This window comes from Mauremys reevesii, linkage group 8 (assembly GCF_016161935.1).
Source record: "Mauremys reevesii isolate NIE-2019 linkage group 8, ASM1616193v1, whole genome shotgun sequence".
NCBI classification, from domain to species: domain Eukaryota; kingdom Metazoa; phylum Chordata; order Testudines; family Geoemydidae; genus Mauremys; species Mauremys reevesii.
In genome coordinates this window covers 17,552,561-17,611,650 of record NC_052630.1, presented here as the reverse complement: position 1 = coordinate 17,611,650, position 59,090 = coordinate 17,552,561, and the positions used below count along the sequence as shown (strand labels likewise).

General features: G+C 44.0%; 1 protein-coding gene and 1 long non-coding RNA gene across 15 annotated transcripts; both read right to left on the bottom strand.

Annotated features, from left to right (window-relative positions):
- Positions 1 to 10,967: 10,967 nt before the first annotated feature.
- Positions 10,968 to 54,027, bottom strand: LOC120369675. Of its 14 annotated transcripts, none has more exons than XR_005583320.1 (6): positions 52,806 to 53,006; positions 46,257 to 46,367; positions 45,697 to 45,831; positions 36,780 to 36,887; positions 35,124 to 35,277; positions 10,968 to 11,137 (listed from the first exon to the last, which is right to left on the bottom strand). It is a non-coding gene; the product is annotated as an uncharacterized LOC120369675 (long non-coding RNA). The 14 variants fall into 14 exon arrangements; XR_005583318.1 differs by having other exon boundaries at positions 10,971 to 11,137; positions 35,124 to 35,204; XR_005583319.1 differs by lacking the exon at positions 10,968 to 11,137 and adding an exon at positions 32,205 to 34,169.
- A 3,418-nt stretch (positions 54,028 to 57,445) lies between these two features.
- On the bottom strand, positions 57,446 to 58,796 carry POU4F3 (POU class 4 homeobox 3). The gene is made up of 2 exons (XM_039485811.1): positions 58,661 to 58,796; positions 57,446 to 58,339 (listed from the first exon to the last, which is right to left on the bottom strand). Exons 1-2 carry the CDS (start codon positions 58,778 to 58,780, stop codon positions 57,446 to 57,448), a joined length of 1,014 nt encoding a protein of 337 aa, XP_039341745.1. The 5' UTR covers positions 58,781 to 58,796.
- Between the last annotated feature and the right edge of the window lie 294 nt (positions 58,797 to 59,090).

Below are 59,090 nucleotides of genomic sequence, written 5' to 3'. Positions count from 1 at the left end.
GTGAGTTAGTTGCAGGGACACGCCGGGCAGGTGGCGGAGACGGAGGCGGGCTGGGTGGCTGCGCCTGCTCATTGCCTCCCGGTGCCCCAGCAAGGAGGGCAGCCCGCTGGCTGCCCGGGGAGGTCAAGGGGCTGGGGCTGGCCTATGGAGAAAGCCATTGACGGGCTGGCAGCTGCCCCACGGCCTGCCCTAGATGCCAGCACTTGGCAGCAGGGGTCATTCTGCTGGAGCGGGGCCCCTGGCTGGGCTAAGCAAAGCTCCCATATACTTAGTGAGTGTCCCCGGCTCCTATGGCAACCACCTCCCTTTCTGAGGATGGCAGAAGGACAGGGATATTTTTAGTTGATTTCGTATGACTAGATTTCCTGTAGTTGAGGCACAATGCTTCTGCTGCAGTGCCCTGAGAAGCGAGGGGGAGGATAAGTAACAGCCCCCCATCCCACCTTTAAACCCCCACATATGCTTGAGATCATAACCTTATTGGCACTTCCATTCGCCCCTTCCTACACTGCCATGTCCAGGAATTAGCGGTATTGGGAGTGCAGCAGCAGCACCCCCTGCCTTGAAGTGGTTTCCATCAGATACAGAGTTTACATTTTTGTTTAATAGCTTTCAGCACCCCACTATAAGAATTGTTCCAACACCACTGACCATGTCACGTTTAATTTCATTTGCACACTCTTTGGGGCCAGCTGCCTTTTGGCAAGTACAGTTTGGAGTGCTTGAAAAATAAAATCAAGATAAAATAACTCCACCTGCCTAGCAACAATAAATACAAAATACAGAAATTGATTTTGTGTGTGTGTGAAAGAGATGGAATATATAGGAGAGCATCCAGCACAGTGTATGTGAGAAGAGTATCTGCACAGTGAATTTCCAACTAAGGCTAAACATTGTTTCTGTAAAATTACATTGTATGACAGATGGGTAACTGAACATACAAGTGGAGTAACTGCAACTTATTTTTGTGTCCAAAACCAGTTTTGATATCCATGATCCATGACCCATGCTATCCACGTTTTTAAAAATTGCCCAATAGGTATAAATTCTCATCTCAATTCACTAAGTATAGCTAGCAAGTAAAAATTATAAATATATTGAAATGCAGGCTTATCTATCCAAGTGAATGAGAAAGTACCACTTCTTTTAAACAAACAGTCTTTATTAATTAAGGCCCTCGCTTCAGAAGCATGTGTATCCCCTATGTTTGGTTTAAACCTTAATTATCTGTGCACCATTGGGTTAGCTGAGGTATCTCAAAACTCTTCCTATAGTTTTCTGGTAGTATAAGTGTGTGGGGGACAACCAGTATATGTTATGCACATAAGTAATACCCTGTTTACAGCTTTGGGTATTAGAACCTACTGCTAAGAAAGGAAATGTTTGCCAAAATAGTGGGGTTATCTCCCTACAAGTGCTATGGGATCTTTAATGCGCATCCCAGACACAGGCAGAAGAGAACTGTAGTTACCTGTGCCTCGCCTTTTCCAGTTACATCCCCAGCCCTTTCTCCTAAGAGTGTAACTAACAATTTGAAATTTATACATGAACTGGATGTATTGCCTTCAGCTACACACAGTCAGATCAGTCAAATGCTAGCTAGAACTAGCTAGTTAATAATAGGTCTTACTAAGAACAAAATAACCCTGACAGCTGACATAAGAAATGTTGCCTATGGGAAATGAAAAATTATGTGCCATTGCAAATACCACCCACAACCACCCTGTGATGGGTTGGACCCCTTAGGATGCCATCTGATGTACTGCGATACCACTGAGCCCGCCTATTATGTCAGCCTGGGACCCTTTTTACCTGTCTTGCTGCAGAATGGAACAAGAGATCAGTTCTGGGAAGGGTCGTCTTAAGGGACTTGCCCCAGCACTCAGGTGTCCACCTCCCTTGGAGTGCGGACCCAAATGTATATTATGAAATCTGCCTCCTCCTTCAAGGTGTAGGAAGGTATGCACAACTTCTTGCCTCCCCCCAGTTAGAAATTACAGAAACTGAGTTTAATCAGAAACAAAACACATTTTATTAAGTATAAAAGGCAGATTTTAAGTGGTTCAAGGGGTACAGAACAAACAGAACAAAGTAGATTACTAAACAAATAAAACCAAACACACAAACTAAGCTTGTTTCACTAAAGAAATAAGCTTTCGTGGGATGCATCCGAAGAAGTGGGTATTCACCCACGAAAGCTCATGCTGCAAAACGTCTGTTAGTCTATAAGGTGCCACAGGATTCTTTGTTGCTTTTGTAAATGACTGGAGATCCCATAGTTGGAGTATGAGATGATTGACATGGAACCAAACTCTCTTCCAGTTGTCTACTATATTTTGCTGCAAAAGCTGATTTATAAGAAACATTTTTCTCCCATCTTCCCTCAGATCAAAATTCCACTACCCCGTTGCTCCTTCTTCTCCAGGCAACTAGCTCCCTGCAATTTTGGGAACAGAGAGTCCAAAACCCCATTATTATTTCCCAAAGATTTTCAGAATAGCCTTCAAGGAGATTTTTAGATTAGGTTTTTCAAAGCTTTCAATACATTTAACGTGTAAAACAAATGTTTAATTAGAGCTGACCTGAGCTGCAAAGATGGGGCTTATTATTTGTATCACCATAGCAACTGGGAGCCCCAGTCAAGAATCCCATTGTGCTAGGTGCTGTACAAACACCGAACAATCAGGTGGTCCCTGTTCCAAAGAGCCTACATTCCAACTACCCCAAAATTCTGGGATGTGGGGATTAACGCATCATTTGCTGTTTACCAGCTGAGTTTTGGTAGGGGAAAAGTTTGTATTTTCCTTTCCATACTGCACCAAACTTCCTGTTTCCTTTCTTTGCAATCAGAAACAAGCTGCAATGGCAACCACAACTGAGAGATGCTCTAAAGAAATAATGTGATAGAGGGGGCAGATTCCTTGGGGAAGGGAGAGCTCTGAGACTAGACTCCTTCAATTCTGGCCTATTTGTTTTTCTTTTTCATGCAGATTACAGAAGTCAAAGATGTCTTGTTACAGGGATGTACAAGGTTCCATACAAACTTTTTTTTGTAATTCTCCTTTCAGTCACTAGGAGATCCCCTTGAACAGCTGTGTGAAAAGCTATCAAATTTCACTCCATTCAGCTGCAGCAAAACTTCACAGATTCCTGGTTATGGTTAATTGTATTTATTTATTATATGCATGTTAGGAATAATAAACATGTTCTTAAAAATAGGTTCACTTATGTGGCACCCTTCATCTGTAGTTCCCAAAGAGCTTTTCAATTAATTAAGCCGCACAATTCCCATGTGAGGTGCACGTCATGATGCCCATTAATATTAAGACCTTCCATTAAAGATATTTTCCAGCCTGTCCCTACATTATTACCATACCCCCAGGCAGACAGTACGGCATCACATCTGGTTCAGACACGGTTTTCTGGACAACCACAGATGCTAGAAAACTAATTACAAATATGAAAGTACAAGATATGTGTGTATTGACTGACAAACATGGCCCAGATCAGGTGTTATGTTCTTATGATATGTTCTCTTAAAATTCCCATAGAACAAAAATCAGTATACTAAAGAGGTGCCTGATCCCAAATCCAGCTCATCCAAACAGCTCTGACCTTTGAGTTGGTTTGAAATCTACACTCAGATCCAGATGAGATCATCATTGGCTCAATCATATGCAAAGTCTGGTTCTGATTGACGTACAGTATTATCGTTGGTTTTGTTGGTAGCTGGGTGTTTGTATTGCCATGGTAGGCAGTAATTAATGGACTTTACACAACTATGGATTAAACTGGCAACTTCTCAAAGGAAAACATTTAATAACAAAGATGCAACATTCCATCCTGGGGCAGAGGCTCTTATGTCACCAGATTCTTTCAATGGAACAACAGCCTTACTGAGTGAGATCTGGTGGTAAAGCAGGGAACAGGACTAGTGCTGTACAAACCCTGCAGGGTAATGCTGGACCAAACCCTGCAGGTGCTCTTGAGCAGTCCTCCATGAAAACCCCCTTCCCCAGTGTTTTCTCTTTTCTACTCCAGCACACGTTGTCTTTGGGATGAGCCTCTCCTATTCTGTGCCATCCTCCTGGGGCCCAATAACCGTTTCTACCATATGCTGAGTCTTCAGGGGGTGCTAGATGGCTGCTTCTTTGCAGGGGAAGAAAGGATCATATGGTCTGAGTTACTGCTTCTCCAAGCCATTCTTAAGGGGGCACTCTATGCCTTCATGATAGTATGGCACTGGAACAAGGTAACTGTTGCACCTGCTGTCTCCTTCCCACTCTGCTGAAGTGGCAGCAGGCGCACCATAGGTGTGCATGGTAGGGCTACGTATTCAAGAAATTCCCCTTGTGCTTGGTAGGGATTATGGGATTATCTATGTCACTGGCTCAGTTGGGCCAATTGCTGGGGATTTGGAGTAAAAGTATTTTTCTCTTTGGCTGTTAAGTGGGTCATCTAATTGTTCGTCCATTCCCTGAAGGAATTATAGGCAGTGGCCCAAACAGCTCCACCCTTGAAAATCCTGCTGGAGTGGAGAGCAGCTAGTTGACCCTTGAACTCCCAGTTGAAACCTGAGAGGGTTAACTAGTCACAGAATGATGGTGCCCAAGATAAAATGGAACGAGGGGCGGAAGGGGACCGAGGTGGAGGTGCCTGTGAGAATGGCTGTGGCTGGCAGCCTAGTCTGGATTTTTTCCCAAACCAGGGCTGCTATTGGTGAAAAGACACAGAAACTCACCATCAGGGGCTCGTACACCTGCACATCTACCAACGTGATATATGCCATCATGTGCCAGCAATGCCCCTCTGCCATGTACATTGGCCAAACCGGACAGTCTCTACGTAAAAGAATAAATGGACACAAATCTGACATCAGGAATCATAACATTCAAAAACCAGTGGGAGAACACTTCAACCTTCCTAACCACTCAGTGACAGACTTGAAGGTGGCAATTTTGCAACAAAAAAACTTCAAAAACAGACTCCAAAGAGAGACTGCTGAACTTGAATTAATATGCAAACTAGATACCATTAACTGTGGTCTAAATAAAGACTGGGAATGGTTGGGTCATTACACCAATTGATTCTATTTCCCTATGTTAAGTTCTCCTCACACCTTCTATGGGCCATCTTAATTATCACTTCAAAAAGTTTTTTTTCCTCCTGCTAACGATAGCTCATCTCAATTGATTAGACTCTGCCTGTTGGTATGCGTACTTCCACCTTTTCATGTTCTCTGTATGTATAAATATCTCCTGTCTGTGTGTTCCATTCTATGCATCCGAAGAAGTGAGCTTTAGCTCACGAAAGCTCATGCTACAATAAATTTGTTAGTCTTTAAGGTGCCACAAGTACTCCTGTTTTTTTTGCGGATACAGACTAACACGGCTGCTACTCTGAAACCTTGATTTTGAGCGGGCACTGGCTTCTAAGTCTTTCAAGCTGTCCTAGCAAAACGTCTGGGTTCTTTTCCCAGCTGTGCCATTGCTTGATGGTATGACTTTGGAAAACTATCCTCAACTCTCTCTGCTTCAGTTTTTTCATCTGTGGAATGGGAAAGGAAATTAGAGTGAGAGAATCATTTTTCTGTTCACTAATGGTCTAAAAAGAGATCCCAATTTTCCGGAATGTGTGTGCATCACTCAGAATTATTTGTTGCTTAGTATTTGCAAAGAATCATCCTTCTAGAAAAAGAGGTTCAATGAGAGTATTTGATACTTGATGTTCGAGCTGATTTGATCGGACGTAGGTCACATGGTTTACTTTCTCTTTTCTGATTGAAACCAGTTCTGGCACAAATATTCATGATTACAAATTTCCTTTTCATAAATATTCCTCAAAATTTGCTCAAACTTTTCTGGTTTGTGAACATTTGCAAGAGATTGCACTATTTGCCCAGCCATAGTAGCAATACTGAACTAATTTCCCAGTAGGACTGTGTGCTGCTTAATTAGTGTTTGTAAAGCACTTTGAGATCCTCTATTGAAATATGCGATACAAGGGCAGAGTATTGTTCATTGTATTATCTGGAGTTCCTTCTATTATTTTTATTATATACTGCCTTGGCTATTTATTCCTGATTAAAGGTGTGTTTCACCTCATTCAGATAAGCTGTGTATGTGACTGTCAGCATAAAGACAGCTCATAATGTTTCTAAAAGCAAGCTCTTATGGTCGCTTTGCCACAATGGCATGAATGTAAGATGATAAGGGTCTGACAATGTAAATTCAGAAAACTGCTAGCTGGGAAATATATATATATATATATATATATATATATATATATATATATATATATATATATCGACCCTTTGATGTTGCTAATGAATGGGCTCTTTTTAACTTACTCTTCTAGCTGATAATTGTGCTGTAGCTCCTGGGCAAAAGTATCAGTAATGTGGGTATGTAGACTGGCCATTGGCATCAAATATTCATAGAGTCACAGATGGGAATCTACAAAGAGTTTGCACAGAAATGGAGTGTATTCCACACGTTCTGTGGTGAGCCTGTCAGAGCATCAAGAAGAACTTTTGATTTGCTTCTACAGCTACATGTTGTTGTTGTTGTTGTTGTTGTTTTAAAGAAAATATAAAAAGAACGAAAAATGCTTTTGCCAGCTGGCGTTTCAAGCAGAAGTGGGTCAAACAACTCCAAAAAGTTCTGTGGCCTCAGAAAGCAGGTGGTAGCTGTTTTTCGCTATACATCAGGGGTTCTTAAACTGGGAGTCATGAACCCCTCAGGGAGTCACGAGGTTATTACATGGGGGGGTCACGAGCTGTCAGCCTCCACCCCCAAACCCCCCTTTGCCTCCAGCATTTATAATAGTGTTAAATACAAAAAAAGTGTTTTTTAATTTATAAGGGGGGGTCACACTCATGGGTTTGCTGTGTGAAAGGGGTCACCAATACAAATGTTTGAGAACCACTGCTATACATTAGAGTGTGGCTAGTTTCAGAGTGGATGCACAATGTTGGAGGAAGGATGACAGGAAGCCTTCCCTCCTATCCCCAAACGTTATGTCCCCTAGGCAGGGTCTGCAGCCTTTGCATTCTCCTGAATACTGCTCTAGCAGCGTTATCCACTCTGACCTGCAAAGATGACGGGAATCCATGATGCATCTCCATTGTTGCTGGGGTGCTGTGGGAGACATTGCACTCTTACCTTAGGGGGATGGTTCCTGTGTTCTGGGTTTCCACCTAAGGAAAAGGCAGTAGTGTTTGCTGGAAACTGCCATCCTGCAGTCAAGTCTATGAACCTGTGAGTTCTGCTCATTTGTAGCCTCACACAGCACCATGTGGTGGCAGAAATACAGCATTGCAGCTTCTCACGGATTTGAGTGGGGGAAATCTGCAATACTGGTTGGTTGTTGATGTGGTTTGTTCGTTCTGTCTCTTGTTTGTCTTTCCATGGGCAACTGATGTAGATTGCTCCTCCCTTCTTGATGGCCAGAAGATGCTATAGTGGTAGATTATTTTAATGGCTAAAACCAAACACACCAAACTATGGGGGTAGAATTGCATGGAAAGATGAAGGAGCCATTTCAGAGGAAGCCAAAATGAGGTGGAGCAAAAGGCCTAAAAAGCAAGTCTTCAGACCCTACTAAGGTATTTCAGGTCATGGCTCCTTATCCATATTGGGACTTTGGAATTATTACTTGAATGGGTGCCACATGGTTTTAAGAAGGAGATTCAATCTCCATGTTAAGGGGCTTTAAATAAAAAGATACTGTTTTTGACGCAGGATGGACTCTGACCTCATCCTCTGGGGACCATAGGAGAGGAAAAATGCTCCAACTTCTCCACATGAAGATGTGGGGGGATGGAGCATTTTTTATTTTAAATCTGTATCTATGTTGCGGGGTAGGCAATTGGAAGAAACAACCATGGGGCAGCACTGGCAGATCATGTTGGTGGAGTCATCTGGAGAGAGGAAGAGGGGAGGAGGTACAACAGCAAAGAAAAGGAGTTTACAAGAAGTGTTCCTAACCTCATCTTGAACATTTTGCTTGTGTACGTTTATTGTTTGCCTGTCCTGTCTACTTAGAACGTAAGTTCTTCAGGGCAAGACTGTCTTCCTCTGTGTTTGTACAATGCCTAGCATATTGCAGCACAAAATATACAGAATAGACAAAAAGAACAATGCCAGACTGATTTCTGTTCACTGAACTAAGCAAATTTCCAGCCTTCCATTTCCATGCTACAGTCACAGTGTAGACTCAGTTCAGAGAGGGGAAGAAGGATGTGTATCAGCCAAGTGTGCATTATCTATTGTTCTCTCATAAAGTGACTTGGCTGAGGTCACACAGGAAGTCAATGGCAGGGTTAGGATAAGAACCCCAGAGTCCTGATGGTTTGCCTTACCCACTTACCTATTGTAGTGCAGTAGCCTATGGTTTTGGTAGTGCAGTTCAAATGTTATCCTTCTCCCTGTCTCAATTTCTGCTCTGGAAGGAAGTGGATTTGCTGCTGTTTGCAAGGCACAGGCATTCTGAGCAAGTTGTGCAAAGAGCAGGTGCCTCATGAGACACGGCCATCAGGATCGCCTGAGGATACAAAGGGCCCAGTTGGCTTTCTGGCTGCCACCAGGTCAGTGGATTGCACCCTGTGATTGAAGCAGTGTGTTTTGGGAATTGGTGCATTGCATGCTGCCTTCTGCAGCAGCTAGAGACAGGCTGAGCCTGAGGCATACCACGTTGACTTGGCAGATTTCCTCTTTTAGCCTCATGTAGGCTTGTCAACCTCATCATCCAAAACAGTTACACAAACAATTTATTAGCATGGTGTCTGGGCTAACTGCCGTCACATTATTAAAGGTTCTCTCAGAGTCTTCATTTCACAGTAAATCACATTTTTCTGGAGCAAGTCTGGTTGGTAGAATAAAATCTTGGACATTTGAAATCCTATCAAGTTAAAACCTTATGAGTTTAGAGGCAAATCTTTCTTTCTTTCTTTCTTTCTTATAAACAAGACATTTAAATCAGTTGAGCCATCTTCACAACAGACAAGAGCAAACCGTCTTAATATTCCCAGAATTTGGGAACTCTTCTATCAAACTTTTCACCGAAAAGTGATTCTTTCCACCCCCAACAGACAGTAGATACTATGAATTATATAAAAAAGTGTGTGACAAATCTAATTTGGATGGATTTGTCAGATCTGGTATATTCCATCAGTATTGATCTGATACCAAGTACAGATCCAGATTTTGGAGACACCTACCCCCCATCTCCTATCTCTAGTAAAGAAAGGTGAGGAATCTCAGGGCATTGAAGAGTACTCCATAATGTTGGGGGGAGTGGGGAAGAGAAGACTTCTTCACATAAATGAATTATGTGTAGACATCTTCCTTCTCCCCTCCTTGCTCCCACCTATGACAGAACTCACTTCTGACCACCAACCTTTCACCCTCCATTCCCTCTTGGTGCCATTCACCCCCTCGCTCACTATCCTCCAACCACTTTGGCTTCCTGAGATTCTCCAATCACTGCAGAGGGGAAGGTGGTCACGGAAATCAGGGAGGGACTCTGGCCAGTGGTTGGCAGTGGCAGGTGCTACCGTAAGCCATACCTAAAAAGCCACCACCTGATGGCAGGCAGCCGTTGTAAGTGTCTAGCTCAGGTTTTAACTTTGTATAGTAGTCAGATTTGTACCAATGTGAATCCAGAAGCGTTCCCAGATTTGTGCGCCAAGCAATTACAAATCATCACATTCCTACAGGTTAATTTGGGGATATGGACAAGAGCAGAACTTCTCAACTGGGATGTCACTGCAGCAGGGGGCCCCACCTGGTCATCACAGAGCCTGATTTTCATTGCCCTGCAACCTTTTATATCATTTTACACCCACTTTGCATTCATGTCAATTACTACACAAGAGTGCAGGCAATGCAGAATCAGGCGGGTGATGTTTCTTGAACTTAAAGAAACAGGAAGTCTTGGTCATGAGAGAAAGGAAGAGAGAATATGAATATGACATTTTAAGACTCCAGAGAGTAAGATTATTTAAATAAAGCTTTGGGATGTATATTCCAGGTTTTGGGTGCTTATCTCAATAAAATATGTACCCCAGATATTGTGAAGTTCTCCCATCACTAAATTAAGACAGAAAAAAAATAATGTAGCTACTTCCTTGGGAATTAGTGGAATTTAGGACTGGCCAAGATAAAGTGTAGAATCAGTTAAAGTTGCCCTGCAAAGGAAAAAAAAACAAGTATGTTTTGTGCCCCCTTCTCTATGGAAGCTTTTTTTTCCTTCAAAATCAAAACAGCTGTTTTCTACTTTTTAAAAAAAACTAGAAATTCAGGCCTTCAGCACCCTGGTTTCCTTAGAAAACTCTATAGATGGCTGGGGAACTGGTAGGATTATTATATCAGAGATACTATGCAAGTGAATTGTGATTATCTGTTGAAGGAAGCAATTTTTTCAGACTGTTTAAAACTGTTTCCTTTGTTTATATTAACACACATACAATTAAAATACCCAAGAAGCAGTGGGGAGAAAAGCTGTCTTTGTTAAATATTCAACACTCTCACCTCTTCTGTTAAAGACTCAGAAAGCTCTGAATCTATATTTGAGGCCTCGAATGATCTTGCAGCGAGTGGACTTGCTGATCTAATAAGCCTTTCCATCCCTAACTGCTTTGATCCTGTGATCTTATTTTTACCAGGCTCTCTCTTCTCCTGGAAAAAAAAAAGCAGCATTTCTTAAATAATAAAAATAATCAGAATTACTGAGGGAGCTTTTGATGGAACTCTGATAAAAAGACTCTTAGATACTTTAACTTTGATTTTCCTGTTCAGTTTATTTAATTTTTATTCATGCATTTTGCTGAAAACCACTGGTGCTACAAGAGTTTTGACAGTTCAGAGCGTGCCTGCTGGTCTTCTGAGCTGAGTGAGTGATCCACTCTGTCCCCCATGGGTCTCTCCCATTCAAAGGCAGTCCCCAGATCCCAGGCACTGTCCTTTCAAGACAGCCCATGTTTACAGAGGGTGACGGGTGGGTGGTGGTAGGTCTCCAGAGAGGACTGGATTCAGAAGTGTCTCCTTTGTTCCTCCAAGGAGCAGCAGGAAGGAGTTCAAACTACTCCTTTCTGACTGTGCCCTAGCAACAAGATGAAACGTATCTGTCTCCTGAACTGCAAAGGAAAAGGAGATGAAAAAGGACACAATGAGTCCCTGCCCCTAATTGTCTTCAATCACAACTGCCTGTTCCACCTCTGAAGTGCTCAGCACTATCTGATGGCAGGAGATTAAAACAATTTTTGGACACGATAGTTTAGATCCTCCCCAAACAGTGGGGATGTCTGTCTTCCTATAGGATCTTTCATCCCCTTATTCATCTAATTGTTTCAGGATTGTCTCAATAATTTATTAATTACAGGCTGGCAGATAGTGGCATCTGCAAGGCCTGGTTTCTTTTATATTTTATGTTCAGGGAAGAACTGGCCCTTTTCCAGGAGGAGGCCCTTCCACCATTTCCAAACAACTCTTTCGCATGGCTTATTTCCCTGCAGGGACCGCTCGCTTAGGGGCTGCCTCTTTTTTGATACCGGATTAAAGTCTTGCAGCATAAAACAGACAAACACACACAATTCATAGTGAATAATTTTCTGTCAAACTTTGCCTTTTTTTCCCATGTATTTGTCCATGTGCAGTTAACAATTTTCTGCAATATATTTGCTGTGCAATTTTATTTGCTGAGTAATATCAGCCAATAATTCTTGGTCTGTCTATTTGTAATCTTGTAGCATTCGTTGTTATTTGCCACATTGGTTTATTTCCTGCTTAAAGAAGAAAGCCTCTTTAGGTTCCTTTGCCATTGATTGTCTAGCACTGGAGTCCATACACAACCCTAGAGGGACAAAGGCCTTCTGTGTAGTTGCTAATCACAAACCTTTCCCCAGTACTGTGTGGTTCACATTAGCTGCAGTTAGAAGTTCATTTAAAGAGGTTCAGAGACATTAACATCTTGTCTTTTGAGTTTTTTTAATTTTTTCAGATTTAAAGTTGAAGTTTGATGTTCAATTAAAGATTTTGCCCTTGGCTGGCTGCAGGGCCTTTAGGCTATAGCAGTGGCAGCATCTGCCATGGGAGACCCACAGGTCTTATTTCGGACTGTGGCAATGTTCAACTGGCATCTGAACACAAGGGCTGAGGGAGGGAGCTTCTGGCTTAAGAAGGGTAACTGAAGTATTTACTTTTCTAACTCTGCACTCTGGCATTTTGTTGACTTCTGTGTAAACGATTACCTTCATTTTGGGGGAGCGGGGTTGACGGGAGGAGGGGGATAAAAGACCACTCCAAGGTATTGTGGTCTGCAGATGAGAGTGGGTTAAGTTAAACCAAACCTTAATGTTAACATTAAATTAACACAAGTTTGTTCAGAAATCTGGGGGTGCCAACACCTGGCTGGTGTGTGCAAATGTAGGTGCTTACATATGCAAACAGCTGCACCTGCAGATGGCTCTGGAGGAGAGGAGGAAATGCGCACACACACACAAAATTTGACTAACAGTTTGCAATCAAGACTTTTTATTTACTCTAAACTTCATTAGTTGAAATTTGGGGAAGGTGGAGGGAGGGGAATTTGGGCCATTTGTGCACCATGTTCAGTTTTTGTCTTGGAATTACCTCCTTATAAAATGTGTCTTTCCTTTTTGTGCATCAGACTGCATTACCTGCCAATCTTTGCCAAGCTGAGGTGATCAGTGGGTGTTCTCAGAGACATTCCCAGTGGAACATTCACTACACACTTCTTGTAAATGGTAAGATATGCAGAGGGGGGCCTTGGACTGTAGTTCTGAACTGGATCCATTCTTAAGTGTTTGGGGAATAGTTTTTTTGTATTTTATTTCATAGGACAATAATTAGTTTAATGCTGAACAGTTTGACTCTAGCTAATTGCATTTTATGATGATAGTTATAGTATCAAAATGGAGGAAAAACTCTATGGTGACTGAACAAATCCCTAAGCAATCCTGTACAGGGATTAGTCAGGAGAGAGCCCTTGGGGCCAGGAATCACTGAGTAATAATTGTCTCTCTAACACTGTACGATCTTGGGCAACCCACTTTAACCATCCTTACTTCCTATTCCCCCAATCTATAAAATGGAAGAACCACACTTGTCTACCTCAGAGGCTTGTGAGGACTAATACTAAATATCCTTTGAAAATAAAGCATCCTACATCTTTTTCTCTTCTGCTGCTCCAAGAACCAGCCATATGGGCTCAAGTGCAATAATTGCAAGAAAGTCGTTTGGGGATCATCACATTTTTGACATTTCACTCCCACCAGATTGACATGTTTTTAAACATCTTTAATAAAAAAGTCAAGATTTGCATTTTGTATTTGAAAACTGTTAGTGTAGTATAGAAATTATAAGTGAGTCCCTGTCCTCATTTCCTGATTGGGAGTAGGTCATGGGAGCGGCTTAGTCATGACAGGTGAGGCAGCTGCTGCTGCCAGGTAGGTTGCAGGGAGACAGCCTAATACAGGACAAGGTAAAATTCCCCTTGTGTATTAGCGCCTTTAATCTGCTGGTGTTGGTGCTAGGTTGGAGTGTGCTCTCCCCTTAACCTGCCGTTTCCCCACGCATGAGATTCTGAGACCAGTGGTTTGGTTTGACCCATTATAGAGCTAGGGGCCAGTCACAGAATCTGATCTGGGTTCCAGGTACTGCCCCTATCAAAATTTGAGGGTACTTGCATCAAGCTCTTACATCGTTTGGTGATCAGCATGAGTGTGTGCGGCATTTTGATGCAGGCCCATCTCGTTCTGATGTTGCATGCACCCTAATGGATGTTGAGATGACATTATGGGGAAATCCTTCTGTTAAATCATCATAATAACGGTTAGCAGGACTATAGTGAGGGTTAATGAATTAGTATTTGTAAAGTACTACACTATTAGACATATCTGAAGAAAATACCATCTGCACACTACTTAGAAGAACCTTTTCATAATTAATTTTTCTCTCCCAAAGACACCTCATCCCATTGAAGAGGTTCCCTGACATTGCAATCAGCACATGAAGGACCTGAGCCATTCTGTTTCAACCCTGGTTGTGAACTCCCCCCCAAATTCGTGATAGGGTCCTGTGACAGGGCGTGCATACCACGCACTAGGCAGGAAAAGGTTAATCCCATGCAATGGGTGGCGGAAGTCCCGCCCCTTAGACCAGATGGGGCATGCTCCAAATGCTGCACTAGTATAAAGGAGAGAAGCCCAGCTCATTCTGGGCTGACTGCTGGAGACAAAGGATGCTTGGTGGAGGCTCCAGCCTGGGAGCCACTTCAGCTCCCAATTGCAGGAACCAGAGAGCCTGAGGCCCAGACTGGAGACTGGTTGCCTAGAGCCAGTCGACGGGAGTCGGAGTCCCAACCAGCTACCCATACAAAGGAGCTCGGAAATCCTGACGACGAATGGACCTCTGGCTTCAGGACTCACAGTAGGAAGTGGCCCGGGAGGGGTGTAGTGAGTGGTACCACGAAGACAGTCAGCATGTTGCGATAGGATCCCCTCTGACAGGGCAGTGACCACAATCACCAATGACAGGACCCTGGGCCGGGACGTGGTGGAGAGAGAGGGGCCAGGTCCCCCTACCAGCCCTGCTGCCACTCACCCCTGGGTGGCAGCCAACTTCTTCATCTCTGGCCATTGGGCCACACAGCCCTGACCCCAAGGGTAGCTGTGTTGAATCTGACCACTGTGAGGTCTGAAACAGTTGGGTAGACAGTGACTGTGGGTGTCAGCACCCCCATCACCTGCTGCAACAGGGGACGGGATGTACATACACCGCTACAGGTCCATTTCTCTGGTTTTCTGAAAGGAATTCCATTATTTCTGAGTTCACTATACGCCACTTCCACTGCACAGAGCTTGTTTGCTCTGCTCATAAATATATACTTTGTATTTCTATACACTGGGGTCCGTAATTCTCTCTGTGAATGCACCTAACACCCCTGAATCCTGTCAGGAGATGTGCGCACCCATCAAGCTGAGACTCTGCCCCAGTAAGTGGAATACACGTTGGCTGAGCTCTGGTCTGACAGACATCTTCACGCCATCCCTCCTCACCAGTGGATATAAATGTCATAACAGAGATCAGCCATCATGTAGTATACGTACTTTTCTTTTGTCCTTCTATTGTTCTGCAGGACTGAGACCGCTTTAAATGACAGTTGTGGCAAATTGCAAGTGCTGTGAGTGTATGTGGGGAACAGATGGTTCTGAATATTGTTAAACTTTTAATAACATGAGTCCTCATGCTATCAATTCAGTTGTCACACAAGAGCGTGTATTGAAGGAGCACTGTCAGGGCTGGAAGCTCCAAGGTCTCGTCTACCTTATTTTCCTATAATTATATGAAAAAAAATCCAGGCTGTTCCTTGTATGTGTGGACTTTAGATGCTTTGAAGCTCTTTTATAAAATCCCAGCAATCCAGCCATATAAATTTCCCTGCAATAACAAAACAGTTTGTTCTTAGTCTATAATCTGAGCTGTCTCCTTTAAGGCCCCCTCTCTCAGGGTTGGCAAGGTCCTAGCTACCTGGGTCCTCTTTTTCCAGCATCTCTCTTCCTCTCTGCTTCCAGGATACACTTGTTCTCTCTCTCTCTCTCTCGCCTTCTCTTCCACTGAGAGCTACTTGTTTCTCCTTTCCCTCAGGGGAGCATATTCCTTCGTGTATCTCTTTTTCTCTCTGCCTTTTAGGTCTCAAGCTCCTGCCAGCTCTCTCCCATTTCTCATTCTGTCCTGCTTTTCCTCTTTACGCAGGGTCTTTTCTCTGACTGAAATAAAAGAGGGAGCTCTCCTCACCACACTGACCCAGGATGAGGGGGCACTCTCCCTCTCTGTTAAGCTGAGGAGAAGGCAGTGTGCTCTTTACCTTTGGATATGGATCACTCCCATTTAAATCAATGGGCTTTACTCCTAGCCTGCAGAAGCATAGAATCAGGACACCCTTTTCTTCTTTCCTGTCTCCTCTTTGGCTCCACCTCAGAACTGGAGCACAAACCACCTAATGTGCCCTTAAAAATTTCATAGATCATTTATACAAAAAAACAGTACCAGCCTGCTTTTAGAACTTTTCAGTTCCTTGTACAATGCCAGCATGGATCACCTGGTGGGATAGCATTTTCTTGGATCGCCATGCTGCAGTAATGAAACAGTCCCTTGTTTTGAAAGGGATGCCTGCTGAATGAAATCCATAGCTACATACCTACAAACACTGAGGCCAGAACCTGTACCATAATTGGCTGTTAAATATCTAGCCCTCTTATTTTATTCATCTGAGTGCAAAAAGGCCAATATAGTCATCCAAGGAGCCACTTACTGATTAACTTGGTTGAGATGTTGAGAAGAGCAGAGACATCCAGATAAGTGCGCGAGTTCCCGTACACATTTCTGTGTGACTTGGCAGACATGTGGGCATTGAGCTTTCATGGAGCAGCTCCCCAGGAAAGGAGTAGGTGTATCATATGGTGTTGGTGTCCTCTCCATTGGCTCCCATATACTATACCTCTCCACTCAACACTCAAAGCCAAACCCTACTTGCTTTATGTACATAACTGGTCCCACTCAAGTCAATGGGAATTGCACACACAAATAAGGCAAACAGGATTTGTCCCCAAGTCATTTTTTGCAGGGTCAATCCAAAAATATGAAGGGTGTAAATACCGAAGAGGGCAAGCAAAAAGAGGAGGTATGAGCCAACTATTAGCTACAATTATGAGGGTATGAAGGTGTCAACTATGAGTAGGAGATGAAATTAAGCAAAGGAAACTTTAGGTTGAGTATCAGGAAAAGCTTCCTAACAGCATGGTCTATGAGACTCTCGAATCATTTCCCAGAGGAAGTGGTGGAAGCTCCAGCACTTAAGTCATTAGTGGACAAATAAATGGGTGTGGGATGATCCTGCAGTGGCAGAGGGACAAGGCAGATGATCTAATACACTCTGTAAATACTGTGGGTCAGATTTAGCCCCAGTCCAACTCCAAAGAAGTTGAGTTCTGCCCATGTACATTGTGATCTTCTAACTAGGAGAAGAAGAAGCATTAGGGATTTGATCCTGCAGAGAGCAGGTGTGGAGTGTTCATGAGTTAACATAAAAAGTGGTAAGCAAGGACAGGGCAAGCAGGGGACCTGATCCTGCCCCACTGTGAGTGGAGCTGTAAGGCCACCCAGCTACTGCTGCCTGATAGCAGGACTAAAGCCAAAGAGGTGAGCGTGCAGCTAAGCACCTCGTTAAATGCTGGGATCTCACTTAAACCCATATCTGCTCAGACTCACCTACCCCTTATCCTGAAATTGGTGGAAAGAAGGGAGCAGATGTACAAGGAGCTTGACACTCCTGCTCAGCGTAGAGGACTATGCCTCGGGTTGACCTTGCTTCTGGCCGTATGATGCCTCCACTCAGCCTTGCAAACCCTGTTGTGCACTGCACCAGGACTAGCAATTGGATCAAAGCCCTGGTGGGAGCGGGATGCTCACAGATGACAGATATGTGATAGTTGGCTAATCCTTAACAGAGACGGATGGAGTGTGGATTGGATATAGGCAAAGGAAACATGTGGACAATCAATAAACTAATAATACATTAATATAAGATACCAGAAGCCTTTTCAGTATGATTCTACAATATTATTATTATTATACAGCAGTTCCTTTACAAGAATTATGGTATGCAGACCATTCCAGGCCTTCCTTTAAAACCTCCTGAAAAATTACAAGCACCTTTAAATAGCATCAAACACCCAGTAACACTGATAATACTCTGCTTCTGAGACCAAATGCCTTAGCTAAATTGAGCATTATTTAGCTATTGTCGCTGAATTCTGTGGGAGTTTTGGAAAACTTCCACCTACTTGAAAAACGGTCACAATCTGACATTAATAGAACAAGACCATTAAAAAGCTTTATGGTATTCTGTTCTCCTAGTTCTGGTCCCTCTTTCCCTTTGTTGCTGCTGGCATTTTATGAATTATTGATGTGTCTAGGTGCTTCTGCTCTCCCATTTCCTCTGTAGTGCCGTTCCTTATGCCTGCATCACATCCTTCCTCTGAGCAAAGGACCGCACAACATAGTACCCAGATCAGTATAATTAGCACCTTTCACAGAGCTGCCGTGTCAGGATTGCTTCCATTCACTGACACAGCTCCTGCAGCCTGCATCACTTTGTTACAAAGTTAGTTTGTGTGTGTGCATGTCTGTACATATTGCTGCAAAGCCAGCACAACTTACTTCCCCAAGACAGGATTTCAGACTTCTGCAAAATTCAGTTCAATCTTCCCCCCTGATGCTTACCTTAGGGATGGGTAAACCTAGTGAGGTTTGTGGCTTTGTTTTCCCAGCAAATTTGGAGATGTGCAAAACTGAGTTTGTGAACCTTTCATTGCCATGATCATTTAAAGCCACATTTGTTTTTCATGGATGAATATTTCTTTCCCTACATTTCTCTAGTTAGAGGGAGGCTTCAGCAATGTGTTAGAAGTAGAATCAGCCCCCAAAACCTGGGTTGGCACAAGTGGTTACCCTGTATATCTAGTACAGAGGCTATATTTATTCTTTCATAAGTATGTCTCAGCTCCTGTTTCACACTGTGTGTATTTGATCTTCATTCCCTCATCCGGTTTTAATCCCCAATTGTCACAAGATTATTTCTTTCCCTTTCCCTCTCTGCTGCATTTCTTACAGTTCCTCCTAAGTACAATGCAGAACCCAAGGATGTTTGAATTCAGGTTGAACTTTTGAACCCACTGTGTTTGAGCGGGTTTGACATTTGGTAAAATAAAATGGTAAATCCCTAATTTAAATTATTCTGAGTCAATATTCACATTACATCGGCATTCACAGGCCGCAGTCAAGACCAGTCCCAGTTGTGCTAGATGCTGTACAAATACAGAAGTCAACATGGCTTCTCCCCCTAAAGAACTTACCATCCAAAGTCACAATATTTCCATGAGCACTGGTGGGCAGAACCCTTGGAGACTCCCATTGAAGTCAGTGGGGCCGTGCAGGATTCCACCTCCACGGATCTCATTGCAAGACTGGGCCACTAATATGATGACTGACATAGGGCGGGGGAGAGGGCAATACCAAAATATGGACACTTGTAGTAGACACAGATTCATTCCATTTACTTTTGTAATGACATAAATAAATAAGTTGATTCAGTGATCAGGACACTTGGATTCTTTTCCCCGTTCTGCCACAGACTTGCTGTGTGACGCTGGGCAAATCATTGCACCTCTGGGTGTTTCTGTTTTACACTCCTACCCTTTATCTGTTTAGATTGCAAGCTCTTCAAGGCAGGGACTGCCTCTTACTGTGCATTTGCACAGAGTGTAGTCCAGTGGGACCCTGGTCTCAGCTGGCGCTGTAGTACTGGGAACTGTGCCTTTAAGGGCTCAGCCTCCCAGACCGAGAGTAAGGGCAGGGCGCTGTGAAGCTCTTGTTGTTATGCACAGCAGTTGGAATTGGATGCCGAATAAAGCAGATCTCTGACAAGCCCCTTAAGTACTGAGTCATCCCTGAATACCACAGGAACCACAATAAAATTAATAATAACCTTTCCCCAACTATTGAGGGGTTAAGTTGGCTGGCCATAAAGCCCTGGCTGATTTCTTGTAGCCATCCCAGCCATCCCAGCAAGGTGATCTTGAGTTAGGGTTAGGGATGTGAAGGAAGAGAGGATGGTAGCCTTAGACATCACTTTAGGGAGGGTGACCAAGGCATCAGAGGGAGGCAGGATGATGTCACAGTTCAGAGCAACTGCACCTGTATCTCCCCTCCGTGGCCCAGCAAGGGCACCCGCTCTCAGGTTTCCAGCTCCCTAGCTGTTGCCTCTCTTGGGTGGAGACTCACGTCGCTCTCTATTCCGATGGGGTGTTTTCAGGCTGAACGGTTCCCTGCCATCACTGTGTTATTTCCCAGCAAAGACAGGCTGCCTAAGCAGGTCTGCTTTGCTTCTCTCCTTAGAGATGGTGCACTGTGTAATTGTGTCAGTTATAAGGAACATCACAGCTCTTTCTAAGCAAGCACATTTTATACTTAAGGCAAAAGCACTACAGAGAAGCATATTAAAAACAATAAAAAGAACCTGCATGCAGGGTAATAAGCTTCCCAGAGATCACGCCAACTCTGCTATGGGCTCTGGCAGGAGCAGACCTTCAAAACCCAACATGGGGTTGCCATGTGGTTTCAAGATCACCACACTCTTTGCTCAGACCAAGAACCACTCATGACTCTGTGAATCACTCATTTATCCAGTCTGGTTCTTTGTATAAGGAATCAGCCAACACAGTGGGTCTCTGCTCAAAGTGCAGCTTCAAATGCATGGATTCAAGGTGGACATTTACATTTCCCTCACTCTCCAAATATTGGCTAGGAAATCCACTTCACACGTATGTGTCCCCAGTAGTCCTTTGAAGTCCCTAATATCGTCTAGAGATTGCATTCATTGTGTCCTTCCTCCAAAAGAAATTCCATACAATCCCACAATAGTAAATAAACATTTGCATTTTCAGTACAATGGACTCGCAAAATATGTAAAATTAGTTGAATAAGGTTTAACTTCATCCTACAGGGTTTGTCCAGGACATTGCAGGATTGTCACAGATAGTCCAGTGGTTAGGGTACTAGCTTTCTTTACCAGAGAGACCTGCGTTCAATTCCCCACTTGCTTAGAAAAGGCAGAGAATGAAAGTGCTGGACTTGGTTCTGGTCCAACAATGCTTTTATGTAAACTTGGAAGGATTCAATTTTTAAATCAGTAAATGTTGGTAAATGTCGATTTCACCGTACACGCACAAACTGACGAAAAAATATTTCCATCGATAGCAACTGAAATTTACAGATAGGCACAGTATGTAAAATGTTGCTTGAGAATGTATTAGTTTCATTTAAGGATATTTACTTCATATGTTTTGACATGTGATGCTGACAATTTGTGTTTATAACCATTATAAAGCTTTAACTGTTTGGATCTCACCATCTACCGTTGTTAAATAATTATTGTCTGAGTCCCACATACCATAATCTCCGACAACTGTGAACATTTAAATAGACAAAAAGAACAGGAGACAAATATCTAGACAAATATCGAGAATAAATGCTTAAAAATAAACACTGATATTATCCATTTAAATTATAAAAAATAAATAATGAATTCTGCCAAGCCTGCTTTTGTGCCAGTGCAGCTCCACTGACTTCAGTGGTGCCGCTCAGGATTTACACCAGTATAACTGAGAACAAGAATCAGGCCTGCTGCCCAAAGGGAAAATGCCCCAGCACTAAAATGGTGACTTAAGTACAGAGTCTCAGCACTGGCTTTGAATTCCCCTTCTGATATCAGTGTACGTTGGGACCATATGGGCTTGGGGGTATTTTTATTGTTAATATTTAATTCAGTTTTTTTGTTTTATAAACTTATATTCCATGGAGTAGTTGGAGGGTGGGAATCTTCCATGGAATGTTATATAACATGTATTTGTTGGAGGACCAGGGGGGCTAGACTAAAATAGCTGCATGAAGCATGAGCTCTGAGAGGATGGCAGAGTTATTTGCCTCTATTGACCCCCAAAACATACTAAACTCCCCCCTCAACAAACAAACAAACAGGGTTGCAGAAGATGGATTATCCAATAAGAGCTGGACATTTAAAAGAATAGCTCTCTAAGAGAAGTGTTTCCAGCTCTTAACGTAGAGAGAGCTCTCAGACTCATAATGGACACGTGGCAGCCAAATCAGGTAGAAATGCCAGGACTGAAGGAAATCAAATGGCTACCACGGTGGACGTCTGGGAGTTGATCTCTGAGTTTAAGGCCCTGAAAGCCGATCTAAAGACCAAGTTTCTGGCAGTAAAGAAGGAAGTTACTGACTTGGAAGAGCGAGTCTGTGTTAGGGTTAGGGTTAGACTAAGGAGAGAGATGGAGATAAACCTGCAGAGCTCCATGGCACAGAAAGAGGGAAAGACAGAGATGCAACCTAAATTGGATGATACAGGGGGGAAAAAGCAAGAAGGAACAACATCAGAATTAAGGGACTGCCTGAAAACACTGAAGAAGGAAAACCAATCTGGTATGTAAAAACTTTAATTGCAGAGCTGTTAAATCTGAGCTGTCTGGAAGAGGTGAAAGTAGAGAGAGCACATTTGATGGAGCTCCCCCCATCTGTCCCTAACAATAGTAGACCCAGAGATCTAATTGTGAAATTTCATCATTATCAGCAGAAAGATTTAATTATGAAAAAAGCCAGAGAGCATTCAGAGCTCACATCAAAGGCAACAGGCTACAATTTTTCCATGACCTCACTGACCTAGCCTTAAAAAAAGAAAATATATGAGGGAAATTACTGAAGCACTCAGGAGGGGAGATATCCTTTACAGATGGGGATTCCTATTTAAACTCTCATTTAGTTCCAAAATAAGTATTATGTATTAAGAGATTTTAAACAAGACAAAATATATACTCCAGTTGCTTGGGACAGAACTCCCAACCTCAGCCATACAAGAGGATACTCCAGAGGTAAAAACCAAGGATAAAATGCTGGAAAAATCCTGGCAAATGGTGGTTCCCAAGAAAAGGAGGATAGGATAAGACAAAAGACTCTTGAGACCATACTGACAATAGCAGAAGTGAAGCTGAACCAAACGACTCAGACACCTGAGAAGTAATATAAAGATTATCCAGAAGGGACTTCCTGGGAGTCATCAAGAATGAAAAGTTGTGCAGTAACTATCTTCATGTTAGAAAAAGAAAGAAAACAGTGCGATGTTTGTTTTAATTGGGATTATTATAACTTTGTGATAGCTGTGTTCTATATTTCCAAAATTAGGGACTGTGGCAGGGCAGCAGGGGGTAAACCCCTTGAATGTCCTGCTAAAATGCTGGCTAAGCCCTGCTTTTTGGTAAGGAGACTAAGTGCCAGGGCTCGGGCAGCCAGCAGAGGGCCCAGCTGCAGGCCTTAATGAGGGCTGACCCACAGCAATGACTTGAGTTAAATGCCAGCAGCTGGGCTGAGTAAAGGAGGGCTATAAAAGCCCTGAGGAAAGCTCAGTCAGCAGGCCAGCCTGGGAGGAGACAGGATGGCTATATCGCTGTCTCCCCACCTAAAGAAGGGAGCCTCATGGGCCAGCACACCCTGGGGATAAATGTGGATAACTGTTGGGGGGAACAAAGTGGGGTTGCACTGTTGCGCTGTAAATAAAGACAGAGGGTGAAGCACTGAAGAAGGTGTGAAGACTATTTATTTAACCAGCCAACACAGGGCACAGGCACAAGAGGGTGACAGGGAAAATAAAGGACAATAAGGGGGGAGTGGGTAGGAGTGGTCCCAGAGATGGAGGAGATTGGAAGAAAACAGAGAGGGGATGGGGAGGAGCCTTTATGGGGTCAGTGTAAATTCCCTTCATGTAACTCAAAGGATCAGGTGGTAATCTAGCCCGAAGGGCGAGAATTAAGCTCCCATTGGTGGAAAATGTCTCTCCTTTGGACTGCAAGAGAAGCAGTCCAAGTGTTCATGAGGCACGTGGGGGTTTAGATTTCAGCAAATCACAATAATCTGGGGACTGATTTATGTTATTTTGGTATTTTATTTTTGGATTCAAACTAAGGGGAAGGCAGGAGAGGGGAGGAAACTGGGAAGCAGTGAGGAAATTATTACAAGAAATAGAAACCAAACCATATTCAGGCATACAGCTGTAATTAGAAACAAGCTGTAATTAGAAACAAGAGAGACATTGTCCACACAAGGGTTCATGTAATCACACAGCTAAAGAATCACAATAATTTCAAGTTTTTCAATAAACTAAGTAATTATTCTCTTCCTCTTAAAGTAAGATCAATGGCTCTTCCTCTTAAAGTAACATCTTTAAAGTTCAAGCTCTCGGACTGTTGAAGAGAATTGTACCCACGAGGAAAGAGATTACATGTTTTATTCACACCCTCGTCGGTTATATACTCAAAAAGATTTAATGTTAATCTTTAAATCCCATGCCTAGATTAACCAATGTGCGCACTGTGAATTTGCATAGGGCCCCCATCTGAGGGAGGCCTCTGACCATCAGATTTAGATGTGTGGCATTATGACAGAGGTTCAGTGTCCCTCAGTTTTGGCCCAACCACCCCTCTGTGATGACTGAGGACAGCCAAATCTGAGCGAGTGGCATTGTGACCTGGTGCACAGGGATCACAGCACCATTCAGGCTTGGCCTGACCACCTCTTTGTCATGACAGGGGAGAGGTGGAGAAGACAACTGGGTCAAATTTGAACAAGCTGTGCCCCCCTGATTTCCCTAGTGCACAGGGCCACCAAATTCTTTATTCCAGCACTGCTAAATTCTTAATGAAACAGACAAAGTCTGCAGAAATTGGCACCATTACATGGTCAGATCATGTACCATTGGAAGTAATATTTGTTAGCCTGGATGGGTCCCTAAGACCACTTTTTTTGGAAAATGACCTGCTTGCTTCTGTAAGACAGCGATTGGGTTGCAGCAATTAAAGAGGACATTGTTCAATATTTTCAAATAAATTATAAAGATTAAAAAGTCATCTTCTCTGGGAGGCAGGTAAAGTAATTTTTAGGGGGCAGTTGAAAATCAGAGCCTCTCAACTGAAGAAAGAGAGCTCAAGAAAAAATAAAACTAGAACAAGAGATAAAAAGGTTATAAGACATTCATAAAAACACAAGTTAAAAAAAAGTATATCAACCATTAACTAATATAAGGGGAAATTTTAATATGTTGATAACAGATGCCACTGAAAAAGACCTTTGGTATACAGGGCAGATGTTTTATCAAAAAGGAAATAGAAGTGATAAGCTATTAGCTTGAAAGCTTAAAAGGATTCAAACGCAACATATTATTCCAACAATTAAAACAATCAACTACTTATTGTAAAAATCTCTATACCTCAGATACTCCAAGTTCTGAAATTATTCAGAAATATCTGAAAGTAGCAGGCTTGTCAAAAATAAACAAAACTGATAAAGATACTTTAGGTAAAATAACAGAAGAAGAAAATCTTAGAGGCAATAGCAAGTATGAAAAGTGGTAAAACTCCAGGACCTGATGGCTTTCCAACTGCATTTTACAAGGTATTTAAGGAAGCATTAGTGAGTCCCTTGAGAACTACTTTCAATGCTGTTAGGGGAAGAACTTCCACAGCCTATAAACAAAGTTGGAAAAGACCTTACTTGTGAAGTTCTTATAGGCCCATATCACTGCTGGATCATTGGCTGAGGCTACACTTGCACTTCAAAGTGCTGCCGCGGCAGCGCTTTGAAGCGCTAAGTGTAGTCAAAGCGCCAGCGCTGGGAGAGAGCTCTCCCAGCGCTGTCCGTACTCCACCTCCCTGTGGGGAATAACGTACAGCGCTGGGAGCTGCGCTCCCAGCGCTGGGGCTTTGACCACACTGACGCTTTGCAGCACCGCAATTTGCAGCGCTGGAGAGGGTGTGTTTTCAAATTTGCAAGTGTAGCCATGGCTGCTAGCTAGCTAGCTGATTGCAGTCTGTGCTCTGAGTGTATATAAATCCAGATCAAAATAGATTCATTAAGGAGAGAAAAGTGTCAAATAATATTCAGAGTACCTGGAATCATCCACAATGCCAGATCAGAAAAAAGATCCATTTATTTTATCATCATTTGATGCAAAGAAAGCTTTTGATGAAACAGAAAGTTCCACTCAATTCTAAGTCCTATCCCATATGCACATTGGACCCCAGGTCCTTAAACAGATAAGTGTTTTCTATACTAGCCCAAAAGTAGCTGTGCAAGTTAATGGAGTTAAATCTCCCCTACTGGAATTATGCAGAAGGACTAGGCTTTATAGACTGTCCGTTATTGCCTTTACTTTTTGCATTGGCCATGGAGCCTTTTGTACACAGGATACAGAACAATGACTATCACAGGAATGAAACTTGCAGGAACACAATAGAAAATAGCTATATATGCAGATGATGTGATATTATTTTTATCTAAACCAAATATTTCCTTAAAATTAATATCTAAAGAAATCCATGTCTTTGGGAAAGCCTCTGGATTTAAAGTCAGTAATACCAAATCTGAAATGCTTGCTATAAATTTGCCAGACTCATAGAAGTCATTCCTCCAGAAAACATTTGAGTACAAATAGGCAACAAATCACGTAAGGTATGTGGAAATTCAAATCTCAAACCTAGGAGAGCTCTGTGATTTAAATGTCAAACCACTATTTCTGCAAATGAAAAAAGATCTAGAGTGGTGGGGGAAGTGTACAATAGTTTGGTTGGGAAGAACAGCCACAGTCAAAATGAAAATTTTGCCAATGATATCTTTCTTGTTTCAAAATCTTTCTGTAATCACCCCAGATAAAACCACGGCAGGAATACAGAGGATGTTGTTAGAATTTACAAGGAATAAAAAAAGACCAAGAGTGAATGCACATGCTTTGTACAGACCCATTAAACAGGGTGTATTAGCTGTTCCAAATATTCTATGGTATTATCAAGCCAGCTAGCTCAAAAGACCAGTGAACTGGGGTGCTCTAACCCAGCCAAACTCTGGGTCTTTAAATCAACAAGAAAATTGTGGCAGTGTAAAGTTTGCTAGGCTACCATCCATTCATAAAAACATCATGCCCTCCAGAAATTTATACACATCCTTTAGCATAGGCTACTCTCTGGGTCTAGGATAGAACTAGAGATATGTTCTTTCTCCTTCCCAATGACACCCATTGCAAATAATCCATATCTTAACCCAAATCACAAACCAGAGAGCTTCTAAAGATTGGGAAAGCCATGGAATACAAGTGGTTGCCCAGCTATTCAATAAAGAAACTTTTTAAACATATTTAGAGATCAAAACTAACTTCAGCTGGCCCACTCTCCCATGATATCAATTCTTTTAAGTTATGGAATTACATTTTTTAACTTTCTAGAAAAGTTTATTTTTATACAGGTTTCAGAGTAGCAGCCGTGTTAGTCTGTATCCGCAAAAAGAACAGGAGTACTTGTGGCGCCTTAGAGACTAACAAATTTATTTCAGCATGAGCTTTCGTGAGCTACATTATACAAAAACATTATAACTAAGTTGTAGCAATCTTTGCAGACAACTTTCTAACCATAAAAGAAGTCCATATGTGACATGCTGGGAAAAGGATTTGGATAGACAAATTACCCCCAGAGGAATGGATCTCATCTGCAAAAGAAGACCAGCAATCTCAGTTGTAGCACAATAAGAGAAAAACCCTCCTATGGCTTCCTAGCAAAAATGGTCACACAAAAAGAAATGAAGAATGAATCTTTCATCTGCTAATAGCTGCAAGGCTACTGATAGCCTCTCACTGGAAAAATAAAAATAATCCAACTCTAAAGGAATGGTTCAAAAAATACAGGAGGTTGTTGTTATGGAAAATGTAAAGCACCAATTATGAACCCAGCAAAATAGACTGAGGACAAATAGTTACTTAGATATTTGGTTACCATTTATTCAATATTCAGACAAAGTACATCTGCCTGCAAAAATACTCTGTCCAATTTGGGGGGAATATTAACATCTGATAGATGTGCCTGGTCTGTTAAATATGTGTAATCAGAGATTTCACTAAATTAAATAAAATCACTACAGACAATGCCATGAGTGTTGTAATAATACTCATTCTGCAGTATGGTTAAATCCTGTTAATAGAGAGAGCTGGTAACTGTATTACTACATAATGTCTCTTTAAACAAAAGCTTACTGTTACAGTGATTGTTTTGTTTCTGATATTGACATGGCAAGGATTTGTAAACCTGTTAAAATGTCCTAAATAAATAGTAAAAGAAAAAAAGTGCACTTGTTTCCTTAAGAGATCAGAAATGCTCTGTCTCTAAAATTTAATTGGGTTTTAAAAGGCATATCATTTACCCAAGAGTACGGCAGTTCCTGCTCTCTTTTCTCCGATACAGATGCATAACAAGCAGTTTGGGGGATTATTTTTAGTGGGTTTAGTGCTGGTGAGAGGTACCAGACTGGTGGCTCTGGAGACCAAAGACATCTACTTGCCTACAGAATAGTTAAAGGAGAAACAGCAGCAGTGCCAGCTTCCTCCTCACCCCACACTGCCCTACAGACACTGTACATCAGAGGTGAACATTTACAATTGCCCAATAACACAGGGTGGGAGTGGCTGTCCAACATCACCATAACCCACATGCCTGAAGTAAGGGCAAACAATCATACAGGTCAGGAGTTAAAGGTAATAGGAGAATGTAGGCACAATCAGACAGGATAAATTGCCAGGGTAAGGCCTCTGATGCCAAGAATCAAGAAGCAATGAGCTTGAATCCAAATCTTAGCTCTGAACACTCCTGTACTGACGGGAAGTTCATGGGCAGATCTGAATTTTGCAGGATGGGGATTGTTATTTAGACTCTGACTATATATTAAAGTTTTATATTGCTGCCTATCCCCGTAGTATCTGAATGCCTTCCCGGTAAAAGCGATAGCAATAGTGTAATCCCAAGTGGACTTCGTGGCGTACGCTTGTGCCTTCTTTTATGTCTTCCACAGAACTGAGTGCACTGTCGGCACTGAACAAAGATAATTAATCATCATCTCTAGTTTTAAGAGACAGAAAGAGAAGTCAGATGGAGACAGGGAGGGGGTTAAAGACAGTTATGTGATAAAGCAATGAGTGGAGATGGGCTTTTTTTTCTTTTTTTTTTAAGATCGGTGACCTTGATCTGTCTAACATTTATTTGTATCCTCCAGACTTTGCAGTGAAACTGGAATAAACTCACCTTTCTGGCTCAGTTTCAGGTCTGCCTTTGAGAGACAGGGAATGGCACCGACATGCAATGTCAGTGATCCAGGTCCTCCATTAATTCCTGGGGCAATGATGCTCATGGCCCATTTAATCAGGAACCAAAGTGGGTAGTAATGTGTTTTCCATGTTAATGCCTGTGCACGTGGCATCAAACCATCTGCCACGTGGATCCAGCTGGCAGTATGGGATTCACATGCCCAATTTGCATGGGGAAGCAGGGAATAAATGCACATCCTCTCTGCCATAAAGAGCTACCGCACCTTATTCCATGTACCAGATGGCTGTTTAATGCAGGGCCCCCTCAAGACTGATTTGCCACTGTCTTGAACCATCTACTCTCGTTCACACCTGTGCAAAGTGGATTTCAAATGTTACCAAATCAGTATTCCCCACCACACCTGTAATACGGCCCCTTTGCGCAGGTGTGAATGACCATGCATGGTGAAAGGCTATGATCAAACACTGCCCTAGGTGAGACTGAATCTGGGACTCTTCCCACCAAAGCAATAAAGATATGGGGACATTCATGTACAGCTCTCTAAAAGTGCCCCCTGTTTTACTTTCACAGCTCATCTCCCCTTATGCTGGCCCTGGGTTAGAGCGGTCCTTTAATTCTTTAGGAGCTTAGATGCTCAAAGGTGAGCTTTTGGGGGGAAACTTTTCCTTTTGTGTTGTCTGCAAAAGGGAAGAATCTTTCCTCTAAATCATCACCTTCCTTGAAATGAACAGAGATTCCAACCTTCCACCGTGGCCAATATAGATAGACCCCACCTCCTTCCTGTGTATCCCGTAAACACGTCTTCCTGGTGCTTAATGTAGAAAATGCCTCTGACAAAGATGCCACGTCCCTTACATCCAGCAGAGACTCCAGACGTCACCTCCCTTGTACCCCATATAGTATCAGCCTCCCTTTGTACTAGGGGAAGGAGAGGCTTGACTGTTTGTCTGTCTATCTATACTTTTCTAATGGCTCCATCACCCTAGTCTCTAAGCAGTAGATAAAACTAGGAAAGAAAACTCAACCAGAGAAGAACAGCAAATAAAATGAAATAAGACAGTCCCCCTGGGCACCCATTAGGTGTGTGGGGGGACGGGACACACAATCATGATACATGGAAGCAGAGCTGTTTCTCACCCTGCCCCTTTGCCTGGCTGCAATGGCCTAACAGCTTACAGTGCTGACCCTGATATATTTTCATCCTTTGCCTGTGATATTTCAGTATGTATCCAAGTAAGCAAGCACACACAAAGAGCAGAAGAAAGCTCCTAGCACGGCTCTTACATTTGGGCTGGTCTCTGGATGCTGACTGCCAGTCCCTCTCAGTGTGACAGAGGAGAAACAAGTCATCCAGACCACCAGGGACCACATTTGCTGTTGCCTCGTCATTAGCCATCACTCTCACTTTTGAAGCTTGCCAAACAATGACAAATGCCTGATACTGGGGGAATTCAAGTGAGGACATCTCTCGTGTTTGTGTTAATGTTGTTTCCCCCTCCCCGCCCCTTCATGAAGGAGAGGCGGGGGAAGGAGTAAGAAGGAGGGCTGGGCCATGGTAATAAATAGGAAAGGGGAAAAAAACGGGGAGGGGGAGATCAAACAGGAAGAGACGGGTCAGTGAGAAGAAAAGAGTCCTGATGAACAGCCACCCATTCCAGTGCCTGCCTGGATTCCCAGCACCCACCAGTCCATTGCAAAAGGGACTGTGCTGACATCCCAAATAGACTCTTCTATTTTCAGGGCTTTAGGACTCAGGTGTAAAAATTCAGTCTAGGGTGTTTCCTGCTAAATCTGGCCTCAAGCATGTGTGCAGCTTGTTTGCATTTTGTATGGTTTACCAATCTATTGCTCATGAAAGCTTGAGAGCCCTGGTGACAGAGATACTATAATTTAACCATAGACCAGGTACTGCACAGGAAAAAAAACAGTACAAACTTCTCCCATCAACAGCCCTCAGTCCTAACCAGAAACAGGAAAAGAACAGTTTCCACAGCTCATTTGGTCCTTGACTTCTCTGCCCCTCCACTGTACCCCATATACCCTTCCTTTGCTTTAGAGGAAGGACAGACTAGAAACTGGACTGAGACCCCTCAGTGATCTGAAGCTAAGCTTGTGGGCACTATAGAAATGCTTGAGACAGACAGACTGCAGATTCCTGTCATGCTGGCAACTGAACAGCCTTCACATCATAACAGCTTTCAGCCCCAACTGAACTAAACTGGACTTGAACTCCTGCCCCAGTGCTATATAACTCCATACCCCAACACCAGTTACCTACAGCTAAGCCATAACCATCTAGATGGCTAGATAATGTAGAGGATAAAAACCAACCAAGCAACAGAAGTTATGTTTTTTTTCAGTTGCTTTTATATGTTCCTACTGTATTACTTAAAAAGAGGGTTGTTGGATTTTTATTCTATTTTTGGAGGGGGGGGAAATTGCAGGCACTTATTCCATGATGCAGTAATGTTTATGGACTAAACTTTTTGGCGTTTGGGAAAAAACAAACCTATTTTGAAACAGCTGAGATATCAAACTTTAAATATCATCTTCTGCTTCAGACCTTGTACATTTTTTTTCCTTGTTCTCAGAGCTACTGAAGGAATATTTAACACGGCAGTCTTCAACAAAAGAACACAGCAATTACATCTGGAGAAGACCTGGTAGGCTGAAATCCTGGCCCCTTTGAAGTCAATGGCAAAACTCCACTGAATCCAGTGTACCCAGGATTTTACCCATAGTCTGTTCCCCCAATCCCTCAGCCAATGCAGGACAACTCTTGACAGTTTATTTAAATTATTATACTGTGACATTATCCAGGGGAACTGGAGATGAGACACAGTCTTTCATCCAGATTGTCAGGTCAAATTCAGCCAAGTTTATATGAATTGAGTTTAGTTATCCTTATGCAGTTCTCTTAGGATGGGCATCGATCTCACAAAAATCCATCACCATAAAATGGTAGTTATAACAATGCCTTGGTCATCTCAGCAAAGAGGCCAAACACTGAATATGGCACAGACACTGAACTATTCTCTTGTCCCTAGGGTTAGTACCTATAATTCAGGGTTAAGGCACATGGGGTAGAGTGCAGGGGAAACCAACACTGCTACTGCTGAGGCTGCACCTCTTCTGTGGATAGACAATATCAGTCTCCAGGTCCATCAATCTGATACCTTTCCTGGGCACAGCAAACATTTCTGAAAAAATATATTATGAAATAGGAAATGCAAGATGCTTCACAGAATAAGAGAATCTTAAGAGCCAATTCTTGAACTTGGGTGGAAAATGAGCATCTGCAAAAATTCACATGCATCTATTCCAGCAACAATGTACATATGCAAAGAGTTGTGCAAATCCTCAGCTTGGACCTGCAGAATTCAGTTTGCACAACCATGTGAGTGAAGTTTTTTGCAGTGTGGAGGGTGCAATGCACATTTTTCCAGTGTACCCATTACACTGAAGGGCAGTGGATGCATGTGCATTTTTGTGGGTGTGCCAGGTTTGAAATTTTGTCCCTAGCAGAAAGAACATTGAGTGTCAAATTTAGACTTACTGTAAATGGGTGAAATTCCGTTGATTTCAGTGGGGGTCTCACTCCCTCACACCACATATGAATATCAGGTTCCTGCGTATGTACAATTGTGTGCTTAATTTTCACACACATTTATTTAGATTATACATGCAAACTGGATATTTATGAATGCAAATGGCCAGTGTGACAAGTAAATGAGCATTTATGTTTACAAATACCCAATTGTGTGTGCAATCACAGTAACTGTACAAGTACATTTGAAAATCAAGCCCTGAGCCTATATCACATACAAAGGAGGATGCTGTTTACATGGAGCAAAGAGGATAGGGTATCTATACTGGGTTCAAGGGAGATATAAGCCAGATGACATCCCAAAAGTATGTCAGGAATTTGTCATTCTGAATCCCATCATGAGTGCCTAGGCACAATGGGATTTTCACTTGGAGGTTCCTTTGCTGTGCATCCAGTAGTTGCTTAGGTCTTTCACTCTAAAGCATTTCTTGGCTTGTTCTAGTGGGTTTGATTTCTAAGCACAACATTCTTTTAATGTAGTTTCTGTTGTGTGAATTATACAGTGTATGCGGGCGAGCTCTGTGTACCATTGTCCCACAGGTAACTCTGAAAGAAAATTTCAAACGCCAGAGATGAAAGGGATGTTCTTCTGTCTCCCATAAATACTGCAGCTTCTACTTGTGGCTCTGCTCTCTGTGCATTTGAAAGGCAGGAACATCTACGATCCGCTTTCTTATCTTTTCTTTTTAGAACATGTAACGCAGGGAAGCCCAAATATATTAGTGTCTTATCAGTTTTCACTTGCCTTTTGTGTTTTCATGTGGATCATAGCTTCAGGTGACTCCCAGGGAACAGATGTTTTATTGAAAGCCTGACCCTGAGCATGTGCTGCTGGTACCAGCTTTTTTCTCCCATCTTCCCTCAGCCCCATGATTTACTCCCCCAGCTCTTCAGAAGTGACATCAAGAAGCAATGGTGAGGGCGGCTAAAACTAACTGCAGTAAAATGATGGGAAGCTGTAAGGAAGTGGTTTTATGTGAGAGACTCAAAAGATAGTTTCAAGCTGGGCCATTCTCAGCTTCTAGCACCTCACCAAGACACAGGACTATCCTGCCTCCTGTCAATCCAGAGCCCTGCAGTACACATCTTGGCAGTGGGGCTAGTGTACAGGAGGTATGTATGGACTTTCAAATCAAGACCAACAGGTGCAGTTATAACATGTGTATGCGCCTGCTGTGCTGCAAAGCACCACTTTTGTGCATGCAAAGTGGGCAATTAGGCATGCAAACAAGCACTTAGGCAAAGATCCATTGTGTATGTGCAAATGCTCATTTGCACAGACAAATGCAGAGTTTTACCAGCACCACAGATATGAGGGCATTTTTACAGATGCTCCTACTGTGATCTACTCTGCAGATTTGACCCAGAGACTATGTCTACACTGCAATTAGACACCCATGGCTGGACCACGCCAGTTGACTTCGTCCCACAGGGCCACACGGTCAAATTAATACCTGGGGTAACAAGACAGTTATACCAGAGATTGATTTGTCCTGAGATGTTCAGAATAGGACAGTTATTTTTCATGTATGCATCAGACTTTTCAGCACGTATCTGAACAGAACTTCTCAACCTGCTGAGCTCTGTACTCTTCAGTACTGAATCTATATCTTTACTAAGCCCAGGTTCTTCCACAGAGTAAGTCAGTCTTTTCTCCCTCCTCCAGAAAAACTGCCACAGCTTTACTGTTACTTCTCAGACATCTCTCATGTCACAGCTGGACAGCATCTGACTCCAGTATCACCAGTGAAATCAAATGGATACATGTCTTGAGCACTGTAATATCATATACAATATCAATATCAATATCAATAACCTCACACTAAAATGGCTCTAAATCCTTTATTTTTCCCTCTTGTCTAAGCATACAGGGCCCAATTCTTAAATCTGGCACACCGTGCTTGGCAAAGGATTCAATGTGGCTGCATAACACCTTTTCTGTTCCCAGAACTTAGGGGCTACCAGAGCATTTGAACTCCTCTAACTTAAGCCAGCTAATAACAGCCTCTGTGGGTGCACCCATAACACACACAGTACATTGATGAGCTGTTTCTATGCTCTCCCCACCCACAACCTGAGATTCTCAGATCCCTGCCAGAATGACACAAAAAGGCTGAGGATCTGGCCCCCAAATCTTGCTGCCCAGTACGGTATTCCTTACTCAGGCAACCCTTTCATTAACTTTAGTACCCAACGCATGTTATACACATATGTAAATGGAGACACATATAAACTTACAAAACTCTCATGCTGTAGACATGAAGAAGAAAAATCGAAGGGCTTCCTGGAAACCCAGCAGCCTTACTGCTCCTTTTACATTTGGTTCACCGAACTCATGCAAGTTTAAAATCCTAGTAAATGCTGACAGTGTGATTGGCCTTCCCACCCACTCCCTGCTCCTTTCTCTCCAGAACAGAGGGGCTCACCTGCAAGCAAGCCCCATCTGAGTTATGTGAAGCCAGACCAAGGCGGTTCTGTTGAAATTATAAAACACTATACTTTTAAATAGATGCTGAATTATTTAGTGCCTTTGCACTGTCCAAATGCTGTGTTCTTTTGGTAGATGATGACTTGGTTTATCTCCCAACTCTTTGTTATGACAGTCAGTAAATGGAGAGATATTGCACTCCTCAATAATTTATAAATAATAACCCGCATTAAGTATCATGCTCAACCACTGAGTTTGGGTTACAAATCAGGCAGTGAGAGAGATGAAGACCTTTAGCTTACTTCCTGGAGGAAATGCTTGGCTCTGGATTTCTCTCAGGTGCTTAGACTGGAAGGCTTCATGGCCATTTGCTTCTTTATCACCTGGAACACAACAACCGTTTCCAAACATGGATCCATGAGCTATTGGATCAGCTCTCAGTTTTCCAATGGGCACCTCAAGATAATAAAATAATAGTAATATTTATAATTTAGAGCGTGTCTACATAGAGAAGCTATTGTGAAATAAGCCAGGCTGTGAAAGAGTGCAATAGCTATTCCACAATAACTCTCCATGTGGACACTTTTAATCCACAGTTTATGTGGCTTAGGTTAGCCCACTCTTAGTGCAGAATGAGAGTATCCACAAGGGGCGCTAGTGTGGAATAGCTATTCCAGGCTATCTTCCTGCATAGACAAGCCCTTAGAAGGCACATATTTAAGGCAGCATGGATGGTCTAAAGAAGGGGTCCCAGAGCTGGAGTTCAAGCCTTTAGAAGTCTGGCGTTCTAATCCTGATTCTATCACTGTGCAGCCTTGGACCAGTCACATCAACCCTGTGTGTCAGTTTCCCCATCTGTATGAAGGGGCGTTAGCATTTTCCTACTTCCCAGTGGTGTTGTAGGGACACCTTCATTAATGCTGGTCCAATATTTTGAATCTGCAAAGAACTATATAAGCGCTATGGTTTGTTTATTATTGGCATCATTGTTAGTCTTACTTTTGCCTCCTGGAAACACTCTACAAACTTTAATGAATTAACCCTCACAACACATGGCAGGGAAAGGAGGTAAATACTGTATTCAGATGAGAGAGAATTCAAAGTATTTGTTTGTTGTAAACTTTGACAATGCATTGAAGCTAACATTTTCCAGCCTGGGCCTTAAAGCTGGCCTCCTAAATCCATATGCACTAAATATAAGTGGTGTGATTATGAGCTCTGCTGAGCACCCGCACATCCAGTTCAAGTCAATAGGGAACGACTGGTACTCAGCACCTTTGAAAACCAGGCCACTTTTATTTTAAAGTGTAACTATAGACTTAGAAGGATTCTCTTTAGTCACCCAGGTTGGACAATTTTAGCCTATGTCAATAACATTTTTTAATGGTCAGTCTAGATTATGTAGCATCATTGCTGCTTTAAAATGCTCCATTCATTTAAAAATTAGTTAAATCTTTTAATCTCCTTTGGCATATTGCTTTTTCCCCCCTATAAAATAGAATATAATTTTGTAAGTGCTCTCACACAATATATAGTTCTAAATTTGCTTTACAGAACAAAACTAAAATCTTTGCTTTGCTGAAGGAACAAATTTGTATCTAACACTGTCCAGGTGAAGTAACCCATAAGCCCCAGCTATTGCCATGAAAGGAGAAATCCACTTCCTTGCTTTCCAATGTAGTTAGCTGGAAATGGCTAGTGAAGGTGCGTGACTGAAATAAATTCGTTTCACTTTATATCAGTGTGGTAGAATATTTCCTTTTTGACTCAGTGCATTTCTGTACGGCACTCATTGTATCTCTGTGCTATTTGCTCTGAATGCCCAAATGAAGCCTATGGCAAAATGTACTCAGTATCCCCAGACTGATTAAGCTGAAACAACAGGTGGCATGAAAAGAAAGTCCCATTTTCCCTTGTGTAGCTAACTGTTAAGTTGGTTTTATTAGGAATGAGCTTACATTATTACATTCCCACGACTTGCAATGCTGCATTTTAGGGTCTGCCAGGCTTTCCAGCATAAATCTTCATTTTCAGGCTTAGCAGATCATCGCACCATGATGGTTGCCCTAGAAAAGAGGGATGATAGTTGTTATTATTTGAGAGATGTCCATTGAGGGGTAAATTCTCTACCCAAGTCCTGCCTGAGGGCTTGGCTACACTTACAAATTGCAGCGCTGGTGGAGGCTTTCCAGCGCTGCAACAACACCCCGTCCACACTTGCAGGGCACAACCAGTGCTGCAACTCCCTGGTTGCAGCGCTGGCTGAAAACCCATCCCGGCAGGGGTATAAGGAGTGCAGCGCTGGTGATCCAGCGCTGCTCAGCAGGTGTGGACACTCACCAGCGCTTTAATTGTCCTCCAGGGAATAAGGAGGTATCCCAGAATTCCTGTTCAGCCACTCTGCTCATCAGTTTGCACTCTACTGCTCTTGCCTCAGGTGACCCGCCCTTTAAATGCCCCGGGAATTTTAAAAATCTCCTTCCTGTTTGCTGCAGCCAGGTGTGGAGTGCAATCAGTTAATCAGTTACAGGTGACCATGCCTCCACGCGGCAAACGAGCCCCAGCATGGAGCACTGGTGAATTGCAGGACCTCATCAGTGTTTGGGGTGAGGAATCAGTTCAGGCACAGCTGCGCTCCGGCCGTAGGAATGACGATATCTTTGAGCAGATATCAAGGGCCATGCTGGATCGGGGCCATGATCGGGACGCACTACAATGCAGGGTGAAAGTTAAAGAGCTGCGGAGTGCCTATTACAAAGCCCGAGAGGGGAATCGACGATCCGGAGCTGCTCCCACGACCTGCCGTTTTTACAGGGAGATGGACGAGATACTTGGGGGTGACCCCACTGCCAATCCCAGGATAACGATAGACACTTCTGAGCAGGCTGGGGGACAGGAGGAGGAGGCGGAGGAGGCGGCGGGGGGGGGAGAGGAAACCGCGAGTGAAGCTCCTGGGATGGGGGAAGACACGGCAGAGTCCCTGGAGGCATGCAGCCAGGAGCTCTTCTCAAGCCAGGAGGAAAGTACCCAATCGCAGCAGCCAGCAGTTGCAGAAGGACAAGCAGAGGAGCGGGTTACCGGTAAGCGGCTTTTATTTTCTGGGTGGAAATGTTTCTGGAGAGGAAGGGGGGTTATGGCTGCATGCATGCCAGCCTCTAGATGTGGAATAGCCCGTTGATGTGGTCTATCACGTCGCGGTAATCTGCTTCAGTTATCTCAGCAAAAGCTTCATCCAGAGCGTGGGCAATATGCCTGCGCAGGTTTATAGGCAGAGCCACTGTGTCCCTTGTCCCAGTGACGGTGACGCGTCCGCGCCACTCTGCTGCCAGTGGTGGGGGGACCATTTCTGAACACAGGCACGCCGCATAGGGTCCCGGGCGGAATCCACATTGCTCTAAAAGAGCCCCCCGCTGTTCCCTAGTGACTCGCAGTAGGGAAACATCTTCCAGGATTAAGTCCTGTGAAAAATGTTGGGAGACTCTTTAGTGAAGAGATAGGGAGATAAGATCACCCCTGCATCTGCATCTTCACTCAACCCCTCTAGCACTCCAGATTACCCAAAGCAACCAGCTCCCCTCTATCACTCAAGCCCCACTTCTCCCTATATAAGTAAGCACCTCTCACTCACCATTTCGTGGCTTCTGTTGTGTTATGCGTGTGGGGAAAAGAATGCTAAAGTGAGAACTCCCTCAGTGTAACAATTCATGTCTGGAGATAGTGGATACAATGCTGCCCGCGTTAAATGTTGTCATTTCTGTGTTTCTACAGTGACCTTGACTACTGGACTGCCCAGATGTTCAACATCACAGAGGCTTCAAAATTTGAGAAAAAATCCCCGAAAGAGCAAAGAGGACATGCTGAAAACTGTTCTTCATCACTCTGCTACAGAGAGAAAAGAATTGAAAGAATGGAGAGAGAAGGAAAGCATGATCCGCCAGAGACATTGGCGTAGAAACGCTGTGGCAAAGAGGAAAAGCACAAACCAGCTGCTAGAGATCCTGTCGCGCCAAGCGGACTCTCTCCAGGCTATCGTAGCCATGCAGGCAGAGCAGTCCCGTGCTGCCCCACAGCCCCCCCCCCGTCCCAAAGCTTTTTGCCTTGTGCTCCAATGTCAGCTCAAACCGCCTTTCCCCAGCATCCAGGTTCTTACCACCACCAGCTGCCTCCAACACCTGTACGTTCCCCAACCAGCCCTGATACCTACCACCCTTACCCTCTGCATTCAACCCCCATCACCATGCAGTATATGCACCCTGAAGTGCAGGATTCATTAAACAGCAATCCAGACAGGACATATGCAAACTTGTGACTGTACAGTTCACCAACCCACACCCCTGCCCTCTTGTGTTCATGAAATGTTGTGTGTCTGTCTGTCTGTCTGTCAAGGAAGTTTTTTTCTTTTCAATAAAACAATTCTTGGCTTTGAAAACAGTCTTTATTATAGCAGATAGTGAAAGATACCTTAGCCCAGTAAAGAAAGAGGCACTGCAAATCATATTATTATTATGGATAATAGAATAACAGTGTAAGCAGTGCAATTCACTCCCATGCAAGGCAGCAAACATTACTGTTGGCTTTCAGCCTCAAATTCTTCCCTCAAGGCATCCCTAATCCTTGTAGCCCTGTGCTGGGCCTCTCTATTAGCCCTGCTCTCTGGCTGTGCATATTCAGCCTCCAGGACTTGAACCTCGGTGGTCCATGCCTCACTGAATGTTTCACCCTTCCCTTCACAAATATTATGGAGGGTACAGCAAGCGCATATAACCGCGGGGATGCTGCTTTCCCCCAAGTCTAGCTTCCCATACAAACATCTCCAGCGTGCTTTTAAACGCCCAAAAGCACACTCCACAGTCATTCTGCACCGGCTCAGCCTGTAGTTGAACCGGTCCTTGCTCCTGTCAAGCTTCCCTGTATAGGGTTTCATGAGCCAAGGCAGTAACAGGTACGCGGGGTCTCCAAGGATCACAGTGGGCATTTCGACATCCCCTACTGTGATCTTCCTGTCTGGGAAAAAAGTCCCTGCCTGCATCTTCCTGAACAGGCCACTGTTCCGAAAGATGCGTGCATCATGCACCTTTCCAGGCCAGCCTGTGTAAATGTCAATGAAACGCCCGCGGTGATCCACAAGCGCCTGGAGAACCATAGAGAAATACCCCTTACGATTAACGTACTCTGATGCCAGGTGGGGGGGGGGGCAGAATAGGAATATGCGTCCCATCTATCGCCCCTCCACAGTTAGGGAAACCCATTTGTGCAAAGCCATCCACAATGTCCTGCACGCTCCCCAGAGTCACGGTCTTTCTTAGCAGGATGCGATTAATTGCCTTGCAAACTTGCATCAAAACGATTCCCACGGTCGACTTTCCCACACCAAACTGGTTCCCGACCGACCGGTAGCTGTCTGGAGTTGCCAGCTTCCAGATTGCAATAGCCACCCGCTTTTCCACCGTCAGGGCAGCTCTCAATCTTGTGTCCTTGCGCCGCAGAGTGGGGGCGAGCTCAGCACACAGTCCCATGAAAGTGGCTTTTCTCATACGAAAGTTCTGCAGCCACTGCTCGTCATCCCAGACTTCCATGACGATGTGATCCCACCACTCAGTGCTTGTTTCCCGAGCCCAAAAGCGGCGTTCAACGGTGCTGAGCATTTCCGTGAATGCCACAAGCACTTTGGTGTCACACGCGGCAGGAGAATCGATATCGATATCATCGTCAGACTCCTCACTGTCACTTTGGAGCTGAAGGAATAGCTCGACTGCCAAACGTGTTGTGCTGGCGACACTCATCAGCACAGTCCTCAGCACCTCGGGCTCCATTTGCCACAGAAATCACGATTCACACAGAGAGTAAAACAGAAAGACACTCACAATGGCGCCAAACGCTGATGGAAAGAGTGAATGCTGGGATGTGAAGCGATGCACCACGGGGCGCTGGCAAACAGGAAGCGGAATGACCCGCACACTTCCTTCCCCTTCCCACAATACTCAGCGCCAAAATGGGACGAGGTGCTCTGTGGGATAGCTGCCCACAATGCACCTCTCAATACAGCGCTGGAAAGTGCTGCAAGTGTGGCCACACTGCAGCGCTGGTAGCTGTCAGTGTGGCCACACTCCAGCGCTGGCCCTACACAGCTGCATGACCAGCGCTGTAACTCCCAGCGCTGCAACTTGTAAGTGTAGCCAAGCCCTGAGTAGCTGTCCTGGACACTGGTGACTTCCTTTGGCACAGGGAGGCAGAAATGCTCTTCTGAGGGCTGTGGAGCAGCAATGGATCCAGTCTATGTTGCTAATCTCACCCCAGGCTGGAGTAGCCTCCAGTCTTTGTGCTCCTGCTCCATGGGAAAAGTATCTGACTGCATACTTGTGTGGCCCTCGTCACTGTAGCAGCTGAGGAAGTAGCTGCGGGATTCACAGGCTCTGCCCCTCCCCTGCCCTTTGCATACTCTCATGTTGCACCGTCATGTGCAGGAGTCAGGGGCGGCTCTAGAAATTAGGCTGCCCCAGGCAGCGCGGAGCGCTGCGCCGCCCTTCCTCGGTCCCGCGGCGGGTCCCCTCTTCCCGCGGCTCCGGTTGAGCTCCCGCGGCAGGTCCACCGGAGCCGCGGGAACAGCGAACCTCCCGCGGGCACGGCTGCGGACGGTTCGCGGGTCCGGCGGCTCCGCTTGAGCTGCCGCAGTCATGCCTGCGGGAGGTCCAGCCGAGCCGCGGCTCCGGTGGACGAGTCATGCCTGCGGCAGGTCCACCGGCCCAGCCTGCCGCCCCCTAGATTTGGCCGCCCTAAGCACCAGCTTGGTTTGCTGGTGCCTAGAGCCGCCCCTGGCAGGAGTGCATGCTGATCTAAGCTCTGGTCCCTTGTGTGGGATCCCAAAATCTTGCCTCCTCCTGCTGTGCACTCGAACTTCACTGGATCTGGACTTTCTGCACCTGTACCTCCAGTGCACTCATAAAATGCTGACCTGTAATTCAGGCTGAGTAAGGCCAAGTTACACCCCCCCATCTGTATGAATATGTGGTGGTTTACTACATTACATGCAGGATTTGCAAGGGCAGTGGATGTGCTCTGCCTGGTATTTTGGGACCCTGGTTTGAAAATTTGGCCCATCAATTTTTTCAATTACACTAGTTTGAAATGTACATTTTTGCAGGTGAGAGCAAAGGCTGGAGGAAAGGGAAAAGAGAATATTTTCAAAACGAGATGAAACAATGGATCTACGCAGTATGCAAAAAAGAATGGAGATGAGTGGTGCTATGGGACTATCCTAAATTTCAGGTGATGCCATACCCCTCATTCTACATTCAGATCACCACAGCACCATACTGCCAGAGTCAGATTCCCTTATTCAGCCAGACCAGTCCAATGAAAACAGTTTCAGTATGAAGGGGTTGGGATGGGAGTTTTATTACTTTACCCCAGAAAAGTCAGCTTAGATTCATCATCTAATTTTCAAGTACGTAATTTATACCCAGCAATTCCTCTAAGGATACACATTGAGTAAACATCATAGCCCTGATTAGAACTAGGACCATTAATGGTCCCAAACCTTTGCTATAGGCATTAATTTACTACTCCTAACCCATACTCAGGTTGGCATAAGGCTAAGGAAAAGACTGGTAATTTCCTGTTAACCCTAGGAACTCAGTGCCTTTGTATTTTAAGCCCAACACCAGAACCATTTTATTTCTATGCTTAGTCTTAAAACCATTATTTTAATCTGAAGCTGAGCTATTTGGGCCAACAACTGTGTATATTATGATCTCATTCACTGAGACCAATGGTAAGTCTAGTTGATTGAATATTGGATTAGTAGTTTGGCACCACTAAATTGGTACCTGTGATCTACTAATCCCAGCTCTGTCATTAACTGGCTTTGTGACGTTGGGAAACCATTTACCTATTTGCACCTCAGTTTCTCTGTCCTTTACATGGGGATAATGATTCTTGTTTTCACATTTACGGGCCAAAAATAATGTATTCTAGGGCTGACACAAAAGTTTCAACAGAAAATTTTCATTGACAGAAAATTAGATTTTCAACTAAACAAAAATTTTCAAGGAAAATATTTAATTTCCTACAAATGGAAACAAAATATTTTTCATCAGAAAACTGAACATTTTTTTTCCATCAAAATCTTCTGAAACTGAAGATTTTTGGGCAAAACCCATTTAAAGTTTCCAGATTTTTTTTAATTAAAAATAGAAATTTTCCATGGCAAAAGAAACTCGAATCAGCTTTAATATATGCATTCATTTATTAACTGAAACCTTTAATTAATTAGAGTTTAGTTTTGTCCGATGGGTTTTGCCATGCCTGACAACATACATAGTCACCACCACATCCCAGGGCTGGTCAGTTCTCTCAGACAGTTGCTGAATCTACAGATTCCAAAACGTCCTCCCTGACAGCGTCAAATGAACTGTAGGTGGAGTAGCTCAGCTAAGCTTGGTAACACTCTAGAGCTTCTCCTGGGCCATATTCTGGCCTCACTAACGTCACTGTTCATCCAAACCTGGAATTCAGGCTAGAAACTTCATGAAAATCAGCCCAGTCATGATACTTTCAGCTTGGCCAGAAATAGAATATGCACTGGCCTATATACAGTTTTTATATCAATGTAACTATTATGGTTAGGGGTGTGATTTTTTTAACTGAAATACACAACCCCTACTGAGGATGCAGTTATACCAATACAGAGGTGCCTTATTCCAGTATAGCTTATTCCTCTTCCTATACAGGAATAAGTTATACAAGCATAAGTATATTTATATTGGTTTAACTGCATCCATCCTAAGGGGGTTGTACCCATACTGTACTGGTATGGTTAAAGGGGTATGCCTTGTGCGTGCATACAAGGCTTATCCTTTCTTGTATGTGTTCACTTTCAGTCAGGGATGAAACCAGGAAGCACAAAGGCACCCAGGGAAAATGAAAACAAAAGAAAGTTAACTGGATGTTTTCAACCATCAGAAGAGTTCAGTTAGTGTTTCAGAGGCAGATTCAGGCTATTTTTGCTTTTCAAACCATTACTCCATCTCTCATTGGGTCTGCAGAACTACCTGGCATAAAGTATAAATGTCACGCAGGCTGGGGAGGTGTTCAGTACTTTTCGCTGTACACCAGCTTCCCTCGGGTATATCCTGACAGGTGTAACACAGAGAGGCAGCCATCCTCCCAAGCACACAGCCCCTGCATTATGCATCTCTGTGTTGCTAGGTTTGGTCTTGTAGGGTTTTTTTTCACCCCCTTCTCATCTCCCTATGATATCAAATGTACTTCTATTGATTTCCTCCCTGCATTTGTTTTTGTTATTCATTATTAATGAGATCATTTTTCCATCCTTCGTGCATGAAGGCAAATTTTGTGTAAAAATCAATTGAGTGAGCGCCGCCGATGGCTTGTTTGGTTTTCTTTGCTTTCATCTCCTGTGTGCAGTCCCCGGGAGACGGAGAGCAGGATATTAGGGAACAAGCACAGAATGGGAAAAAAAATCAATTGTTAGTGGTTCAGAAACCATGTAAAGGGACCTGTCTTGCCGAATCTCTTTCAGTGCCTCATATGCATGCACTTTATTGAGCTTTCCCCCTCCCAGTCCAGGTTGGACTGCTCCTTCCCCACTCCCTCGCCCACGGCAATCATTAAATGGGAACTCCTTTTCCCATAATGATCACAGCCAGAAATGGGGGTAGGGTTTTCTTTTAAAGGAATCGATTATTGCAGGATGATTCCACAGAACCACTGAACATGGGTAATACTTGACCCAGCCCAACCCCTCCAGGGTATGAAAGACCAAACGTATTGGAGCCCAATATTACAAAGTACTGAGTGCCTCAGGATTCATTGAGACTGATGGGAGTTAAGGGCACATTACATCTCATCTGAGCTATTCATAACCTTAAAGGATCTATCCCTTAAGGAGCAGCTTGTACCTTATGGGAAACTTTCCCAAAATATTGTATTTTTGTGTTTTTGGAAGATTTTGATGAATACACTATTAATGATGATTATTATTATTGGCAATTTAATTTCAGGAAGTTTTGCTCCAATTGAATTTGACTAATCCTTTAGAAAAGTCACTTGTTAGTTACTCTCACCTTGTTGTCTTGTCTCATAATAATAATTCGTGCTTCTAGAGCATTTTTAACCGCTAGGTCTCAGTACCCTAAGTACTAAGCTGGGTAAGGTCCCTCGGGATATTTTATTTGCTCCATAAAAAGCCCAACACACTTCTGGGTGGTGTAAAACTATACTGCCTTACAAGGAACTAGAGGGTCACTTCCTCATTCCTTATAAATGCCTAGCTCCAAGTGATGTCAAAGTGGGTTTCCTCAGCATAGGCCAAGAATATCAGACCTCTGCATTTGCTGCCACAGCTTGAACTCAGATCATGTCTGAGACAGTGTCCTGGAAGATATCACCAACTACAGACTCTCTTCCTGCCATAAATATTCACCCAGCTACTGTTGACAGCAAGATAAACCCTATATGCTAGTCACAGTGTAGATCTCATACAACATGGTACTCTGTTTAAAACACTGGGTGAAATTCCTGGCTCCACTGAAGTCAATGGAAGCTTTGCCATGGACTCTCCCGCCTGGAATTTCAGTGGAATTACACCAGAGGTGAATTTGGTCCAGAGAGCCACAGTGGGGACAGGGGAAAGGAGGAGGGTGCTAGAAGCCCAGTGTAGACTAGATTTAAATTAAAAATCCCAGTGTAGACTAGACTTAAATTTAAAAGATCAGGCTCTAGGAAGGTGTGAATGCCTTTTTGCTATATTGCTGTAGTAACTCGTGGTGGAGTACATTGTCATACAAGCATTCTCTCCTCATGATGCAGAAGATAATATAATTTCACTGCCATGGTGTAACAACATCACATTACCAATACTAAAGTGTAGCAGATCTGACTTGTTGCAGAGGTTCTCAAGTCTGAAAGTTGCCCTTGGCTCCTCTTCATAAGGGGCTTTTGACAGTTGCATCATGGAGTCCCAGTGTGGTCTTGGCTTTCATTACATGGCTACAGGGTGTGAAAAATTCAGTGTCACATCATCTCTACTTAATTCTCATTTGGTCTCCAAGGTTTAAAGAAATATAATCATCTCCTACTGCAAGTCCAAGTCTATTTAATGTAATACTTGATCTTAAAGCAGGACTATAGGAGATTACATATATTAAAAAAAAAAAAACCACCTAAGAACAACAACCTCTTAACCCCAGAAACATGGAAGCCACAAGGGACAAGAGTAGTTTGACTCACAGGCTCAGTTCAGCCCTGTGAAACATTAATGAACAAACCTAAGGCCCTGATATTGCAAGGACTTCTGCACATGAATAACTTTTTGCACTGCAACCCATGGAACTATTCACTTGCTCTGTGTGCCTAAGACTTTGCAGCATCAGAGGGTAACATTTTATTCACTTTAGTTGTAGTTTGCCAATTACCTTCTCTGCATCATTCTTGATTGTAATCTTGTTGCTCTGCCCAGATGGGCTAGCTCTTTAGAATTTGGAGTTTTGACATATTTTCTTTGCTGGTTCTTGAAAGTTCTTTCTCTGTAGGAAAACACAAATTTAAATAGGAAAAAAATATATGAAATAGCACAGATAATGACAGCTCATTGATAGTTCAAACTACTGAGAACAGATCTGGGTCTGGTCTTTTGGCTCTAGAGACCTGGGGTGAAATCTTGGCCCCATTGAAATTATTGGGAGTTTTGCCATTGACTTCAGTGGGAACATTTCACCTCTGGATTCAACCCTGATTCAGTCACACAGATGAAAAGAAATTAGGTTGGTCTCATGCCAGACTTCCCTTAAACACATTACAAGGATACAGTATTATACACAATTCACAGGAAGCTCAGAACTGAACTAGCTTGTGTTGATGGTGAGAAAGACTGCAGTTAATTGCCCCAGGAATATTAGGAGAGTGACAGTTCAGGATTGAGGCGGACAACAAAAATATGTTTCCCATTCCAGAAGTGGAATAAGAATGGGGTGCTGCAGGACAGAACTGCAACATATTAGTCAGAGCACTGAAGGAACTATTCCCATGACACTTGCCAGCATAGTGCCTGCGCTAGCAAATGCTATTGGTCCCTCACTTTAAATATGCCCTAAATCAATTCACAAACAATATCAAATAATCAGCACCAACAGCTAGAAGAGCAGTTCAGTATAAAACTTACTTCTCTGGATTTAATGAAGGAATTTGGAGCTTTGCAATGTCTCAAACAGATGTGTCTTGTATATTTCACATCTTTGGTGCAGAGAACAAACAACAGCCCAGCTGCTCATCCATTCAACCATGTTTAAAGAACAAGTAAAGTGAATATTGTAAGGTTCTGAGACAGACCATCATCTCACCATCTGGAGAAGTGATTGTCCACCACTGAGACTTTTATCTCACAGGTGAACCTGTTCATGGAGAATGTTAAGCAAGTTCACAGATAGAGTAAAACTGAGGTTTTAACTAGATTCCCCTTTTTAATATCTTGTGCTGACATGTCTGGGACTGGAGTGGGTGCATAGGGAGGGCACAACATAGCAGGGATGAAATAAAAAAAATTAGGCAACTCTCTGCATTTGGTGTATCAAGCTGTGTTCCAAGTAATCCTGCTCTCCACACTCCCATAGACAGATTTGATGATAAAAAAGCAAAGGGTTTCTAATGTGCCTCATTTTTAAGAAAAAACATAAAATGAAAAACGGGCACAAGTCCTACATCCTACATAAATCCTGTTTAGATTACACAACTAGGCCTGATCCTGCCATTATATTTCAATGAAAGTAGGACCACACCTTTATAACTAATGATTTATTAGGGAATAGGATAGTTTATAGGCTTTCACCTTGAGTTTACTAGTTTGAATCCAACCTAAATCAGTAGTGGCTGACAGGAATAATCATGAGATAATTGTTCGGCGTTCTATGTGAAATAAATTTGAGGGCTCAGTCTAGTTCCTAGCATTAGAGTTCATATCACACACATGCACCACAGACACAACTGACACTCCTTAAAAAAGAGGCACTGAACTGCCTTCACCCTTAGAGGTAGCCCATCAAGGTTTAGATTGAGGGATATAATGATGGGGAAGTTTCTACCAGTCTTACATTTGTTCTGCAAAAACAAGACTTCAGTTCCCAGGACTATCAGCCTGGATCCCTTCTCCAGCACTAGAGAGTCCAAAAAATAAAAGAATCCCATTAAATGATATATTAATCCCTGTCGTGCCATTTGAATTATATTCCCAATATCATAAAAACAGATCTTTAAATCCAGCACCTGCAATCTACAGGGTCATGTAAGCAATTTCTCACTACAGGTGGAAAAAAAATCACATTGCTCCACTGATTGGACTCCAATTTTGTTGGAGTGCCAAGCCTGGATCATTATTATTATATAGTTAAGTATGTAAATGTTTTTGAACAAACAGGACCTTAAATAATTTGCAACCAGAGATAATGGATACCATGATTCACGTGTGATGCATTGCAATGAAAGCAGTGGAGTTATACCAGGGAGGAATTTGGCCCAATATGTCCACATCACGAAACCATCATATGACCTGGCACAATTCAACACAATTAATAATAAAATAATGATGACTAACTGTCTATTCTCTGAAACCCAAGGGCCAAATTTAGACCTGGCATAAGCAGATACAGATTTAACTTTAAAAGAGCTATATTTGCTTATACCAGGTCTGAAAATGACCCCAATAGTGCAATAGAAAAAGTGCTGTGGGTCACACTCAAAGTGCATTAACAGAGCAATGTGGAATAACTATACACAGAACCTTTGTACATTGGCCTGAGTTTCCTTTCAGCTACAGCTGGTTTACACATCTGTAACACTACTGGCTTCAGTGGAGTTACTTGATGGTGTGTATACATGTGTGTGTGGGGGGGGGGGAATCAAAATCAAGCCCAGTACACCTCACTCTAACTAGTGCTATTAGTGTGTTGCATCCATCAAGGCAAAAGCCACCCTACGGTATTGTTTTGTGGCAGTTTTATATTCTTGTGGTGCTACATTTTGTTTACATCAAGAAAAAACTATTCACCTTTTCTCCCTCTTTCCTAAGCAACAAAAACAGACCCTGATCCTATTCCCACTGACGTCAAAGGGCATTTTGCCACTGGCTTCAGTGTGATCACCATAAGGCCCACATATTGTAGTCTGTAATCAGAGCTCTAAGTGACTAATACAAAATTGCGACAAAAATGCACGGTCCAGGAGAAAAACCAAGTATGCAAGCCCAGACTCTTTTTCCACCCTTTACCATAATGAGGATGAAAATAAAAATATTTTACTCTCCCATGTAAAAAATTCCTTTCCTTAGGTGAATGGGCTCATGTAATCACAAAATATTCTTCATCTGGTAACTGGGCTTTAGCAAGGCACACCCTAGAACTAGAGCTGCCTGGAGAACAACATTTCCATTTTCGGACAACTTTTGACATTTAGAATTTGTCTTTGTTCCTCACTTGAATGAAGACCACACCTTTTGACCATTTTCACGAAATGGAATTGTGGCAGAAACATCGATTTTTCTGATGGAAAATATCAGGTTTTTTATTCAAGTCTCTTTCTCTCTCTTTCTGTGACCAGAGAGTTCATCCTGGACTTCACAAACCTTCCCATCAAAAACTTTGTCAAGTGTTCCCACAATGTTTCAACATCAATGAATAGGATATTTTGACAAAAAAGTGTTGTTGGAAATGTTCTATGTCCTGTTTAGAACTAAGGGGGGATTTAAGATGGATGTCAAAAGGAACTTAAGAACCAGGGATGTCACAATCTAAGATCAGGGGAAAAATCCTGGACCTACTGAGTTTTGCCATTGACTTCAATGAGGCCAAGAAATCACACCTGCATTGGTAGTTTTCAGATGATACATTTCTGTTGGGATCAAATACACTGACTAATTGGTAAGGTAGGTCTGCCTAACCTAGCAGCTTCAGAGTCTGACGCTCACACATACACCGATATTTCCTTTTGGATAAGAGGGTACGTCTACACTACGGGACTATTCCGAATTTGCATAAACCGGTTTTGTAAAACAGATTTTATAAAATGTTGAGATCCCAGTGCCTGATGGGGCAAAAATCAGGTTCTGGGTACAGCCTCACCCTCCCTCCCTCCTGACAGCAGCATGGACCCTGCTCATGACAGTGATGAGGACGTGGACACAGAATTATGAGATCCTGATGGTAATGGGGCAGATTCTATCCATTGAAACAAGCACTGACTGGTGGGACGCATTGTGTTGCAGGTGTGGGGGGATTCCCCCTCACAGTAGAGAAGCGAGGCGATAGCCCCCTGTGGAAGCTTGCAACACCAGACAGCTACCGGGTCGTCGGAATCAATTTGGAGTTGGAAAATCTACTGTGGGGGCTGCTGTGTGCAAGTAAGCAAAGCAATCACTAAGCTGCTGGCTCGAGAAGGTTGTGACTGGCGGTGTGCAGGCCATAGTGGATGGCTTTGCTGCAATGGGATTCCCTAACTGTGGGGCGATAGATGGAACCCATATCCCTATCTTTTTCAATGGTGCTGCAAGCACTGGTGGATCGGATGGCCAGGGAGGTTCATGATGCTTCGCGTATTCAGAAGCTACTCTGTTGTTACGCAAGGGACTTACTTCCCAGACCAGAAAATAACAGTTGGGGATGTTGAAATGCCTGTCGTTATCCTGGGGACCCAGCCTACCCTTGATGCCATGGCTCATGAAGCCATACACAGGCAGCCTGGACAGTGGTCAGGATCTGTTCAATTACAGGCTGAGCAAGTGCAGAATGGTGGTGGAATGTGCATTTGGCAGACCTCAGCCAAACCAATGTCCCCTATGTTATTGCTGCTTGCTGTATTCTCCACAATCTCTGTGAGAGTAAGGGGAGACCTTTATGGCGGGGTGGGAGGCTGGCCAGACACCAGGAGATTAGAAGAGCACACCAGGGCTTCATCAATGGCCAGGGTACAGTGTGACTGCTGTGTTTGTTGATGAACACCCAACCCCTTGATTGACTCAGTCCCTGTAAGCACTCCCCTCCCCCCTCAGTACAGCTTACTTATGCAAATAAAGTCACTCTCATTTAAAAGCATTAATTCTTTATTTTTCATTATAAAAGAGGGAGAGAAGTAAGGTGTGCTTTGGGAGGAGGAAAGGAGGGATGGAGAAGGCCATTAAAAAAATTCGCATCCTTCTGGTTGGGCTGTCCACGGGGTGGAGAGGCTAAGGAACATGGTGAGGGGAGGTGTGTATATAGGGCTGCAGCGGCACTCTGTGATCCTGCTGTTGATCACGCAGCAGCCCCAGAGTTGCATCCCGCCACCGCATCTTTTCCTGCCGCCACCGCTTTTTTCCTGCCCTCTCTTCCTGCCGCCTCCTCTCATCTCGGTTGTCCCTCCTTCCCATCCCTCCTGTCCTCACGTTCACTGGCCTCTTTCCTGTAATTTGAAACCACGTCCTTCCACTCATTCAGATGAGCTCTTTCATTGCGTGTAACTTCCATAATATCTGAGAACATCTCATCTCGCGTCTTCTTTTCCTCCGCCTTATCTGTGCTAGCCTTTGGGATGGAGGAGAGATAAATATTTAGAAAGATACATTTTACAGAACAATGGTTATAGTCGCATTTTCATCTTAATAGTGACTGCTTGCATCTCTGGGGTTACAGATCTCACAGACACAGGTCCAGGCATCAGGATTCAGCTTGCATGCGGCCATGGTAAGCCACTGTCTCAGTGATTTACATGGCTAATACTACGCTAGCTCCCTGCTAATCAACAACCTTCCCCCCCCCCCCACTGCTTGTAAAGATCATCGGCATTTCATGCTGAGGATAACAGAACAAGATAAATGTCCCTGGAGGATTTCCTCTCAATCCCCGGACATGTTAACAAACTTTTCTAAAAACTACTACTGTCTGAATGCATCCCAAGTCCCTCAGGGCAAATCATCATTAAAAAAAGGCTTTTAAAAACTGTTCTTCTTCCTCTTCATCTTCCCCGTCTGCATAATCTCAGACATGGCAGAGATTACAACCCCCCCCTCGAAATCCACAGTCATGGTTTTCTGGTAGGCTTGTCTGACTCCTTAACTTTCACTCTGCACTGCCATGCTGGGGCTCTTTTGATTCTCAGGAGAGACTGCATTAAAAACTGCTGATGGAGCTGTGCGTGGTCACAATGAATTTCAAAAGTTCCGGGCTTTTCCTGTCTACCTGCCAGTGCATCCGAGTTGAGAGAATGCTGTCAGAGCGGTCAGTGGTGCACTGTAGAGAAAGCTACATGTGCTATCATCTTCTAAACAGATAGCATGAACTTTCCCAAGTCTCTCAGCTCTAAGAGGACAGAGTGTACCGCTTTCATAACGCCTGTAACAACCCTGGCTTCACATCATTTTCTGTCCTTCGTGCTAATAACTGTATTTTTTTTATTCATTCAATTACGAGGAAATCGGCACAAGACATTTATATTAGCGAGCTTAAAGCTCAGCTAATGGAGGAGCCTAATGACTAATTGATCAGCTCCCAAGCAGCACTACAGCGCAGAATGGCCTAGAGGAATGTATGCAATTAGTTGGGGTTTGGTAGCAATTGAGTGCATATAAACGTGAGCTAAGCCGTGAGTTATGAGGGGTGGACACCGAGTAGCTCTGCTAAGGAGGTGACACTCAAGCGGCCCTTTTGGTTTAGAGCGAGGGTGGGATGCACACTGGGGATGTGGGGACTAGTCGCTCAGGCCTGTAACCAGACCCCTTCCCAAGGCCGGTTCGCCACGAATCGTATCCAGGGGGGTTAATTACAGGGTACGGGTCTCCCCCAGGCGGCGGGAAACGAACGAGGAACATGCGCGCGGGTGTGAAAGAGGAGGGGGCCGTGGCCTGCTCCATGCCCCTCTTATGAACAACCCCGGAGCCTGGGAACCCAGCTCAGCTGCTTCCTCTTCTTCCCCCGAGGAAACAAGGGGCTTTACTCAGCTCCCACCGAAGTCCACGTCCACGCGAGTTTCGTGTCGATGCCAGGGGGAGCAGGAGCGGCCCGAACGGCTCCCCTGTCTGTTGTTTGCACGGACCCGCTTCTTCCCAGCCTGGCTTAAAACCCTGCGCAGACGTTTTCTGTTCGCCTCAGGCGGGCGGGCGGGCGCGGGTCCGGAAGGCCCTGGCCTCCCCGGCCCGTTCCCGCGCTCCAGTCTGCCCGGCGCGCGGGGGCAGCGCGAGCGCCCTGCAGGCGATGGCGCAGGCTCGGGCATTGGGCGCACACTGTTATAAGCAAACGTCGGGGCATTTGCAAACACACACACCTCCCGCCCCGCCTGCCCCCCAGAACATCGGCGCTCGTTCCTTTGGTGGTGGGGGTGAAAGATCCCTCCACGCCCTGCCCCGGCCGGCCCCCCGGCTCTGCAAACCTCCTGCGCAGCCCCCCGGGCGCCTTCTCAGCGGCCGGTTACGCATCAAAGGGAAAGATTTGCAAAGCAGCTAAAAACGCGGCGGTTGCCTCTAACTCCAGCGCGGGCCAGTGGGAGGCTACTACCGGCCTCCCCTCCGTTTGTCTCAGCGGACGGGGCAGCCCCCTTCTGGGCTTCCTGTGCCGTTAAGCGGGGAGGAGAAGCTGAAGCGCCAGCGCCTTTGCCTGGCTGCGGCTCGGGCCGGAGGGACTAGCGCATTTTCTCGCCTTCCTTTGCAGCGAGGCCGTTGGGCCGCAGGAGCGCGGGCTCCAGGGCCCAGCTCCGGGGAAAGAAAGTTTAACCGAATTCCGAGTTGTTGTTCATGAGCAGGGGGGCGCCCGGTTTGGGGAGCGCGGGCGACGTGGCCTGAGAGTGGGGCAAAGGCAGTACCCAGCGCTGGGCTTTCCCTAAAGCTCGCTAGCGTCCAGCTATCCCCGGCCAAGCCTGGCGCTCTGAATTTCGCTCCAAAGGGAGAGCGACACATTTACCAGAACCAACAAAACCTAGACACCCAAACTTCAGCTGCCTGTAAATAAACCACCGTAAACACGCACGCACAGAGATCACACTCATGCATCCTACCCAAAGAGATTATTCAGACTCCCCCATAGATTACACACCTCTTTCCTTTGGCCACTGCTGACAAACCAAAGGGCCCGGGCTCTGCAAAGTGCTATGTTTTAACTTTTAACCAGCAGCCTCTCCTTGTGAACGCTGTGCAAAACTGGGAACAGAGCAAAGTGACTTTCTTGCCCAAATATGCTAGCCCGAGTTGAGAGAGATTGCAACCAAAAGCAAGCTCCCTGCAAATCTACACTCTGCTCGTTCTACTGTTAGAGACAAGCGGATGGTTTGCTACCATTCCTCTGCTGAGAGATCTCCGAAGAGCTAGCCTTCTCTGCCCCCAAGGCCTTCAGGGCAACGTTAGTACGTTTGCTCCGAAAGGATTAAATCTTGCCTCAGACAGTTTGTGACTAAGAGCAGGGAGCCATTGGCAGCACTTTCCAAACCAGGCAGCTGATAAAATAATAAAACCCAGCAGACATTTTTATAAATAAAAGATGCGGTGCTAAAAGAGGGGTTTGGTTTTGTTTTTAAGACGGCATCTCTTCTGCAAGTGGGATCCGGGGAAAAACTTGGAGAAAGTTCCCTACGTCAAACAAAAGCATTTAGCAGCCGCAATGATCTGTCCAGTTCTGAAATCCAGAACGCCTTGCTGCTAAAGCCAGAAGGAAAGAAACAGCTTTTAAACTTAATTTCTCCGATGAGGGTTTAGGAAATGTTCTCAGTTCAGAGTTGTATCGAGAGGGGTAAAAATCATACAAGCTAGGAAAAGAGGAAAATAAGAAGCTGGTGCATTCCCCAATCACCTTTTAAATTGAAATGGTGTTTTCGTTTTTCTAGCATCTGGTTGGCGTATTTGTCAGATATTTATTGGACCAAAAATATTTGATCTGGCATAGAAATAGCGTCTAAATTGGTTCCAGGACAACTCTTTTGGCTAATTTATTACAGCGCATATTTTAACCCCACATTTAGAAAATAAGTTATCTATCTGAAACTCCAAAAATAACTTTTAAAAAAACCCAACCACCACCAACTACAGCTTTTTGTTTTTGTTGATCTTGATATCTTGGCTGTAAAACAAACAAACCCACAAATAAATGTAATAGGTGAAGTTAATAAGATTTTAAGGCTTGAGAAAAATATTAAAAATCTCTCTTACCTGGACTTTAACAAACCCAGCCATGCCCTTAGAGTATCTGCTGAAATCCTAGTGGACAGTAGTGAAAGGAGGCAGCCTGAATTGCTTTCTGCCCTTTTTATACTACGATAGCCAATTAATATTGCATCACCCTTATTTTAAATTTTCAAAACCCACAATATAGTGTAATGGCATAAGGACATTTATTATTAAAGGACATTTGATTGGGAAAAAAATCATTGGGGCTGATTAGGAAGAGAGAGAACTAGGAAACTCTGGGAGTCTTAGCATTCTAGTTTCTTAAGAGCCCTAAAATTAAAAGGATGGATTTGTAAGGTGCTTTCCCAAAGGTGGGGTGGGGTGAGGTGAGCTGGGGAGGGGGGTTGAAAGAGAGAGATTCCCTGATCTAAGGTTTGATGTTTGACACTCATTGAAATGCTACCGTGAAATATTCAGAAGATACTTGGGCTTCGATCATTAATTTTTAATCGTTAAGGTGCTTCTGGGATTCATAAATAAAAAGCCCTCTTTTTTCTTTTAAACAGCATTAGAAATGAACCTTTCAGAGAGAGTTGGTTGGGCGATTTTTTAAAGTTAGAATTTCATTCTCTAAAATGTTTCTGTAACTCTATCCGGGTGAGAAGAATGAATCCCCGTCCCTTCCAAAACTTAACCAAACTTTGGGGCATTTGTTTTGCAAAGGGCAATTGGTTTTATTCCCAATTTGAATTACTTGAATTACTCGCAGCCTAGAAACTAGCGAATAAACATAACGAGATCCACGCACAGTAGGAATCTATGGGAATCTGGTACTTTACATTTTATAGATGGAAATAATACATTTTCTGGCACAGAGAAATTATGACCACCTCGAAAAAAAATGCGGAGGTAAATCAATACATAGAAAAGTCAACAAACAAGGTGGTGAAACTTTACAGCTTGTAGAAACAGTCATAATAATACAAGATAAAGATAACAGGTTAACTGGGAAGGATGACTCCTAAAGCTTATTCATTACGATTTTAAAACCCCTTTCCATTCTCCAGGGGAAAAGCACTGTCTAAAGATTATTATTACTACTGCACATTTTATAATATTCTGTTCTGCTTCATCCGACCTACTTTCATCTCTGAAAAGAAAATTTTCCATTCGGGTTGAAAAATAAAGCATTTATTTCAGAAGTTAATCCAAGGGAAAACAACGTTTCAGAATTTATCCCGAGGAATGAATGAAAGAATGAATGAATGAATGACCAGACACAAGCACACAAACTATGAGATAACTAAAATATGAAACGTATGGGGATGGGAGGGAGAAAGCTCATTGCAACTATTGAACCAAGAATGTGTTACAAGAACCCTTACCAACTTGGTGTATTACAAAACTCAGATACAGTCTTTAATTAAAACGGGAAAAAAATCCTTGGATTTAAAAAAAAAGAATGAAAAAAAAATAACATCGAGTGGAGAAACTGTTGAAGCGATTGCAGACAAGTCAATGTTAATTCCGCCAAGTCTCTACATTGATAGAGTCCCGGTGCTGTGACTGCAAACCCAAGTGAGTGCACTGTACAAGTCTGTGGTGGGAATCTATGGATCTGAGAGACGTAGAACTGTGTTCAGACCAGTGCAAGAATACTACTTCTTTCCACAATTTAATCTCTTGTCAAAAAAGTCAACTAAATAAGATAACTTGATTTAGAAGTGAATTAAAAAATCTAGGCAATACACCTGGAATCTAGTTGGAGATAGTTGTGTGTGTGCGTTTGGGGGAAAAGAAAAATTCATACGAAGAGCAGCCAAAGTATTTCGCTGAGTAAAAATAGGTTGCTTTGCTTTTCTTTACCAAAGTTTTGGAGTATAAAACAATTGTTCAGGTATCTCAGGTTAAGATTGGTCCCTCTACCAGGCGTTCCGGTCCTAGAAGGCGATGAGATATAGACCTCTCACAAAAAGCTAAGTAGAATTTGACTTCCGGGTATAATCATGACATTCTGAAAATAGCCTTTTTATTTTTAAATATAATTCACAAATCTTAATAAATATTTATCCTCTGGTTTCACCTCAGGGGCATCTCCCCTCTCCATCCCCTTCCCCTTAAACTATCCTTTTATTATTTTTATTGCAATTGTGTAAGAAACAAGATAATTCTCCCAGTACCTCTCAGCTTCCAACTCTTCCAAAAGTGACAAGCGGCTTATGCTCTAGTGCACAACAGACACAACAGAAGTGAATCTCAGCCGAGGAGCAACCAGGAGAAACTTGTTTTTTTGTTTTGTTTTGTTTTTGTTTTCAAGAAGACGGGACAAGAAAAGGGGGAGGAGGGAAATAATCAGCGTGATGGGGAAGTTAATGGCTTTGTTGGTCGGTCGGTTTGAGTGCGAGTCCTCACGGAGATCCCTGCTCTTTATTTGAATAAAATATATAGAAGTCCAGGCTTAGAAGAGGCAGCTGCCCACCCCAGCCCCTGGCCGAGTCAATGCACGGCGGAGTACTTCATGCGTTTCTGTTTCTGTCTCTGGTTGCAGAACCAAACCCGCACCACGTTCTTTTTCAGGTCCAGTTTCTCCGCTATGGCTGCGATCTTCTCCGAGGAGGGTCTGGGCTGGATGGCAAAATAGGCTTCCAAGGAGCGCTTCTCCGGGGCGGCGATGGAGGTCCGCTTGCGCTTCCTCTCGCTGCCACTGAACAGGTCCGGCTTGGTGTTCTTCTCCCTGTAGGCAGCTTCAGCCTCCTCCAGCCAGGCTTGGAGCACGGGCTTCAGGGCGATCATGTTGTTGTGGGACAGGGTGAGGGACTCGAACCGGCAGATGGTGCTTTGGCTGAGCGAGCCCACGCCGGGGATCTTGAGGTTGGCCAGAGCCGCCCCTACATCCGCCTGGGTCACCCCCAGCTTGATCCGCCTCTGCTTGAACCGCTCGGCGAAAGCCTCCAGCTCCCTGGGATCCGACTCCACGTCGCCGATACAGGACATGCCGTTGTGAGCGGAGACCGGGTGCGGGTGGCCCATGCCCATGGCTTGGTGCAGGTGCCCCATGGCGCCCAGGTGGTGCGGGTGAATCTGAGCCGACATCACCGTGTGGTCGGGCGCCCCCATGCCGCTCACGGTCAGCGTTGGGGAGATGTGGTCCAGGAGGTCTCCATCCAACCCCGGGTGCACCGAGTGGTGGGGATGCGAGGTCAGGGCCGAAGGATGCGAGATGGGCGCGGTGGAGGAGGTAGACGTGCAGGGGACACTGCTCATGGTATGGTAGGTCGCGTCTGGCTTGAACGGATGGCTCTTGCCGTGGGAGACAATATCAACAGCCGCCAGAGCTTCAGCGCGGGCCAGCAGATTCTCATCAAAGCTTCCAAATATATTGCCCTGAAGCTGCAAGCAAGAATGCGCATATTGGAGTCAGTGGGGAATACTGTCAACTCAGGATTAAAAAACATTTCCAAGCACAGAGATTCCTCCTCAAAGCTCAGGTCATAAAAATTAATATGAAGGCAGCAGCTTTGCTTGAATAGACATGTGGATCAGAGACAAGAGTGTGTGTGTGTGAGAGAGAGAGAGAGAGAGAGAGAAGGGGGGAGAGGGAGAGAGAGAGGTTCAGAGATATGCGATTGTTCTGGCGACATGAAAAAAACATTAAGCAAGTGCCTGTCAAAAAATGTGCCTTAAAGCAGTAATTATGCTTAATCTACATACCTGCGGGGCTGGAAGGCAAACTCTGCGCATCGCCTCTGAACTGGAATGCAAGCTGGAGTACTTGGGCTCCTGCAGGGCAGGGTGCATAGTGAAAGGCTGCTTGGTGTTCATGGCCATCATCTTTGCACACCTTGCAGGTAGGCAGCCCCTGACATAGATTCAGGGTTGTCTCTCTGGCTTGCTTCTGTCAAAGTGAGCTATTTTCAATGACAGAGCTTCCCTCCCTACCCCCCACCTGCTTCTTCACTCATCTTACAAGCCGCCTGCCAAGAATGGGACCAGCACACTGTGCGCAGGCGTGCTGCACTGGAAGAATAAAGGGAAAGTAGCCCTAGGAGGCAAAGGCAGTTAGGAGCGAAGATGCCTCAGCCCCGACCCGGCCGTTGATTGAAGGGGAGCAGCAGGGTTCTTCGGAGCGCCGGGGTTGGTT

Excerpts from the sequence above, each read along its gene's own strand:
- POU4F3 (XM_039485811.1), bottom strand. The coding sequence starts at position 58,780 with ATGATGGCCATGAACACCAAGCAGCCTTTCACTATGCACCCTGCCCTG. Across the intron at positions 58,340-58,660 it reads TTTGCCTTCCAGCCCCGCAG|CTTCAGGGCAATATATTTGG; the intron begins GTATGTAGATTA and ends TCTTGCTTGCAG.